This window comes from Passer montanus, unplaced genomic scaffold, assembly GCF_014805655.1.
Source record: "Passer montanus isolate IOZ18808 unplaced genomic scaffold, ASM1480565v1 scaffold24, whole genome shotgun sequence".
In the NCBI taxonomy this organism is placed as follows: Eukaryota; Metazoa; Chordata; class Aves; order Passeriformes; family Passeridae; genus Passer; species Passer montanus.
The window spans coordinates 5,311,139-5,373,627 of NW_024367037.1; the positions used below are offsets into that span (position 1 = coordinate 5,311,139).

At 43.0% G+C, this 62,489-nt stretch overlaps 1 protein-coding gene across 3 annotated transcripts; it reads right to left on the reverse strand.

Annotated features, from left to right (window-relative positions):
- Window positions 1–20,274: 20,274 nt before the first annotated feature.
- On the reverse strand, window positions 20,275–51,780 carry NR4A3 (nuclear receptor subfamily 4 group A member 3). 3 transcript variants are annotated; one of them, XM_039710989.1, is made up of 7 exons: window positions 51,276–51,780; window positions 45,188–46,074; window positions 42,860–42,989; window positions 41,723–41,895; window positions 36,207–36,406; window positions 34,849–35,027; window positions 20,275–25,609 (listed from the first exon to the last, which is right to left on the reverse strand). In XM_039710989.1, exons 2-7 carry the CDS (start codon window positions 46,070–46,072, stop codon window positions 25,347–25,349), a joined length of 1,830 nt encoding a protein of 609 aa, XP_039566923.1. In that variant the 5' UTR covers window positions 46,073–46,074; window positions 51,276–51,780; the 3' UTR covers window positions 20,275–25,346. The 3 variants fall into 3 exon arrangements, with proteins under 3 accessions (XP_039566923.1, XP_039566922.1, XP_039566921.1); XM_039710988.1 differs by lacking the exon at window positions 51,276–51,780 and adding an exon at window positions 48,620–48,752; XM_039710987.1 differs by lacking the exon at window positions 51,276–51,780 and having other exon boundaries at window positions 45,188–46,096.
- Between the last annotated feature and the right edge of the window lie 10,709 nt (window positions 51,781–62,489).

Consider the following 62,489-nt stretch of genomic DNA (forward strand, 5'->3'; position numbering starts at 1 on the left):
TCAGGGAATTTGAGAAAAAAAAAGTAAAATGTAGAGTACTTACATTCCTTTTCCACTGACTTGATGTTACATATTTACTTTTAAGATTTTTAGAGTTGTCTTTGCCTTCTGTCTTCTGCCTTATGGAATAACCAGAAAAACATTGCTCAGCTCTACCAGAGTGGTTCCTTGTGCTGAGAGGTGAATAAAGAATGATAAACAACAGGGCAGGGAACCACTACAGCAGGTTGCTTAGAGCTTCGTCCAATATGGTCTTGAACACTTCCAGGGATGGGGCATCAACAACTTCTTTGGACAACCTGTTTGAGTGTCTCACAACCCTCACAGAAAAGAATTTCTTCCTAATTTCTAATCGAAATCAACCCTCCTACAGTTTAAGACCATCAAGCTGACATCACGTTGATCAGGAATTTACCTGTCAGCACAATGAGCTGTTAATCACACTGCTGATTCAAAGGCCTTGTGTGCCACAGAGTCTTGGATTGTCTCCAGCAGTGGCCGCAAGTGCACAGTGAGGTTGGAGCAAGAAAGCGTGTGTGCTAGTTCCTCCTCCGTATTCTCCCAGCCTTCACCTTTTTTGGGGGGGCTTCCTGAACCAGAATTGGTTTGGATTATCAGTAATCTCAGTGGATCTCTCTTCCAAATGCTCACCCAGTCTCCCCTAGAGAGTAAGTCTCTTTTGAGCAGAAAAGTCCTTTGGCAAAGATTTTCACAGGTCTGCTGCTGTCTGTATAAGGGCTGACTCTTCTGACAGTTCATTGCTGTCCAACTTCCTCTTGCTACTCATTGCTCCAATGACCTAATTTCTGCTCTGCATTGCCTTTTCTTAGTCTCAACCACTCCTTGTGGTCAATGTACTCAGTAACCTTGATCATCCTTGTAGTTTTTCTCTGGGTGTTTTCCATTTCAGATTGGAAATTAATTTTTTTTTTAGTGAGGTGAAGATACCGGAGATGCACACAGTATTCATTTTGTGGGCAAATACATATTTATGCGAGGTTATAATTGTATTTTCCATTTTGTTGCCTATTACTCTACTAATAATTCCTAGCACTTGATATGTCTGTCTCTTTTTTTTTTTTTAAACAATGTCTGAGAAGTTTTACTGCAGGTCTCCATTCTAATCTCAAAGTCTTACTTTGAGTGGTAATGGCCAACAAAGTAGTTGGCTCCTTACCGTAGGAATGGGTCACATAGTTGCACTGAACATTATTGAAGGCAACATAATGAATAAAGCAATTGTACAGAGGAATACTTCTGCTCACAAAAAAGTCAGGCTGATTCAGAAGTGAAGAGAAGGAATGAGTGAGGTATAGTTCAAAATCTGTTACTAGAAAGTATCTGTCATTTCTAATACATGGCAAGTGGTATACAATTTTAACTGTAACTTAGAAATTATTTTAGCAAGATAAAAATATGTCATAAAATATACTTTCTCAAATGAGAAACTTCTTTGGCCTGGTGCTGCTTTGATTATTTCTGTCTTATACATTTTCCAGAATCATCAAATTCTTTGCAACAAAGGAACCCCTCATGACCTGGATCTTTACAGTGATGCTTGCTGGTATTATCTTGAAAAGTTTAATTTGCTTCTAGCAGAAGCCAGACTGAAAGATTTGTCTCTGAAAGACACAAAATGAGAACGTAGTCGCAATTAACTCCTTCACTGTCTCCTGCTTCCTCATAGGTCATAGATCTATCTAAGCCATGAAGGGGGGTGATGGCATAAGACAAATGGCTTAAGTTCACATTTCAAACTTGTTTCTTTCTTCCCTCTTAGACTGTTTTATTGCAGAGGTGCTCATCCACACTAATCAAAAAAGAAAATCAATAACCTATCATCAAAGATGCAAAGCTGAAGGGTATCAACTCAGTTGTGAAATCTTTTCATTACTTCATATGGCTTCAGTGCCATGTATGCACTAAAACTGTGAAGTGCTGGACATGTGTAGCAGTAGAGACTGAAGATACTGCATAAACAGATATGCAAAGACACTTGATTCCATAGTAAGAATTCTTTTTGTAAATAATCTTTGAGTCTTTTTCTATTTTCTTTTAGTATGGCAGTAAGAGTACGAAGTCCTGAAGTTCAGTCTTGTAGAGACAAACCTACTTTAAAGCTTTGTCTCAGAGAAAGAAAGCCTCTGAAGCCTATTTTACTTTAAAATGTGGTTGAAAATTTGGTTTTGCTTGATAAGTACTTTGGGATACATGTTCATCTAGCTATGTGGAGAATTAGCAGTGCAAGTCCCATTAGTGCTAAAGCTACTACTAATTACCTGCACATCATAGTGAATATTTACATTTTTGTTTAGTATTTAGATGAGCCATGATAATATGGCTTTCTCCCTGCTGCAGTTTTCTGTAATATTAGGAGGAAAAACATAAGCATGTAATAAAGACCATTTTTAGTTAAATAACTTCAGTTCTATTTAAAAGATAGTATAATTACAGTTTGAAGTAAACACTAAATTGTGACTAAAATGGCTTTATTTCATATCTGGGAAATAGTATATTGGATTAAAGTTCTGTGGGCACTGTGAATGTAGATTATTTCTTTGTGTGCAAAAGCTCTGAATTTCAGAGAAGCTTAAGAGGGGCATTAGCTTAACACTGGGGTGGTACAGAGATAGTAGTTTTATATTTGATGGCAAATACTGTCCACAGGATGGACTTCAATGATTTATGAATGGTTGTCTTCTACATCAGCTGCAGGCAAGTAAAACACTGGGAAAACAAAAGAACTGTAATTGTTGTGTGACTGTGTTGGCAATATTGCACATTGATTGCACAGTTTGAGGAACATGATTGGATCTTATTTTCAGTCTATCTGACTGCTTCCTGCTGAGGGTCATGTCTGAGCTGGACAGCAGTCCCAAAGTGAACAGCATGGAGGTGATCAACACAAAATAGCTTTTATGAGCCCCAAGCTTCAAAATAAACCAAGTCAACACTTCTATCAAACCAAGTGCTAGTTATCTTTCTTTTGGGGGTAGTTTCTTGGGTTTCTTAGTTAGTCCCCTCAATTGTAATTTTTAATGTGACTCTGATTATCTTAGGATTTTATTGTGAGTTTTACTGCTCCACTGCTATACATATTACTGACGTGTCCAGTCTCTTGCTATGCCTGCAACAGAACTATGGCACCACAGAAATAGTTGTCATCATTTTCCCAAGCAATACACCAAAACTTTGGAGGGAGAGAGGATCCAGTACCTCAAGAGATCGTGATTATTATTCTTCTTGATTTCTCTTCTGAAAAATAATCAGGTTCTCTTCACTAGTCCCCTTCACTCCTCAGCATCAGGTCTTGGAAGCAAATGGGGAATCTGCCAACACCTTCACTTTTAGTACTGGAAAATTTAGAGGTAAGACCAGGACAAACTTGATATGGAGGTGTCTAGGAGGGTATGGGGGCTGCAAGAAGCAGGCCAGAAATGATGCAGTTCTTGGATGAAAGCAGAAGACACCTGATCTGCATGGCAAAAGGACTACAGTGAAGGTGGGAATGAGTTCAGATTCAATTTGTTTGTCTGGGAAGTCTAGAAGACATATGGGAGGAAAGCAGTTCAAGAACCAAGCTAAAGTGAGCATTAAAATTTTGCACTGGTGCGTTTTTAACCTAATGATGTGTGGGTTAAACTTCTGGTTTCGGGTTCTGACTCAGGGCTTTGTCAAACTAGAGTCTGGCTCTCCTAAAGGTGATTCTTAGCTCTTTAGTGAATCAGATAAAAGTTTGCTGGAAATTTGAAAGTGCCTTGCGATTCTCAGGAGGACTGTTTCAGAGCTGATCACTAAAGAAATTTCCTGGGACTCAGCTGAACCTCATTGTTAAGGTCAATGGACTCACAGCAGAATGTGATGTTCAGAAGCAATAAACAAGAATCCTGTAGACTGCTTTAGGCTCCAATTACTCAGTAAGATTTATGTTAACAGATAAATTTCTGCCATTTCAGGAGTACCTTCAAAATATATTTCAGGAGAACAAGTTAGTCTTTCATGAACTCCCTCACTGTAGCCCTCTGTCCTCTATGACTTTCTTTCTAGGATTGCAAGCATGGAGCATGCAAAGCTGTCCCACCAGCTGATGCCCTTCGTGCAACACCCAGCTCTCTACCAGTGGTGGCTCCTAGGGAAAAGTCTGTGTGCAGATACAAGTGGAGGAGCAGTGAAGCAACTTGTGTTTCCTGTGGAAGTCTGTCTTTTCACAGGTAGTTCTGCAAAGAAGGAACATAAGTGGGATGGTAGTTTGGCTCTGCATCCTTTGGATAAGGAAGGAGGTTTTCAGGGAGCAGTAGGATGAGCTTGCTGATTGGAATGCTGGGATCTGCCATCTTCCAGCCCACACCCTACATGTGTTTCTTGTTATTAATAGCCTTGTTCTTTACATTGCCACCCTCAGAGTACTCTGCCACTAGTCTTTTCTCTCTGTCCTTCTTGTTCCTTCTCCAGCTCTGTTACCCTATGGATGACTCATCCCAAAAGCTTTTCCTTCTTTTCCGCTGTCCCAATGCCCCAGGTCTGTACTGCACTACAGCAGACCTGGAAGCACTACAGCAGTGCTAAAAGCATTCGTAACAATACATAACAAGGACAGTACTGTAAGGACAGGAAGAGGTGTCAAAGACACACTTTCACCATCGCTCTTAGCAGGGCGGAGTCTTCAGTAGCTTTGTTCTGTCCACTCATTGTTGAAGCAACTTCCAAACACCAGGCAAGCTGCAAAATACAGTAATATTTCAGATGAAAATGGTATGAAAAGTTAAAATTTTATTGTCAATTTTTAGATTGATTATAGAAATTATAGTAATTATAGAAATGTATTTATTTTATCCATTTGTTCTATTCTTTTGTGGGTTTGTATGTTAAAAAACAAACAGGAAACAATAGAAATTCAAACTATATAAAACCGTTTGACAAATTAACAATATATCGTTTCATTAGTATAAAGCATGAAGAATGCAGATCTTATACTTTAAAACTCATATTTTTCAATTTAAATTTCCCACATAATGGTCATATTTTATCACAGCAAGTGGGAATCTTGCAATTAACTTCTTTCACTAGTATTTGACTCATTTAAGAAGAAAAAATATCCTGTTTCAGTGTTGACATATTGGAACTCAAGCAAAATCTCTTATCATGATTATACAGAATAGATGTGTACTTTAGAATTTAGGTTGGGTTGGGTTTGGGTTTTTTGTTTGTTTGTTTGTTTGTTTTTGTTTGTTTTGGGGGGGTTTTTGTTGGGTTTTTTTGTTTGTTTGTTTGTTTGGTTGGTTTTTTGTGGGGTTTTTTTGTTTGTTTGTTCGTTTGGTTTTGTTTTTTTTTTGCTTTACACTGCAGGTGGGCTCTGTAGTTTTTGTAGTGTTTCTTCCCTAGATTGATGTCCAGTCTCTCAGCAACCCTTCAATAGACATTTTCTGCTAAGGCAAAGTGTTATTTGTCACTAAGTGCATGTGGATACAAACTGAATCATCAAATCAGGACCTAAAAAAGCAAGAAGAGAAAGAGAGAGAGAGAAAATAAAGGTGGTTGCTCTGTACAAGACAGTTAACACTGGGACCTTTATAAAATGGGGAAATGGTAATTCCTAGAAGATGAGTTGGATATTCATGGACACAAGCAGATTAGCTGCTCTTACAGATAATGCCAAATGGAAAGCTTTTGTAGTTTTTCACTGCTTCTACTTCATTTAATCATTTGCAGCAATGAGGAGTGACAGTAAAGGCTCATACAGGAAAATCAATGTGATAATGTGTATATATGTATTGCACGGCACCCGTGAATACACCAGAGGTTATCCACCATCTACTGCTACACTTCTGTCTTATGAGAGAAAATGGAAGCAGACTCTGAATAAAAAGAACAGTAGGAATCAATCAATTTCCTGCCAATGTGCAGACATCTCTATTGAGATGCTCTCAATCTTTAGCAAAATTACAATATGTTGTCCAAGATCTGTGTTTGGCAGAGATGGCTGATGAACCCTCAGCTAGTGTGCTGATTTTTTTATATCAAATTTTATTTTTTTTTCTCTGACATAGGCATTGTTGCTATGGTCTGTGACCCAGCTCCATCTTAGCTACACTGAAGGTTTTGAGAGACTGGGCAGTTGGAAACATTGACTGAAAGGTGACTAGAAAGAAGGGGAATTTTATCACCTAATACTGAAATTGCCCTGACACGCCTTGTGTGTAGAATTCTTACTGCAGACTTCCGGGCTGCAAGCCTAAATAGCACATTCAGCTCAAACATTCAGCTCAGAGGAGGAGTTTTGATTACAAACTGATTGTGCAAGTTGGGGGAGAAATATAGAGCCAAAAGATGACCAGCCAGATAAAAGCAAGAGGCTGAGTCCAATGGGAGTACCAAGGGAAAGAAGGAAAGAGTGAAGCCATATTCCTGGATGTAATTCTGGTTGTATTGTAATTTCCATCATCCCAAGCTATAAGATAACACACTTGGAGCATTTTTTGTGTTAAAAAATGCTCAGATTTTTAAAAAAAAAGAGATATTTTTGAAAGAAGCAGATGCTTATAAAAGAGAGGCCAAGTGAGGGGTGCAGCAGGGATGTGGGTGGCCCTGGTGCAGCAGGACAAGTGCAGGACCTCAGAGCTGTGCCACCTGAATTCTAGCAGCAGAGCAGGGTTCAATTTCAGCCTTTACTTTGATGTTGGTAGGTACCAAAATCAACATCCTACCAACCATTGGTTGGTAGGACTTTCACTTTTCCCTGTTTGTCCTGAAACGTGGAAAGGATTTTCTTCTTTAAAATCTGCACTTTCCCATTGTATTTCATTGAGCCCACCCAGTGGGGCCTGAGGGACAAATCATAGCATAAGATTTGTTTGCCTAGAAAACCTGGCTAGAAGGGGCATTAAATAATATTATAGATGTCCATGGCACAGCTGGCTGAAGTAGAAAATTTGAAGAGAAAAAGATGTTCTTGGGCTTAAACAAGATGGATTCCTGTGGTGAAAAGCATATTTTCATGTAATTGTGGACTATGTCATAATGCTTATACAGGAATGGGGAGAAAAAAGTTACTTCAGGCACAGAAGATTCTTCTTCACTCTTATTTCCTAACTTCTAAATGCTTGACTACAGCTACATAACTTTTTTAACAATTTTTTTCTGAGTGTGTGAAATACATGTATAGAGTACAGCAACTGTTCAAGTGTGAATTTATTTTTAAATAGAATTGACTCCTTGTATTAGTATAGGTGCTATGGAAGTAGAAACATTTCTATAATATCACCATCTATCTTTTGAAAAGAGATATATATTTTTACCTTGGCAATTCTGGTAGGAAGGTGGAGGCAGTTTTACAATAATCTGAATATATTTAATGTGTGCAGTTCATTTTTGTACCTAATGAATAACTGTGTGCCCGAGTGGGTGGATAGAAAATAAGAAGCTTTTGATTAGATAGAGAAGGTGAAACATGTTACGTTTATGCACGTAACGTAGATATTTCAGTACATTTGATAAAGTCACCGTTAAATACCATTTTTAATGCATGTGATGGCAATCAGTTTCCTTTGAAAACCGTGATTCCAGGGGAGGGGGAGGGGGAAGAAATGTCTGTACCTTTCCGAAATGAATACAAGTGTTTCATTTAATTAAAGCAGAAATCACATAATTTTGCAGTCAGATTTCTCCTATGGCCCCTGCGGTGCTGCGGGAAGCGATGGAACAGAAGCTGGCACAGGCTGCAAGGAGCACCAGCAGAGTGGGCACTCGCTGCCAGGGCAGCGCTCGGCTTCTCCTGCACCCACTGGGGTCCTGCGCCTTCGCTCTGCAGCTGCCCCGTGCAGCTACAAAGGACAGGTGACCAAATGCTTTGCTCACACACTTTTGGTGATTAACAGTGAAATGACGGCCAGGAATGCTGAAGCCCATTAAGAAGCACGTTATCAAGAGAGTGCTGTGGAAATGGTCCAACAGTCTGCACCAGGGAGCCTCAGGCACAGAACAGAAGGAGACCTGCAGAGATGTCTGAGTTGCACATAGGAGTCTTCTGCCCCATTCCCGTGCAAAAGGATGGACAGACCAAAAGCACCCATCAGTCCTGCCAGCTGGGAGGTCTCAGCTCTGTACAGGCAGCTGCTGTCCCTGTTGCCCAACTAACCAACAACTACAACTAAGCAGCTAACCAGCTGGAGTTTGGGGAACAGGATGCTCCCTAGCTACTCAAAAGTCATCTTTTGGGAGGACTACAGAAGGAGGAGCTTTACTTCCTTCAAGTAGCCCCACTTGTGCCCTGGTCTGGTGAAATTCTCTGTGTTCTTTAGAGCCTCCTTGGTACAACCAGCAGAAATGGCTCCTTTATCTGTAAGGGACGTTATGTGTTGGTATAGAAAAAGTAAGCATCCCTTGAGAATTACCTGTACTGGCTGATGTTCCATTATTTTCTCCAGCCCTTCCTTCGGCAACAAAATGGGTCCTTCATTTGTCAGGAGTGTTTTGGTTGATATAGATTATCTGGAAGAAAAAGAAACATCACACACAATAGTCAGGGTGGCATTGATTAAGTTGTGCTTTTTTTTTTCCCACCTGTGTGATTTTGGTATAAAATATGAAACATGATTCCAGTAAACCACTTCTGAAAGACCCTGTGGCCTCAGAGTTTACAGTCTTTCTGTGTGCTGTGCCTTTTAGAGCAATTTCATCCAGCCTTTGTATCAGCTTCCACTGAATGTCTTAGAAATATTAAAATAATTTAATTCAGCATTATTTGATTGCTGCATATCAATACAGAAAACAGTGCATTGCAACATTCTCATCCTTGTGCAAAAAAAAGCAGCATTATTAATGAGAAAGGAAAAAAGGAAGTATGACAATAAATTCAAGAGGCTGTTCATTTAAACAGCTTCTAAATTAAACATTTGCACATTGTGAATAAATCTACATCCTGATGCCTGATATCTGGAGCAAATCTTGACACACCTTAGCTATCTCCATGTTTAGGAGATAGATCCAGTTTTACAGGTAAATCTGCCACATTCCACATTTTTGGCTCTCAGTACTCTCTTCTAAACGCAATTACATCATAAATTCTGCACTCAGTAGTTCATGTTTCGGGAATGAATGCATCCTGGGAAGGAGATACAGCAGAGGGAAAACAGATATGCTATTTCTTGGCTTCCAGGTCCCATGTGAGCTATGAATTACAAAGCAACCTTAAGAAAGAATGCCGATATCCACATATAGCCCCCTTACCAAAACAGACTTTCTTCAGAATACACATACACCATTAAAATTCAGAAATCATTTCAACATATTGAAATATTAATTTGAAATGCATTGCCCTAGGATAATACAACAGAGGGTGAGGCATGGGAATGGGAGAAGAAGAACCAGGGGGAAAAACGCATGACAGAGATGGATTGCTCTACTGAAGACTTGCCCATTTTCCTGGTGGTTTGGAAGACACTCTCTCCCATGGAATAGATGCCTTGTCCACAGCAAGGGCTGCTGCCCAAGATCAATATACCCATAATCTATGCAAAACAGCTAAATCCCAGCCTCAGAGGGTACCAGCAATTTTTAACCAGAGCTAGATTTAGTGTTTTCAAGTCTTCAGATCATTTCCCTTTTATCTCAGACAAGCCATTGTGTGGAAAACATTACTTAAGTTTAGGGAAGGACTGGTAAACTGATGTTTGTAGAGGAATGATTCTTCTAAGTTTTGAGATGTGCATGTGAGAAGGAGAAAGAAGTTCTTTAGATCATCCTTGCTTCTCCTGACTGGTAACCAACTACCACCACTTTGAAACCTGGTGGTTAGTTTATTTATGTTTTCAAAGTTGCCTCTTAAACAAGAAAATAGAGACAGAAATTTGATTGTAAAATTACATATCTCCAAAATCGATGGTATTTAGGGTGCCCATCACTGAAAATGTAGCACTTGAAATAAATTGTAAGCGTGATGCATATCAGGGTAAACCTCAGAATTTTCCCAGATATTCTGAAAAGTCTGGAAAAAGAGATGGGTGCCTGGGGCCTTGCTTAGGCATCTGTTTGCCATATGTTTTCACTAAGGAAATGAAATAAAATGTCAGAAAATCTGCAAGAGGTAAAATGTAGGAGGCAACAAACTAAAAATAGCAAGGCTTACATGGAGACTGGACAGCTGGGTCTGCATGGGCTCAAAATGGAGTACAGCTAATGCAGTTTCTACCAAGTGCTTCTGAAGCACAGTGGTGCTGGTCCTCACAGAAGCCACAGCTGATCCATGGATCTCCCCCAGTCCCTGGACACGGAGGAAGACTAGATTGATTGTCACAGTTGGATGCAGGATAGATTAGAACAGCAAGTTAAAAAGTTACACGTGTCTGAGGTGCATGTGTCAGACATGAAGGGAAATTTGTCGTGACATGGGGTGCAGGCTATCGTGACATCACCCCAGGGGAGAGAAATGTCAGTGTGTGCTAACTGGTATAGACCACTAGCAGTGAAATAAAGCAAAATGTTGAGGGCTCAGCTAGATGGGAAACCACTGGAAAGACAAAGTAGCACAGGGAAAAATTGCTGAAGAGAAACTTACGGGAATAAAAGAGGAGAAAACTTGGAGCAACAAGTGGGAAATAGCACAGAAATCAGAAGACAAATATGTACAGTAAGGTGCAGAACTGTAAACAAATGATGTACACAAAGCCCATTAAACTTATTAAGAGCTAACATACCTGTGTCCTCCAGAAAACATACAATCCATAATATTTTATTGCTATTGTGGCTATCAGTGTTATTCCTCAACTCTAGATTTGGAGCTGGTGAAACTGGAATAGTTCTATCAAAACTAACAGAGACAGCAGCTTGCACTAGCATGAGAATCGGGTCTTGTCTGTTTGCTTGGAACCTTTGTCAAGGTGGTGTGTGATGAGATTGCTCTGCTGTTTCCTAAAAATAGAGTAACTGGCTGTGTCAGGGATGCAGTGTCAGCATGGATGTTACTAGGACTGGGTGGATCATTTAGCCTTTTTGTTGTTATTCACAAATAATTCACTAACTGGTCTTCATTCCTCAAGATAGATTCATTTTTCAAAGACCTCACCTGAAGATTTAGAAGGAAAATATTGTCAGTGCTTGTGAGTTGTTAACTGTGACTAGTTGCTGCTTGTGATGCATAATTTGTCACTTCAATTGCATTGCAGTTTTTATGCTCCGTGATGGGACACGTGAATTATTATGCAAATTTAATCAGTGGAAACTGTAGCAATGACAAAATAATTCACTAATACATGGATAGGAACCAGTTCCTGCATTACAGCCTTTTAGTTCCATATAATGTGATATTTAAAATCCATGGATAAATGATGTAAAGTACAGGCACGTGAATATACTGTATAAGGACAGTAGTCATTGTCAACCAGAGCAATAGCTGTGAAAAATAAAGTTGTAGAAGATAAAACAAAGAAGGTTTGTTTTAAAAGACCTGCATTCCATGTAATCATATTGATTATTGTTAAATGCACCTGAAGTGTTCAATTCTAGGTTGTAGGCTTCTAAATGAAACTTCTCATTATGTGTCCAGGTTCAGCATCTGAATAACACATCTGTATTTTCCTGTATTATCTCTCTACTATTTTAAAATATTTGGAATACACTGGCAATTCAGAGGTCTTTGAGGTTTTTTCTGTTTTCCATGCTCTATTTCCCTCTAAGCTGCTTGATTTGTATGTCTGTATTTGCAGCTGACTCTGCATCATATTTTTATTCATTCTAGATGCCAGGTTTTCTGGACCATCTACAGTGTTTTATTGGGCAGATTTATCCTCCTGCTTCCTTCTGAAACGAGAAAGGAAATACTGATGAACACATCTGTCTTTTCTGAGCCTGTGTTCAAAATTGTAATACCTGTGTCTAGCAATGGACCAATATTTGGTGAGAAATTTTTTGCTCTGTTTCTTGCATGTTCCTTCTAACTATGTTGCCCATTGATCTTTTCTGATATATCTGTTTCTAGCAGAGTACAATTTTTTACATTCACAATTTACTGCTATTATCCTTTTTCTGCATTTTCTATACTTTTATTGCTAATGTTTGACTAGAACTTCTATATTTCACAATTTTTTTCCTCCCCAGCATGAACTCTTTTCTACTTGCAAATTTGTGTCTTTTTTTTTTAATACTCAGTAGAATGTTCTTGAACATTTTCCAGTTCCTATTAATATTTCCCACATTAAATTGATGTTGCTAGCATGTTAAAGCAACAGGGTTTCTCAAGCTTGGACAAATTGTCCCTTTCTGTTTCTGAGTGGTATCTCATTCAAAGTGCATGAAGCAGATGAGAGAGGGTTGTGATTACAGGTAGTCAAATAGGCAGGTCTTTACCATCTTAAAGTGTCTGCATTGGCTGCAAAATGCCTGTGAAGGCAATGGTCCAGTGGGATGCAGGTGAAATACAGAACATCACTAGTATAGGCATGTAGTTTATAAAGAAATAAATATATGTATGTAGCTTATATATAAATATGTCTATATTGGCAGTACATGCTCTAAAATTTTTAGTGATAGGAGCTCATAAAAACAAAAGTCTAAACTTTGTGCTTGATGAGTAAGTACACTGTTAGGTTTTCAGAGACCCTAAAGTCATGATCAGCCTGCACAGCCCATTTATGTTTTGCCCTGGCCACTGTCAGGATGCTGGGCTACATGGACCTTCCCTTGGAACTATCACAACTCCTTACGTAGTCTTAATCCATAAAATTAAAATCTTCTGCAATTGTGGACCATCTGCAGCTTTCTGACAATATATGGGTTTTGATTTAAACTTTTTTTCTCCCTCTTCCTTCCCTACTGAATTGCTATCTTTTAAATAGTAATAGTCACCCATCTGATAGTCAGTATTGAAAACAAACCTGTTATATGATATTTTATATTTTTACAACCTGGTCTGATTGTAATAAATATATAGTAATAGTAACATCCTTTGCTTTATATGTTATGACATACAGGTTTTTGTGACTGGTTTGGGCTCCACTGAATTGATAGTGACAGCTCTTTACAATAAAGATTTTAATATCAGATTTGAGATTCAAATCAGAAGTCCGCTTCCAAACAGTTCCTCTGGTCTAGAAATGTATGTTTAAAACCAATATGGAGCCAATATAGACTCTTATTTTAAGGCAGACTGTTAGAAATGCTCTCCATTGCAGCTTCATCTCTCTCTCTCTCTCTCTCTCTTAGTGCAGAAAACACAGTAATTTTGGGAAGATTTACTTTTTAGGCCATCTTTACATGCCTTCTAGCCCTGCAAACCTGATGGGGTTTGCAGTCCTGGCTGAGTCTGATCGGAGCTGACATCTGTGGGCTTCTGTGAGGGATGTGGGAAGAACGTACTAAATATGTCAAGTTAGAGTGTCCCCAAGCAATCTGACTATTGTTAGTACGAAAGCTCCGCTTTGGAAAAGTATGCTGACTCATGGCATGAGAGAGGAAGGATTTATTTTTAAAGCAATGGGCTAGTATGGTAGGATCGGGATTAAGTTCTTAACTTTCCCAAAGTCACCACATGACAGAACCAATCTCTAAATGCCTCTGTCCTTAAAAGTTATCTCCATACAGCAACTATAATATTTTTTTCCTCTGTCTTTTTTCATTTATTGTAAATGTCTTTGGACCTGGAGGTGTCTGTGGATGTCTCCAATTATGCAAGCGAAGAGAACTTGGCACAATGGGCCCCTTATTTCAACCGGGAGTTATGCAGGCTACTCCTGTGCAAATAATATATGGCAGTAAGATTCCAAAAAGTACCCATGGCTATTCTTAGTTCTGTTTGATGCTATGTGTATGCAGCAGATCTAAAAATTCGGCCAAAGTATCCTGACAGCAAATGTGTAAATATGTGTCTATTAATACCATTACAGACCTAAGTAAGGAAAGAACAGCAATCACAGAACCACAAAATATCTTGGAATTGGATTGGACCTTTAAAGATCCAAGATCTCATCCAGTCCCACATCCCTGTAATGGGCAGGAACACCTTCCACTAGACCAAGTCACATCCAGCCTGGCCTTGAAAACTTTGAGGGATGGGAAGTGGTCTTTCTTCTAAGCCATTGAAAGCCTGCACTCAGGTCTCTGTGGAGCCTTCTCTTCTCCAGGCTGAACAATTCCAGCTCTCTCAGCCTCTCTTCGTAGGAGAGGTGCTCAATCCCTTTGATAATTTTCAAGGTTCTCCTCTAAACCCTCTCCTACAGGTCCATGTCCTTCTTACACCAGGGACCAGACAATAACTTGGAGAAGCACGGACAAGACTCCAACCTGGAAAAACCAGGTTAGCTTTAAACCAGATGAGTTTCTTGCTGTTTCTCCTCCCATTCACATGATCCCTGTCCCAGCCCAAGGAAGGGAAGTCTCTGCAGAGGGAAGAAGTGAGTGTGGTGTGTTGGTGTCCCTGCTGCTGACAGTTGTTCTGCTGTGTGCAGGTCACATCTGCAAAGCCACAGCCTAAATGATGCAGTAGTCCAGACAGAACCAGGCCTTTCCTAGAGCTGCAAGAGTAATGCAGTATGGAAAAGTAGAGAATGCCAACACCAAATAGTATTTTCCACCATATTTATTAGATTTAGGGGATTTTTCCTGCCCCTGAGAGTCCAGTTGCATGATTCTGAAGCCTTTTAGTGTTGCATTAACAACTCCATCTCATGGGAAGAGAGGCTGATTTGAAGGCCTGGAGTAAAACAAGCTTTTTTAAAAAGTCTCATGTTTCATAAGAGAATTTGAAGATTTCAGTTAAGTTCATGACATATATTTTTTATTTATATATTATCTATATTCATCTGTATTTTTAGTTTCTCATGTTCAGCCATCCTTGTTAACTTACCTTGAAAAGTCTTTCACTGAAAGCTATAACTTAGGTCCAAAGTGGGTGTAATTCTGCATCTGAACGTGTGATGGATCCTGATTGTCTTTCCAAAAGACTGAAATGTGCCAGCTTGCCCAGTGGATGGAAATACTTTCCACTGTGCTTCCCTCAAGAGATCAGTTTAAAACAGAGCGTCATTGCTTGTGTAAAATTTGAACCCAGACCCCTCCAGCTTTGGCATTTTATTTTCATGATTAAAATTTGTTCCCCATCTCCTTAATTTCAAAGGGGCAGCAGTCTACCAGAGTTTCCTTTAGCAATCAGACAAAAAGCAGATGTTCATGCTGAATATTGCACAGCTCTGTACAGCAGGCAGGAAACTTCATGTAATAAAATTATTCAGTGTGGAAATTCTTGACTGTGGCCCAGTTCACAAAACTTGCAAAAAGTCCTGTCATGAGTTTGGCCATGCCTTTTGAAATTAAGGATAGGGTGAACAACGTTAAGTTATGAAAATAAGGTCCTAAAGGCTGAAGGGCTCTGGGTTCAAATTTCTCAAAAGCATTAGGACTAGGATTTAAAACTGATCTTTGCAGTGAACTGCAGCAGGAGGCATTGTCAAAAACTGGGCTAGCTGGCACAGTCCAGTCTTTCCTCAAAAAACAGGGAGGCAAACATAAACTTCTGAGGCAACAGGCTTTTTTTCAGTTAGAGGCTTTCTTTAGATGTTAATGTCAGCTTTCCCAGTGTCTGCGGAAATACAGAGCTCCTTCCAATGGTTCTCTTTTGACTTGAATGTCCAATCTAAATTTTTGGGGGTTTTTTGGTTTGTTTGGTTTTTTTTGGTTTTTTGGGTTTTTTTTTTAACACATCATACTGTTTATTTCAATAAGATATTCTTATAAAGTATAGTAACTCTCCCCTGGTTTCAACTATAATCTCCTAAAAAGATTCAGTTATTTACCATCAAGACCAACTCTCAATTCCTTCGTACCTTATGAGACATTTCTCCAGAACTTAAAGGTTTTTTACCACCCCATCACATAGGGGAAGAATATGGTGATCAGACTCAGAATTTATTTTTCAAACACCTATTTTCCATTAATAATGAACAAAATCCTTTCTGTGTTAGAAACAAATGATATGATTTCATCTGTAACAAAGATGATTCAGGTGGCTCCATTACTTTTATCTTTATATCTAGTAATTTGTAGAGTCTTAGAGTATAAATATACTGTAACCAATTTGATTTATCATATTCCTTTCCAAATTAGCTTTTCTCTCCTTGGTTTTGTTTGGATGTCTTTTTTATTGGGAAAACAGTTTGACAACCAGCTGGGACTTGTCCTCAAGTTAGCTGCAGAATGGGAATCTTTCAGTTTGAATGGTAGACACTTCTCTTTCTTACCCTGAGCATGCACAATGAAATAAAACCTCCCCTCTTGCTGGTGATGCCATCATAAATTTACCTTCTTCCTTTGTTAACAAATGAATACATTTTGCTTTTTGAGAGGCTTCAAAAGTTCACTGCCAACACAGGGCTTAATAAGACTTTTGAGATAGGACTTTTGGGTGCTAGCTCAGTTGGATGACCATAATACGTCCTTAGACACAGAGCCATAGAATGGTTGGGGTTGGAAGGGACCTTAAAGATGATCCAGTTCAAAATGCCCTGCAATGGGCAGAGACACCTTCCAGTAGAACAAATTGCTCAAAGCCCCATCCAACCTGGCCTTGAACAGCTCCAGGGATGGGGCATCCACAACTTCTCTGGGCAACCTGTTCTCGTGTCACACAAACTTCAGAATAAGGAATTTCTTCCTAATGTCTAATATAAATTTATCCTCTATTAGTTTAATACTATTGTTCCGTGTCCTACCACTACACTTCCAGATAAGGAGTCCCTCCCCCTCTTTTCTCTAGGCCTTTCTAAAGTACTGGAAGGACACAGCAAAGTCTCCTGAGGCCTTGTCTCTTCCATGTGAACAACCTCAATTCTCTCAGCCAGTACTCATGGGGAAGTGTTCCAACCCCCAATCATCTTCTTGGGCCTCTTCTGGCACTTCACTTGAGCAAGGCCATGTCCTTCTTATGCTGGGGGCTCTAACCTGAACATAATATTCCAGGTGGGGTCTCACTAGAGGGGAGTGGAAGATCACCTCTCTTAACCTGCTGGTTAAGAAAAGAATGCTTCTTTTGATGCATCCCAGGGTACAGTTGTCTTTCTGGGCTGTGAACACACACTGCAGGCTCATATTCAGTTTCTCATCTGCCAGTCCTGCTGGGTCCTTCTCCACAGGGCTGCTCTCAGTTGGCTGATCATCCAGCCTGTATCCATGTTTGGGATTGATACAGGTACAAGAGTTTGCATTCAGCCTTGTTAAACTTCATGAGGCTCATATGGGTGCAGCTCTCTGTATTATTGCATAATACATTAAGTGTCCATGAATGCTTTTGATATGCTTGAATTAAAATATTTAATATGACTTTTTGGACGTTCACAGAACTTAGCCTTCTGTGAACAGAAGGCTTGTAGCCTGCCTTGAGCAAGATTTAGCATCTACCTTTAAAAGCAGCTTGGAAGGTACAGCTAAGCCTCCATACCTTTCCTTACTACTTTTGCATATGCCAGAGTAGAAGCCAGCTGGTTGTACTGAAACTTGGACTAATTTGAAGTGGAAGAAATGGAGCTTAACACAAATGCAGGTAAGACTGCAGTTGCTTCTTAACTGAGTGTGTAAGAAAGGTGGCTGCAAGTCAGAGGAGGTATTAACTGAATCCTGAGGTCATGCACGAAAAAAGCTGTACACAGACTGAAGAAGTCAATCGTTAAAGTAAGGTATAATGAGAAATGGATAAAAGAGGGAAAATTATATGGGACCGCACTGAAAACATTCCAAGTTGCCAACCCTAATTAGTGTTTGTGAAATCCCTGACTGTTGCCATGGCAATAAATGTGATACTACAAATGCAGCATTCTGACTGCTTCACAGGATCAAGCAAAGTTGGAAAGGAGCAAATCCCTATGTAAACATCAATATCGTCAATTAATTAGGAAACACAGCAAGATAAATAATTAGAACCCATGAAAGGTAAATTAATTTCTGTTTTCTCCCTGTTATATTTGAAAGTTTCCCCAGTATCAAGCATTTCTGTAATTCACTTTCATTCTACACTAATGTTTTATCATAGACTACTGTGGAAGTTGTCATGAAGAGAGTTGTTTAATACATTATTTAGCAAGTAAAAGATTTTGGCTTATTTGAGCTATTTCAGGTACTTAGAGCTATTTCTTTATTTAAATGTCACTTAGCAAGCTTATTTATTTATTTGTTTCTTTGAGATGAAATGGCGCCTGAATAAGCCCCAAGTTCTCTGTTCCTTTTAGGAAAACTGATAAACAATCTAAAATGGAGTCAATAATCCTGAGTGCCAGCAAGTAGCATATACAGGACCACTGGGGGATCAGGTCCAGACAACATGGGTTTATGGAAGGCATGTCCTGCTTGACCACCCTGATCTTCTGTGACAAGGTGACTCAGTGGATTAAAGAAATGTTGTCTACCTAAACTTCAGTTAAACCTTTGACACCATTTCCCACAACATTCTCCTGGAGAAACTGCCTTCCCACGTCTTGGATGGGTGTATTTTTTGCTGGATAAAAAGCTGTCTCTACAGCCAGGCCCAGAGAGTAGTGGTGAATAACATCCAGCTGATGGCTGCTCACAAGTGGTGTTCCCCAGGGCTTGCTGCTGGGGCCAGTTCTGTTTAATACCTTTATCAATGATCTGTATGAGGAGATCAAGTGCACCCTCAGTAAGTTTGCAGAATCTCACCAAGCAAGGATTGATAATCCCACCAAGGGTGGGAATATCAATCTACTGGGTGGGAATATTGATCTATGGAGAGGCTCTGCAGAAGGATCTGGATAGGCTGGATTGATGGGCTGAGGCAACTGTCTGAGCTTCAACAAGTGCCAGGTCCTGCCCTTGGGTCACAACAACCCCAGACAGTGCTGGAGGCTGGGGGCAGAGTGGCTGGAGAGCTCCTGACGGAAAAGGAGCTGGGAGTGCTGACTGACAGTGGCTGAACAAGAGCCAGTGTGTGCCCAGGTGCCCAAGGAGGCCAATGGCTTCCTGGTCAGGAATATGAGGCCAGCAGGAGCAGAGCAAGTACCCTGTGTACTTGGCACTGGTAAGGCTGCACCTCAAATCCCAAGTTCACTTTTGGGTTCGTCAGAACAAGAATGACATTGAGGTGCTGGAGTGAGTCCAGAGGAGGGCAATGGAGCTGGTGAGGGGTCTGGTAAAGGTGGTTGGAAGTGCTTCGAGCAGTGGCTGAGCAAGCTGGGATTTTTGGGGGAGAAAAGGAGGCTCAGGGGTGATCTTATTGCTCTCTACAACTCCCTGAAAGGAGGGTGTAGCCAGAGTGGAAGATCAGTCACTTCTCCCAGATAACAAGTGACAGGACAAGAGGAAACAGACTCAGGTTGTGCCAGGGAAAGTATAGATTGGATATTAGGAAAAATTTATTCACTGAAACGATTGTCAAGCACTTGAATGGGCTGTCCAAAGAAGTGATGGAGTCACCGTCTCCAGGGTATTTAAAAGGCAGATGTGGCATTTGGGAACATGGCTTTTTTCGTGGACTTGGCAGTGCTAGATTAACTGTTGGACTCAATGATCTTTTACTACCTAAATGTTTCATTGATTCTATGAAAATATTAAGCAATGTGAAAAAAATGCCTTTTTTTCCCCATTGTCTTGTCTTTGGCATGACTTAAGAACCTTGTACTACTTGAGTAGTTTCCCTATACATACATAACCATATACAGAACATCATTTATATCTGTGCCATGGTTTAACCCCAGTAGGTAACTCAGCCCCACATAGCCTTTCCAGATCCCCACTCACTCCCCACTGGTGGGCTGGGAGTCAGAATCAGAAGAGTAAAAGGGAGAAAACTCTTGGGTTCAGATAAAGACAGGTAAATAGAGAAAGCAAAAGCTGCACATGCAAGCAAAGCAAAACAAGGAATTAATTCATCCCTTCCCATGGGCATGCAGGTGATCAGCCATCCCCAGGACAGCAGGCCTCTGTCATGCTTGGGACTTGGGAAGACCACTCTGAATGTCCCCACCTGCCTTCTTCTTTCCCCAGTTTTTATTGCTGAGCATGACCCTTGGGTCAGTTGGAGACTGTCTTGGCTGTGTTCCCTCCCAACTTCTTGTGTACCCCCAGATTTTATCACTGGGAGGGTGGGGAGCAAAAAAGAGCCTTGGCTCTGTGTAAGCTCTGCTCGGTAGTAATGAAAACATCCCTTTGTTACCAACACTGCTTCCAGCACAAATCCAAAGCACAACCCCACATCAGCTACTGTGACAAAAATGAACTCTATCAATCCAAAACCAGTATATGGTAGAATCCCATGCTTCTTTATAAAGAAAGTCCTTGGTTTTGTGGAGTAAGGTCAGAATCTTTATCTCATTTGCCTTTCACAGCCATATAACAATTTCAAGTTTTAAACTCCTTCTGTAATCAAATGCAGCCAGAACATTCCATATTATGAATATGAACATAAAGGTGACTAATGCTAAAAAAGAAAACAGAATAAAATTTGCTGTAAGTGTTTCCATTTGGTAAACAGGTTTCTTTTACTTTTATTTCACAAATCACCGTGTTGGTAATACTCACAAATGCAGGTCTGGAATACAATTCTCAAATATGTCCTCTGCTGCTATGAATTTGTTTAACTGGTACCTCATTTATTCAATTACTACATCAATGGTTTGGCATTTTTAAAAGTTAATTCTTTTTGTCCATTAGAAATTATTGTTTAATCCATATATTGCAATTTTCCTAATGGTTGTCTTCATGAATTTAAAAAAGGACAGATAGGTATTTATTTTCTAAATACTATCTAGTTTGGTTGACAAAACATGTGATTGACCACAATTTTGAATAGTCTCATGGATGACTTCATAAGCAGGGTAAGAAAGGTCAGTTTGAATACCTGGGTTATTTGAATTTGTTAATGCTTTAATCATGGTTTTCTAACTTGATACAGGGACAGCATTATGGAAAGAAAAGGAAAACAAAGTAAGAGCATTCACTGGACACTAGCTCAGCAAACAGGTTTTACTCACAACTCTAAGACTGAGATGCTATATGCCGTTGGGTTGTCATACTCCTATTTCTTTTTATTTTATCTGTTTGGACTGGAGCTTCTCCTGGGTGGGAACTGGAGGTGCTAATTACAGTAGGTAGCAAAATGGGGTCCTGATCTCTGTTGTGGCCTCTAGGTGTTGCTATAATACAAATAATTAATCAAAAGACATGTTTCAGTGTCCTCAGAGGGTGTTGCCAATTTTTCCCAGAACCATGCTTAATTTTATACAATTAAACCCCTCTCTGTCCCTCCTCACTACAGTATAACTGAAATTCCGTCTTCATATATTGGGCAAATGAACCTGAATGTGAAAAGTGAAAGTAGGAAAGCTGCAGAAAGAGATTTGACTCGCCTCTAGTCAAAGTTCCTCAGTTTTGGGTGTCTTTGTGATAGTCTCTTGTCCAAGGGTGGTTGCTACTAGAGGAACCTGCTATTATATTCCTGACTCAGCCCAAACTTCTACTGCCAAAATCAACCATTGGGCATCACATCCCTTAGCAAGGCCTCTGCTGCTGATGTGGTTTATGGGTATAGGCACACATAAAGACACAAGTGCAGGTTAGATCAGCACATAGACCTGTTCTCATGTCTAAGGACACGAAGCCCTAAAATTATTACAAACTGAGATACTTGTAAGTTTAGTAAGGATAAACTTTTTCTTGTAGGGTCAAAGTTCAGACCCTGGTGTGGCTTGATCTCAAGATCTGCATATTTTGCTCAAGAAGGAGGCAAAACTCATTGTCATTATCATTAACAATCTGAAGATTCATAGTTAAAATTTTAAAAATACGGCTAGGAAAAAAAACCAAACTAAAACAAAACAAAAAACCCCCAAAGATAATTTGGAAGAATTAGCGCAACCTTTTGTTTTGTCACATTTCCAAGGAAGGGCTGCCAATCCTGCAGCCCAGCACAGCACATCATTTGATGTGACCTCCAGCCGAGCAGCTCCTGCAGAACAGCGCTCGCCGAGGTGTGCCAGAGCCATCGGTACTCACGGCAATGCCCGGAATAGTGGCAGATGCCTCTCAAAACTGCATTTGTTGGAAATGCATTTGTAGCCAAACAGTTTTGTCTGGCAGGGGATAAGCAATCCCTCCTGCAAGGCAATGGCACGGTAAGGAAAGGAGGTGGATGGGCACTGGAAGAAAGTGCTGCAGGTGCCTGCTGGAGCGATGCCTTAGCAGGATTTACTGATGCAAAGGGGCTGAATATGGGATGGGAGCTCTGGTCACTTTCTGGCCAGACTTAGGTGCTATGAGCCCTGCTCCCTTCTCTGCAGTCTCATCAGCTCTGGATGAACAACTAGAATCCCTTTTTGTCATGGAGGAGAAATACAGTGAGTGGTGAATAGTCTCTCTGCTCTGGTGTATATGTGATTCAACCTCTGGCACAACCATGGTCCAACTCTTAATACCTAACTGAGATTGCATAACCAGATACTGCAGGCATGTATTTATATAAAAGCTATTTTAATCAAAAGACTAGCCATTAAATTGCCAGTGTTCTTAAGCATGCTTCACCAATTTTTCCACTTTTAAGACTCAAGTAGACAATTTTTTTAATGTTTTATAAATGATAAAAAATTCACATCAGATTTTAACAGAATTAAGCATACTTATTCAACACACATGGGGCCTCTGAAAAAAATGTTATTCAATTTAATAATTTTAATTTACATTGTATATGTACATGAGCATTTCTTTCAACCCACAGGTTAACACCACAAAAAAAGAAAAAAAAAAGAAAAAAAAAAAGAAAGAAAGTATTGTGGTTAGCTGAGTGAAGAAACTCTTGAGACACTGTTGTCTGAAATAAAAGCAAGGCACTCTCCCTTAACACCTGATATATTCCTGAATTCTGCCTAGACAAAGGCATGTTCACACTGAGAGAGCTCTAAGAATAGTAGTAGATTTATTCTGCATTAACTCTTTCTTTTACCACTGTGACAGGTCACCGGTTGTACTCTAGGATGAATCAGTGTATTGAAGTTGACATGAAGGACAATTCCACAGATGATGGGATTTGGGAGAGTATCACAGCTAAGACTATCTATGGAAGACTGGAGGACACAGACTACGTGAAATCTCACACGGGGCTCTCAACCTGCTTCCTCCCACTCACATTCTACTTAATAAATAAACCTTGCTCAACAAAAAAGCAATTTTACTGTACTATGCTGATTTGCTTCAAAATCCTTGATAAGGGCACGATCGCAAAAAGCTCCTGCAAGCCCTTGTGTGGCTGGTGCTCAGCACCTGGCAGGATTTGTCCTAAGATAAAAGTAATTTCTCAAGGGACCTTGTGTCTTACACAAGGAGACAAAAGCAATCACTCTTTTTTTTTGGATTTTATGTCTGTATGTTTTTGTATGCGCACATGTGTGTGAGTGTATATATATATATATATGCATATATATATATTTAGTATATACAAAAGCAAATTCAGTCAAAATATATTTGTCTTGCTGGTCAGGCTTGTTACAGCAACCTACAAGAAACATTAGCTTCTCTGATATTTAATTATGCTATTATGTTTGCACATAAGCTTAAAAGTCAATACAAAAAGCAATACTTCTCCAAATATTATCTGCAGGTAAACCAGAAATATTAACTATAGTGATTAGAAGTCTGTTTCCCTATTGACACTACTATAAATCTTGATATAAGAATAATTTTTTCATAAAAGCACATCCAAACATAGTAAGTGATAAAATACCAGATTACTTTTTGAAAACCATACAGTGACTCGATATCTGGGTTATCCTTTGCAGCAATTAGGCAATTCATTTGGCATCTGTTTGATTGTATAATTTAATTTCCATATAAACAGCATAGTTTAAAAAAAGACAAAAGCTAGAATGTTTAAAGCTAACAAAAGATACAGTGACATCAGGTTGACATTCAAAAATTTCTTTAGCAAAATGACCAACAAAATTTTGACTTAATACAGTGCATATAAAGTTTTTTAGAACTGAACTTTTTAAATATTATTTGAATTTAGCAAAACATGAGCAAGATTTTAATATCAAAGTGCTAAACAGTACTGCCTTAGAAGTCACTGCAAATAAACTGTAAAATAACTCTGCTTGTGATTTGACAGATATTTTATATACAAATGGTTAATAAAAAGACACGCGCACACACACACGCACACAAATATAGGTATATACATATATATACATACACATTATATATATGTATATAGTTTTCCAACTGGTGTATCTGAGTCAGTGTGAACACCCCATTTAGTTATCATGTGTAACAGGGTTCCCATGAGCTGGCAGTCATTGCAATAAATACAGGCAAAGCCATTACAATATACCATGCATACAAACATTTATACAAATAAAGACACTATGCAACAAATTATCTCATATTAATATGGCATCAACAGTATAAACATACAAAAAGGAGTACGAACACGGAATGTTTAAACGCAGCCCACTATATCCTTCCTAGCACTTACATTCATACTATTTTACAAGACTTGCTTGTTCTTGAAAACCATCTTCTGTCTGTTTACTAACGAGTCGCTTGTGTTAGAAGTCTAGAACTGAACTATCCCTGATACTGACCCTGTATGCTCCAATCACTACTTACTCGGGTTTCCTTAGCTAAGGAACAACTGAGCCACAATTGCTCCCGTGTCTTCCACATACATTTGTCAATAAGTCACGCTACATGGAATCAAGTTTGGAAAACTCTGTCAGGTAAGTTAGTGCATGTAATTTTCTCCCTTGATTTCTTCTGTTTGTTTTCCTAATAAAATAAATTAGTTAATAAACGAGACTTAGTAAGACAGCACTTTAAAAAATTGCACTTGAACATGGGAGCTAACAGCCATTGTCATTTTGCTATATTTGATTTGTATGAAATGTTTAATTGAATGTACTTTGCTAAAAAAGTGAATTTTTGTTTAGATTGTGCTGATGTATGTGCCCTTGATGCAGGAAGTATGCTAAAGATATCCTCACAAAACACATACTACCCTGGCAAACAACAATTTGCTGTTCTTTCAAACACAGCTTCTACAATTTTACTCCTCATAGACCATGAGGTGTTAAACAACAGATTTAAAACAGTCATGTTAACCTTTTACTGCTGCTGGGATAGCATTGTCCAAAAGTGCCATATTAGCCATTTAAAAAACCCAAATCACACGAAAGAAAACAAAGAACACAACCCCAAACCAGTAAGCCAGTAAGTTTCAGGCCTCAGGTTGTAAGGACAAAGCGCCAGAAAAGACCTCATGTTAGACTCGGAGCGGCTTTTCTGTTAAGTGAGGGCAGAAATGTTAGCTGTAAGTCACGATCCGTTTGCCTGCTCTGGCGGGCGTTTGCCTCTCAGGAGGGTGGTTTGACTCAGAAGGGTAAGGTGTCCAGAAACAGCCTGTCGATGATGGAAGGGGCTGGCACCAAATCTTCCAGTTTCAGGTAAAAGATGCGCTGCAGTCCCAGTGTGCAGAGAGAACGCAAGTCAGCCAGAACACCCAGTACCTTCGGCTCTGCAGACTCGAGCGGTTGTCCTTTGTTTTGGCAACTGAAAGTTAAGTGATCTTTCAAACTGCTTGTGATCTTGTTGCATAGCTCTTCCACTTTCTTTGGTTCTTTTAATCCATGTCGTTCTGCAAAGCCAGAGGCAAAAAACACATCAGCATCCCTATCACAAATGAAGCGAATGCGTTTTCTTAGGTGCAACACAGGTGCATACTCTGGAACTCAGAGCAAAAAGTGCTCTGAGAGTGTAGATTTCTCAGAACAGCTGGGGTTACATGGAGTCAGTTAACCTTTTTGCCACACAAAATAAGAGAGGGCAAGTGCCCTTTTCTCTTTATCTACTAAAACAGGCGACAGAGATGCTCAGTTATGATTCAAATTCTTGTACAAGGAATTCAAGCATCCAGCGTATCTGACATAATTTTCATGATATGAGGCAGAATTAATTGGGTGATTTTGCAGCAAAACCATCACAGGAGGTGTTTTGGAGATTTCCGTGCTTCCCCACCAGTTGTGAATGCTCAATAACTATGGCAACCATTATTTATTCAGTGAATTCAAGTGGCGATCAATATCCTTAGCTAGCTCCATCAGCGCCCGGCCTAGAATTCCACCAGGAATTTGCAGACACTCTTATAAGAAACTAAAGGCACCTTACTACCCTTTGTTATTTTGATCAGCTGCTGCTTTTTAGTTTATTCATCTTTAAAAGCTCTAAGATAAAAGAAGCCTGGAAGTTAACTATTTTGCTTTGAGTGAGCAATGCCTGAACAGCTGCTATGTTATCCATCACAAAAACCTCAGCACTCCTAAAAGGAAGGAGAGCTGGGGTTTGTTCCCCCTCAAATAATCTTTTTAAAATATAACAATGATGTTAAATGCATTCACAGTTCTTTAAGCAGAAGTAGAATGAATCAGATTTGTGATTCATTAAAAGCAGACTTTTTATGGGGGAAAGAATTCTATGTTGTTTGCTATCAAGGCTTAGTTGATGAACTAAAGTAACAGAACAAAAAAATTCAGAAAAAAATATCAAATTTGTGGTGTATTCATTTGCCTCTGACTTTGAAATACACAGGTAAGTAAGAAATGGCTTCACAAAGCCATAATAATTTACATGTGAAATAGAATTGTGCCAGATATGGTAATCAAAGAAAATGCAGGTTATATTAAGTCAATTAGATATATAAAAAAATGACAGCAGTGGATAAGGAGATATTGTGGCAGTTCTTCTGTTTGATGCTTTTGAAGTCATCTCCTTCCCTGGGCCTCTCTCCCATCCCTGGCAGCCAGCAGCCGCATTGTGCCCATTGTCCCCAAGTCTTGTTCCTCCATGCCAGGAGAAGCAAGCACTAGACATGTCCTCTGTCTGTCCCCTAATGAACAGTGAAAAGAGTACAGTTCTCTTTACTTCCAGAAGCAGGAGTAATGCCTGCACCAGGCACAGTGGTGCCTTGCCCAGGCCTGTGTGTATAAACTCCTTGCTCACCACCTGTTTTGGCTTAGATGCTCTGTACAAACCAATAAAACAGACAGGATTCAATGAGGGCAGTCAGAAATGCAAAGGTCTGGTTTTCCACTGATATTCACCCATTTTACACTTATTTTTTCAACTGTATTTACTTAGGCAGAGTTAGCTCCTGAATATTACTGGTTTGTGATCAGAATCAGAGATGTGCAGACATGGATATCTCTGTCCAGAAGCTACTCTTCTCACTCATTTAAGTACCGTCAATCTGCCCTGTTGTTTCAAAGGAACACTTATCCAACCAGTGACATCTGCTTCAGACATCGTTTGCACCTTGCAGGAATTAAAAACCCTAGGTATTCTAAGTGCCTTGTTTACATTAAAACATGAGAAGTCAATGAATATTTAAAGCCTTTCCAGTAAATGGTGTATAGTGTAATTATGTAAGCCTTAACTATACAGGTCACTGCGAGTAAATACTTAGGCAGATTCTGCCATTAAAAATCTTGGCAGATAAATATTTTATACAGGTTGGAAGAGCTGTAGGGCTTTTTTTTTTTTTTTTTTTTACCACTAGCCTACTGAGAGAATCTGCAGGACATTAAATTAATCTTGCAATCTTTGAAGAGTTCCCATCTTTTAATCTGTTTTGTTTCCTGGCTATGTAAGTGAAGATATTTTTATAGATGTAGGGAGCTGGAATACTAGAATGGATCCAAAACCTCACTACAAATTAGCAGAGCACATTTTCAAACCACTGCCTCAGTAGGTGTGTACCTTGCTGCAGAGTATGGAAAATTATCTCTGGCTCTGGAGCACACAGCAACTTTGTTAGCATTTCCAGCCAGAACTAAACAGCTTGTCTCCCACTGACAGGTTCAGAAGGTTTCATAAAAAAATCATGTTTTTTGTGAATAGCCATAAAATGTAGGAGGCAAAACACTATGTGTGCAAAGATTATCATATTAGCACCCTTACTTTACATAACAAAATCATGGAAATTCAGAATTAAGTGATATTCTATCCTTAAAGTCCGGTGCTACAATATTAAAGCAGTCCCTGATAAACCAAGTTGTTCTCCCCTGAGTAAATTACTATACAATGGCCTTCTCTACTTGCACATCTCTATAAGGGTTAATTCCTCATGCCTGGAGCTGCCTCTAGGGGTTTCAGTCTTAAGCTCTCAAGGCATCCATAGAAAGTCAAAGCCATCTGTGTGGAAGCCCTTCTGCTAGGGAAGGACAGGGCATGCACCAGCACTGCCACTGCAGTCTCTGGTGGTAGAACACAACTGCTTTCTGAAGAACACACTCATCTAAGAACAGGCTCTTCTCCTTTGCAGACTTGAGGCATCTAGAGCCTAATTTGTTCAAACATTTAGACTGAACAGGGTTCAAATAACAGGAAACACATTTTCTTGCCTTTTTCACACACTCAGTTCTGTTTGCACAAAGAAAGACCCACAGTGTTTCTTATATAACCTAGAGGGAGCAGCACGAGGCCCCTGGGGTGAGGGTGTGCAGTGGCACTGAAACCGAGGGCATCTAATCATCCTCTGTCTTCCACAGGATGTTCTTATCCATATGGGAATGATAAAGACAAGATTCATCCCAAGAAGTACAGCTGGTCAAAATAGATAGGTTTTCTTTAACTGATTGAGGAGATGTGTAAATATTATCGTAGTCAGACTTTCTTATAATGACAAAGGCATGTGTAAAGTGAATACAGGATTTCTCAGCCTGTAACATACCAAGATTGTATTTTGGGATATCATTGATTTTTGTGAGAAAAAAGGTGATTTATGGCAAAGATGCTGTCAAAATGACTCATCAAAAGTCTTACCTCTAAAGCTCTGCAAACTTAGCTTATCCTGGTAAACTGAGCACAGCAAGGTTTTTACACCTTTTTCCTTTTCCCGGGAAGCTGAATGTGGTTTTGTGCTATCATTATCAGCAAAAACTCAACAGGAAGAAAGCAAAGATCCTGACCTCTGACCTGAGGTAGATCATGCCAGGGTCAGGCAGACTGAGCACTATCTTTACAGAAAATGCCTCTCAGAGAGCGTGAATACCTCAAAGACCCTGGGCTCTGCATTCTGTGTCACGGGGTATCACTTTTAGTCTCAATTAATTCTGAGGTGTCCAGAAACACAACAGATGAACACTGCACACTTAAAATAGGCCTCTTGATTTTCTTGGTTTCAATGTAATTATGTGATTTTCTCTTCCCCCTTGACATTTCTCTTCCCCTTCTATAACTCAAATAAGCACAAGGCTCAGTTGCCTACAGCTTTCTCGTGCACACACTGCAACTTGGCAGATCCAAGAGTCTCCTTTCCTGTTGCAGTCTGGCCCATATTTATCCTGCCTAACTCTCAGACACATCAGAAGGGTCCCCAGCCTTGGTGCACAGACCTCTCAAACTCCTCCTAACATCAGTGTAAGGATGGGCATTTTTAGAAGATTATTACAATTTTAGGTGCATGAATTATCTTCTGGAGGTGCCCTGTATTCTCCATCAGCTGTGCGAGGTACCTGAAGTCAGGTGAGATGAGTGGCCACACAGCACACCATAGTTTGCTCCCTCTTTTAAGAAAACCACAATATAACACAGAGACTGCTGGTTGCTGTAGAAGCAAAGAGTTCTTGCCTCAACAAAGAGGTGGGAGTGAAAAAGGAGGAGTGAGTTCTTTACTTTGATGCTGACAGTATTTCCCTCAGCTAAGTGGCAGGGGGAAGGCAGACAATGCAATCTGGAGGGTTTTTTTTTTATAACTAGTTCTCCTACACTCCTCCAGTCTGCCACCTGCTTGTATGTAGACCCAGCACATGAAGCACCCACTCCAGAGGATATCCTGGCAAGAGGAATGAAGGATATCTGCTGCTGAAGAGTAGGTAAGTCTTGATTCCATTGGGAGGTTGGACAAAGCCATGTTCAGAAGGAGCTGCAGCAGTCATACTCTTTTTAGCCAGACTGGTCTCATCACTGTTTCTTGGTGTGACTGATGGTGCTAAAAACTGTTTGTAAACTGGAATGGAAAGCCCAACAGCAGGAAGACAAACACAAACTCCTAATTAATTGAAACCCCACAATATTCTTCAGTGGTCTGGTGCCAGTCTAACAAAGCATCAGGAGTGTGAATAAGCCAAATATATACAGTGGTTCTGGGCTGGTCTGGTTAACACACTTGAAATAAAACATATGCTGAAAGAGCTTGGCTGAATGAGGGCTAGCATGCTCTGTACTCAGCAGCATCCCACTGAGAGTGTCAAGTGGGCAAAATAATAATGGTTTGATGTGGATAGAGAAAGGAAGGGGCAGAGAGGAAAACATAATCAACAAGGAGAATGAGAGAGAGAAAACACTAGCAGTCCTAGAGCAGGCAAAAAATTGAGGTTGAATTAGAATGTGCCCTTCAGATGATGTGTACTGGATTTTTAGTCTTTCTATTTTCACACTGATTGAAAAAAATAACAAATGGTCATTTGGGAAGTTTAGGAAGCATTTTCAAGAATAGGCTGAGTTAATATCTAGGCTAGTCTGCAAAGCTTTATCTTCAACACTGCCCAGTCCATCATGGAGTGACTGTGTAGGAACACTTGTGATCCATGAACACACTAAACTCATAGAAATCGTCTGTGTGGAATTCACAACAGAACTTGACCCAAGAGGACCAGCATTTCCTTTCCATGTTGGCACTCTTCTTCAGCTCATTAGATGCTATATACCAACAGAATAAGTGATCCAAAGAAGAACATGACAGAACTATTTTTTTTGCTTTCATAGGCATGTGAGGTGAGTGTCATGTGTTGCTTCCCACCTACTTTCTTCTGGGTGATGCTTAGAGCAGCACTCATATGCTGTAGAGGAAGTTGAGTCCAGCCTTTCTAAACCAACCAAAGGAAGTAGAAAAAGAGAAGAGAGACAGAGAGAGGAAGATCCTAAAGGAACACCTTACAGTAAAAAGATGTGTTTTGGCATGACAGAGTTCTAAGTTAACTGTTTGGAAGCCTACACAGTACACAAGATGCGACTTCTTCCATTCTGGGTGCTCTTTTAAGCTGATGTCTTATCTGAGAGGACCTGAAAATTCATCAACAATCTGACATGATGCTTTTCCTTCTAGGCAACATACCACAGATTTCAAGAACATATAGAAGAGATAGAAAAAGCAAAAATATGTGGACTTTCTGATGGAATATATAATGCAAAATATTGTACATATCTTTAGTTTTACCCAAAGAAAACAATGTTCTTTTTAATGCTCTGTACATTAAAAAGAACAAATTAACCTACATGCCTATAGCCATGCCTCCTATGCTGTCATCTGCAGCTGTGGTTGGGATAGGACATGAAGCTTTGCAGCTCCAAACAAGTCAGCAGGGTTAGTTGAAGGTCACTGGAACTACCGGAGCTGTTTCTGGGGAGAAAATTTGACATCCCAGAATGAAGGAACACCCTTCAGTATGTCTTAGGACACTGGGACTAGTGGAATGTCTTTTAGTCTTCAACACTGAATTTTACATTTATTCTCTCTTCCTTCACTGGGAGACAGACATTAGTTCTACCTGTCACTCTTGAAGAACACAGAGAGAATACGTGAAAGAGAGTAGTGACTCCTCTTACTCTTCTCCCTCAGCAAAACTGCCATAGATTGGATGCTGTACAGTATTAAAACAGGCTATGACTACTAAAGATCACAGGGCTGTTGTCTTGTTTTTTTTTTTTGGTTTTTTTTTTTTTGGTTAAGCCATCAAGTCATAAGCAATTTGTGTGATAATCAAGAAAATTTTGCTCAAGGCAGCATTCTGGTTTTACAGTGTTGTTACTAAAGGCAAGCAACTAGATTCACAAAAGAAAGCTTTCCCACTATTTCTTATTTTGAAGCCTAGTGACACAGATATCTACCTGGGACATGGGAGAACCATGGTCAGATTCCCTTCCTGCTGGAATCAGACCAGAGATAGGGCCTTGGATGTCCCTCTGACCACTAGCTTGTCCACAAATCATCAGACACAACAGCCACTCTGTGGCCCGTGAAATGTATGAAGTTCTCTTAAGACAAAAGACAGTGGTACTCAATAGTTGGATATCCTGTGTTCCTGGGAAAGGTTGCTCTTCCTTTGTCTGACTGACAGAAAGGGCTTGAAGCAGAGTTTGCCAACTACCTATTGCTTCCAACAGTCCATTACAGGAGAAAAGGGTGCCTTCCTAGGAGATAAAGAATGGCACCTAAACCACCCATCTAAATCTAAGCCAAGCCTCAAAACAATGCTTAAAAATGTTCAACATTTCAGACTTCTTCAGGTTTCATTTTTGCAAATTTTCTCTTTGTTGTTTTTTCTCTTTTGGTGTGACTAGCTGAAAACCATCACATGGCTTGTCATACTCAAACTGCAGGCAGGAGACAAGAAGCCATTTCTTGTGGGATGCCACATCAGAGCCAAATCTCAAGGTTTTCCTGAACAAAAAATTTCAATACGCTAGCTAGAATCACCTGATTTCCTCTTACATGTTTTATTTTTAATATTGTTCATCATTATACAATGCTATCCATTTTCAGGTGACCAAATTTCTGGCTGAGTTCCTGAGTTAGCTAACTGCCCTTGGATATCCGAAACCTGTGAATATAAGTCACTAGAGCTTTGGTCTAATTTAGATCACATGAAAATACATGCTGTTCTTAGACCAAATCAGCAGAGATATACCAGCCTCATGAAATAAAAGAATAAGCAGAAAACAACATTAATTTTAAACACCATCTCACACAGGAGAGAAAATCAAGACAAGCTTGACAAACAGAGAAAATCTTAAAGCTTCTATGTACAGAAATTGTCTCCTTTTAAAGGCAACAATTGCTTTCATTTGTTTAGAAACTTTGGGAAGACCAAAACAATATAGCAAACTCCTGGAAGTGTTGTGATCAATGAAAGGAAGAAATGTGGGATGTATCCAATTAAAACCTGTTTCTAATTATCCTAGGGTGAACAGAGACAGCCACTGGACAACTTTGACTCCTTATGTAAGGGCAAGCAAGCAATGCTTAACTGAACAAATTACCATGTTAAAACAGAATGTGGGTTTGTTAAGGGCTCTAAGTTTTCCTCCTATACATTTGCTTTTGTTACATTCACGTAGCTTGCCGGGAATCCTGTTCATCAACCTGCATACTCTCAGTCTCCAGGAGCATAATCAAGAATACTACCTGTGGCTGCCTAAGAAAGACATATCTCATATATAGTCAATAATCTAAATCACTGATATGTGCCATATATATGAGCATATATGCCTGTATGTAAAGATATATAGAGGGACAGCACTGTCCTTGATTTAGCGATATCTAAATGCATATACATACATAAATACATTATGTATGTATATAAGTATGCACACACATACACATACATGTAGGTGTTTATAGTACATATATGTAAGTAGGTGTGAACATACACCAGTGGATGTATATACACAGCAGAAAAAAAGTAAATTGGGAATGTTCTTTCTGACTTTAACATACCACTCATTTCGGGAATTTTTATACAGAGTTAAGCAGCTCCAATGAGTTACTCTGGTCTTAAATGTTTTATCAAAGAAGCCAGAATCTGGATCTTAAAGTACCCTTTCCAACTGCAGAAGAAATTAACAAAAATTAATAAAAAAACCAAAAATGCTTAAGAGACAATGAGACACATACATACACTAACCCTTCACCAAAATGCAGGAAGACAGCATACTGTGCAAACTCCGAACCCAAAATCTTGGCCCTACAAATGTCAGCAGGAATTGGCCAATTTTATTTTTTTTATATCTATCATTGAGTGTTTTATGTCAGGGTTGCCCTGACATCATTCTCATCCCAGGTAAAATAAAGACTACAGCTGGTGTTGTTGAGGCCACTGCCTGCAAAGTAGTGGATGTCTGAAACGCAGAAGGAAATCAATATCTATCCCACTGGAGCTTATAAGCATCCCTGGGAAGATCCAGCTCAGGGGACACTGAAGCCCTGTCTCACACTGATGACACAGTTTCACTGTTAATCTACCAGTTTTTCTGATATGAGTGAGAGGCTCTTTGTGAGGAGATGACTTCTTCTCCAAATTCTGCTGTGTGGTTGTCAGAAACCCTTTCTCCTGACTCCTGCTGCCATCAGCTGTGACTCTTCTATTGCAAGATGCCCAAGGTATGCTGGGCTTTATTGTTTCAGGAATGCAAAAAATTACACTTTAAAAGGTTGTGTTCCCCTATTTTGTACTTACTGGACAGATTTGGCAGATTCTGACATTAGTTTCCTGCTGTTCACCCCAGCAGGCAGAAAGGGTCATACAGTCATATACACCCAAAAGCTTTTGTACAACTGCGGAATGTGATTTTTTCTCATTATTCTCTGATTTTCCTCTCTCAGAAAAGCAGTACCTGGAATACCTAGAATAGCCTGGCTACCAAATGCACCCTGCCTGCCCTCACAGGACACTCTTTCTGGTCTACCTATCTTGCTGAGAGATGAGCTACGCTAGCTGTATGGCTTCTAGGTCTCAAGTTGCCTTGATATTACTATTCCTACACAGAAGACCTAGCTCTGGTAATTTAATTAAGATTTTCTGGGACTTCAGCAAGTATCTTGAATATTTTTGTAAGAGCTACACAACTTGCTTGGAAGCAGTTTGCTTTTTAGAGACTACTCCAAGAAAACAATGAAGCTGCAAAGAAATACTTAGATTACATTTTAAGAGGGGTGTCTGACAGCATAATGTTAATCCACAATTTCAATATGGTCATGTTAGTTCATAAAAATCACAATCACTTCACCCTGAACATAGCTAAATTAACTGAAATCGCTTGAATCTACAATAAAGCAAAGCACTAGAGTCTGAAGCTTTCTGTTAACAAAGGAGCACTTACCTGTAATCATAGTTAGAGCTGATAGACTTGCTAAGGCTGGGATATCAAGGTTAAGGCTCTTTAAGTTTAAGGAAAAGTCTTTAATAGAGTCGAGCCACTCCCCAAACCCACGAAGGCACTGAAGTCTATGAAGCACGAGTCCATTGCAGAAAACAAACTTATCCTCAGCAGTATCAGACCTCAAATAAAAACAATTGAAAAAATTATAAATGCATCTTCTACTTTACAGAAAAATGCATAACCAGTATTGAAGCGTCTGTCATTTAAAATCCAAGGCATATTATCTTGAGACATATGTGGGCATTCACGTTTGACAATATGTTTCTCCCTTGGGGCAAAAGTACAACAAACAAGCTTCTGTGATTGCTTACTTGGTAGAGTTATAAGCCTGAGGTTAGCTGCAGCATGTGGTGTAGACTGTCTAATTAGTTAAGATTTTGGTCCTGCCCAAAGGCATAAACAGAGAAGACATTTTGCATTAAATACTGTATGTTTGAACCAAAGGAATACTAAGTGAGTGCATTTTGACGTACAAAACTAATAAAAAGATAGGTTCTGCAACTCTCAGCATTTACTTAGTATCATCTGCATTTTTCAGATTGTAAAAATTGGCAAGGATAAAACAATGGAGAACACACGCAGTAATGCAGGACAATACACATAACTGCATAAACTCTTTTATAAGAAAACATGAGTGCAGGAGAGAAATTATAGCCAAGCTCTCCTCTTCTTCCCTCTCCATTACCACAATTTTTGTTAAAAAAACACATGAAAAGGTCATATTCAACTTAAATAAACATGGGCATAACTGAAATCACCAGTCTGCAATTTTGCCAGTTCCTGAAAGTGAAATTGGTGAAGTGTCTTAACTAGTATTAGACTGACAAACAGGATCTCTCTCTATTAAATTACTTGGTATTAAAAAGAAAACCAATCTGAACAATATTTTGAATCTTCTTCATCCCTTTCAAAAACAGATCAAAAAGGGAAAAGGAAAAGAATTCATACTTGAAGTGCATTTCTATATTTCATACTTATGAATACAAAGCAGATTTGCTCAAATAGTAAAACTGAGGATCAATTTTGATTACTATGTAGGAGGAAGATGGGACAGATCAAATAAAAGAAGCACATTAGTGACACCTATGATCTCTTTGTAAATCACTTGCTTGATTTTTCCTGCAGTGTAAAACAAATTAAACACTATATCTTTTGTATGCAGACATTGCTGATTTTTTGGGTGCTTTTTTCTTGGTACAAATGACAACGTTCAAAGACAGTGCCATATTTATTCCTTAAAAATATTCAGATGGATGATTTTTCACATCATCTTAAGAGGAAATTACATAAATAGTTACCTGATGGAGAGTCTTAGTACAAACAGCTCCAAAAAAGCTGATTCTATGAGTAATGTCTGATCTTCTTTTGGGAGGTCAGTAAATCCTGGGATTTTTTCTGCCCAACCTCTAGTTATGTCAATGGAGGCAGTCAGAAGATTATAGAACTGTTGTACATGTTCTGCATCTGTGCCTGCAGCAGCCTGATCAGTGGAACAGTACTAAAATGAAAGCCACAGAAAGCAAGGTTATATGCATTTAAGGGCACTCTGTGAAACATACAGCATTATTTGCCCGACAACATTTCCTTCTGTGGCAAAGCTGGTATTATTTATAAGACATAAAAATAGGTCTACATCTACCTACTTATTTGGTTACCTACAGGCATTTTGCTATTCAGATAGATATTACAAAAATATTTCCATATGTATAGAAGTAATTTCAAATTTATAACTAAAATATAATATCACATTTTACAAGTACTTATATGCTATTAGTAAACAGAAATAGAAAGCTGGTGGGTAGGATAATTTGCATCACACTAGAAGAGGAACATTATTTGGCTTACTACAATGAAACACTTTTCCCATTGATGAATTTGTCTCAGTATGTTGGAAATGCAGATTTCTTCCAAAACCTCACAAAGTGCATTTTATCTGACAGTGATAGAGACACATAAGATAAATCACATTTTATCTGACACATGCAGCATTGCTTCATTTGAATACAGAATTGGTTCAAAGTAAACCAGCTGCCCCATATCACCTCTTATCCTTCAAATTGAAGCATTTGAGGTTCAGCAGAACCTATTATCCTGCTTATGTGGCCATAACTCTTCCAGGCAACCATTTGACAGTCTCAGCTTGCTCAGCTTCCCTGTGACCCTCTGACAGCTCCGTCCCCACTATCTCCTACTTCATCACCAGTGGATCCCTGTCACTGCTTTGACACTGCTCTCTCTCTCTCGGCAGAAAATAAAATAGGAGCTTTTGTGGCTTAGTCCAATTCTGTGCTTGGAAAGTGCTGCTGGTTTTATGAGCAGGTACTGAATAATGTGGCATTTATTGTAGTAACATCCTCATCATCAGACACCTGCTGGGTTATTTCTGGGAGAGACATCATATCCACTCTTTCTCTTATGGGTTCAGCCAAAGAAAGACTGAGGTAGTCTCCATGGCTAAAAGAAGCCTGCATACTCTTTGGAAATAACTTCCGACATGCACTTAGGCTTGAGTCAAACAGCCTAAAGGCCACTCCAGCAACCCTCCAAGCCAGAGTGGAAGCAGAAAAAACACTTTCTCCACCAGTAACAGTGGTCTGGCAGCCTGGGAGGACCATATTACCACCATGGGTGGCAGGTATCACCCAAAAGTCACCTCTGTGCATAACAGAGAGATGGGACAGCAAGCAGAACTTCTCAGGTAGCTGTCCTGTACTCTGCCTCTCCTAGCTGGAACTCACTGCGGTTGGCAGGTAAGGGATGAAGGACACAATGTCAGAGTTGCTGACTGATGGGAGAACTACAGCAATCCTAGAGACCTCTGTCTGTATCTGGGTCCTGGTACTAGCTCTTAGTGACTGTGTTCTGCTTAGCCAACACTAACTGCATGAGTTTCTCCAGGTGCGTTCCAGCTCACATCCCTAATCAGCTGGTGAAACATGTGCAATCCTTCTTACAAAATTCATATAGAGACAAATTTTGCTTCAGCTGTTCCAAAGGATCCTGTGACACTGAGACAGGTAGAGGCCACAATACAGAGAAGATGGGGAGCAGCAGTAGAAAAAATCTGTACGCTGCATCTTATTTATGTGTTCAGACTGCCACTTGAATGGAGCAGTTGAGGATGCTCCAGCAGCAAGAATCAACTACTCCTGGCACTGGACTGCAGCAAGATGCACACAGGTAATTAACAGGCAGAAAAAGACAATTTGCTTTTTCAAAGACCACGCATGTTCTGGACCCTCTAGAAGTGACCATACAGAGCAAACCACAAGAAGTGTGTATTTTGGCTCTGGGAGACGTTCTTTGCTACACAGGGGCTGACCCATGACTCTTTCTTACTACACAGGGAAACAAAACAGGCTGATGGAAACTCCTGCCTCACAACAGGTATTGCTAAGCTGAGATATATTCTTGACCCTTTGAGCAGTAAAGAAGAAGGAAAACAAAATGAAAAGAAAAAAGGTACTACCCATTCTGAATGGGTTCATTCTAAATATAACTCATCACAACTCAGCATAATTATGCCAGGTGTTAATTTGTTCCCAATATTTATAAAACATTCCTTTGGCAAAAGTAAGGCGAAGTTTTAACATTTTCTAATGAAGTGGATTGCTGCATTATGTCGTGTAACTGTGAATGGTACAGTGTGGTATACCCCACGCTGGGCACTGAATCAAATTAAATGCATCTAAAAAAATGATAACCTGTATTTTTTTGCACAGTGTACCCCACTAGAGCAATTTTAGAAAAAAAAAAGGTAAAAGATTACATGGAGTTGTATAATTTTCAGCTGCTGCAATACATCACTGCTCACTATAAAGTATCAGCACTTACAAAGAGTTGCTAAAATAAAATATTATTTACTTGTAAAAGACTTAGGAGCATACAAGTAACCATAAACAATATGTATGTTTCTGTTTCATGCACCATAGTTGTGGGTTTTTTCCATGATTATTTCATGGAGAAGAAGTGATATTTGACCTAACTTGTGACCAAGACAGCTGGCAATCCTGCCCTTGGTCAGGAGGCGTCACAGGATGGAAGGGCTCCCTCCGATCTGCATTTCTAAACCTGCCCTATGCAAACTGGAGGCAAACCAGGAGAAAGACAAAACACAAAGCTCTGCCCCCCTCCTTTCCTTGGAGCTCCTTTGGGAATTAAATGAAATATGACTGTTACTTAAGGAGGGGGTTGCATGTGTAGCAAGCAACATTAATTTGTGAGTTTCATCTGAAGAGATTTGGAAAGCCCGAGGTTGGGAAGCCCGATAGCACAACTTAGCTCTGCCCTTTGCCTGCTTTCATCAGTCCTTCATCAACGGCTACAGCTGCAAAAGCCTAACATTAACTTCTCTGCACAGATGAAAAGCCTACACTCATTTTTCCAAAAGCCATGATATGTGCTTAATTTTGTAGCCCAGGAATGGGGGGGATTATTGCCTAAATACTGCACTGCCCCTCTGAAAAGGCAACATTTCTATTTACATTGGTGCCTATTCTGCATGAATAAGAATGGCAAGGGTCTGTTTCTCATCTCACTTCCTTAAAAGCGTAAACTCAGGGAATTGTACCAGTAAACAGGTGTGAGACCAGACTACGGCCGTGGCAATTGCCTTTTGAAACCAAGTACCTAAATATACCACGGCTGTGGACTGGTAAGTTAAAACCAGTGCTGAGATGAAAAGCAGCCATGTTCTGAACAGAACTGTTTCCAGTGTTTTGGTGTAAAGTTTGTAGCTTATGTAATTTATTTCTGGGTTTGTTTTTTTTCCTGGGTTGCTCTGTGTGTCTGTGTGTGTGTCTCTACAGGCTTTTCTGGAGGGAAGGGATGCACACTTTCCTCCGAAATTTTTATCAGTGGTTTTTAAGACAGTCAAGATATTACAGCTTGTAAACACAAAGACCATGCTAAACATTAAGGTCGTATCTGCAGAAGTGTCAGGGCTGACTCCAAAGCCAGATTTCCAGATCTGCCCATTTGTGGTGCTCAGCAGGGTCACAGTCTAGCTGAATGTGCCATAGGTTAGTCTTTACAGGTACAGGATTATTCTTCATAGGAATATTTTAGCATTGTAGTGTGTTTATGGTATGTTTCCTTAAATTCATTAAATTCAGTTAATCTTGCTCTTTACACTGCATTTGTTTTTTGACCTCCAGTAACTTTTCAAAATAAGTATAAGGGTCAATGAAAAACATAAGAATCTACTAATTTCTTGTAGAATATTTTTGTCATTTCAGTACCACCGGGCACAACAGACTATTATATATTTTAGTGTAAAGAAAAACTTAGATATTAATATGTTCTAACAGATAATCATACTTAATCTTTTAGCTACCAAGACTAAATTAATTTACTGTCAATCATATGCTCCCTGTAAAGTCCAACAGAATAGTTCAACATTTAAATCTGTGGGTTGTTTTCATTAAAAGAGAAATAATTACTGCAGGACAAAGACAAAAGTCACATAAAAGTACATAATTTTTGTTCAGTTTTCTGTAAATGCAAAAGAAATTTATATCAATAAATAAATACAAACTATGGCCTCTGGACTCCTGCAATTCTGTAGAAGCCAGCAGATTTCTATCAAAGAGCACAGCTCATCACACACCTTGGTATTTGTATAATGATCCCTGAGACATTCAGGGTAAGTTAAGGTACATGTAGATATGGTTAGTGCATTCTCCCCATAGTAGGTTGTCAGACACTGAACAGCTAAATTCTTGATAATAACTTGAAAAATAATATTATTTAATACTTCCAGATTAGTTTGAAGAAAATATATTACAGCATGTTTTATATTGCTAAATTATATATAAAAATATAGTCTAAAATAGCATAAAGTAATTTTAATATAATTGCAGTAAATATGCTTTAGGATAAAATATTACTTAGCAACAGGTGATAAATGGCCAATGGAGTTATTGTCTGAGTACAGCTGCTATTTTTAACAATCGCAAATTTAATAATATTTCTTTAAGGGGGAAGAATTTGATCTTGTTTTTCCATAGCTGTAGTTTTTTTCTTATCCTATATCAACCTGCCTAAAAATTGTATTTAACAAGCCATTTCAGTGCTGTATATTAATATCTAAAGAACATTTCTTTTCAGATTTCAGAATATTCCATGAATATTTAAATTGTGACTATGCTACATTAAAGAACAAGGTTACAAAAATATATAATCTTTGGTAAAGCTTTACTGATTTTTCAGAATTTTAATTTTAAGAGGCTTGTTTTAAAATTGTGAGTTTTACTGAAGGAATATTTAGGCTGGGGTATCCAAAGCACATCCTATTTCCATTTAAATAATGGCAAAATTCCTGTTGATTTCAACAGGAATGGTCCTATCCATCCAGTGTCACACTCTGCAACCCTTCTATTTGAATATCAGGAAAGTGCTATTAAATTTTAGCCTTCAGAAAATGGAAGGTAAGCTATTGGACATACAAGTACTGCTCCTGGTTAATCAATGACATCATAATTGATCATGTTTTGATACAGCCTTTTTCCAAGAAGAATGCTCTATTTATCCATGCATTTTTGCTTTAACACAGCCATGAATATACAGCAGATTATTAGATTATTTTGTGATTGAGATCCTCACAATGAATAGCTACAAACACTAATATCTACTACCCTTCCTTTCCTCTCATTGTCCACCTATCACAAAAAGACAACGGCTGGCTGGAGCGATTTCTACCCTCGTCCAAATTTCACACTTAATTTCATTTTGGCAAACCAGCTGGTAAGGAGAAATGCAGCCCGCAAATCATTTCTGTGCAGAAAGCAAATAGGGAAAGAAAAGTGAGACATACTCTTGAATAGTCCAGCTCCCTGGGCGTGGAGTCGGTTAAAGCTCGAACGAGGGCATTCATCATGCTGATGGGAGGAGAGGGCGGGGAGGGCTGAGAGGGTTCTTGCTGTAAGGGGCTCTTTGGTTTGGAAGGCAGCCGACCTCTTCTCCCTTTCAGGCTGTCGGTACGGACAACTAGGTGAAAAAAATCCCAAGGGAATCAGTTGTGAAGGTACCAGCGAAAGATGGATCAGAATGAACACCCTGCTTTCCTTACAGTGGCCAGACCAGCAAAAATAAGAGTGTTCTCCAGTTTCAGCACATGCTCTTGATGCCTTTGATTGCAAAGGAACACAAATGGCACCAGAGCTGTGTCAGACCTACGATCGTAAGCAGCAATGTAGCTGCTCAGTGAGAGCCCAGCTGTGTTCCTCGTGTCCATGCTTTGTTTGCAGCATGTCAGTGTGCCCGTGTACGTGTGCCCGTGACACTCTGCTGCTGAAAACAAGCTGAATGTGAAGCACAAATTTTAGTGTTTCTACTAGCAGTGTCCCTTTTAAATGGCAGAGGCATTCATTCAAAGTAATTTTAGCTTTCTTCAAGCATTTGAAAAAATACGGTCACACTATATAGGTTATATTATCCATGTCAGTATTTGCAATGGGACTGCTCACACAATATTACTCACATGCTTAAATATTTGCAGAATTGGGACTAATGAGTTGATCCTGTTTCCATTTAAATTAATTGCAAATTTACAATCAGCTTATGGGAATGAAACGAGATCCTATGTCAAAATGCACACAATCCAGTGCAGCCCCCAGTGAGATAACAAGGGGAAACCAACAGCGTTATCGAACAATGTTCAAAGTTAATAAAGGAGACATTTTGGCCACTGTCAAATTATCCTCCTGTGACCTTGCTGTTCTTGAACTCTGGGGTCTACGGTCTAAATATGATAATAGGGGTGAAAAGCACAAAATCAATACATTATTACAAAAACGCACATATTTTGGGGTAAGTTATGAATCTCATCACTGTCAAATTTATTGTAGAGACATCCATGCTCACACACACACACACACATACACACAGAGACACAGATTCATAAAAAATAATATTTTAGTTTTCTGGGATCATAAATAGCCAGAGTCCTTACCTTCTTTAACCATGCCGACACTGAGACACTTCTGGAACCGGCAGTATTGGCATCTGTTACGACGTCTCTTGTCCACTGGGCAGTTTTTATTTGCCAGACAAACATATTTTGCATTTTTCTGAACTGTTCTCTGCGAAAATGCAACACAAAAATAGTAAACTGATTGTTTCTTGAGCAGCTTAGAACCTGACAAAATGTGTTTTAATTACAACATGAAAAGTGACAGTGCAATTCATATAATTAGATAAAATTAATTTCCTAACACACTAGCCTGCAGGAAAAACAATTTTATTAGTGCTAGCTGCTGACAATGAAAATCATCTAGGATTTTTCTGAAGCAAGTCTCTGGAGACAGGCAACTTTGAATGATAAAATCATATCTGAAATTACCAGGTCATCACATCTACCTTTGGGGATTAGATTATCTCCGCTTTTAATATCCCTTTGGGAACAATTTTCTACTTGGTTCATTCCCTTGATTATTGCTGACCTTATTAAAATAAAATCAAAATGATCTGCAATGTACTTCTCTTGCTATCACTATTGTTAGTCAAATACCACAATAACTGGTTTGGTTAGCCATTAAAATCATCAGGGAGAAAAACAAAAATACCAGTAACCCCTACAAAATATGTTTGGCTAAATAGGCTGGGAAAGTTAACCTGACCTGAGGAAAAAGGACAGAATGATGACATAGTTATGTAAATTTAATTAACTCTAAAGTCATGTTGAAAAAACTAAAACAAAATTAAAATGTGTAGAAACCTGGCAAGCTTTGGAAGAATGTAACAAATATCAATGCAAAAACATACCATGCTGCCATGCTTAAAATCAAAGATACATCAATAAAAAACATTCAAAAAGGTATTACTAGAAAAGACACCAGGAACAAATGTATCAACTCAACATTCAATATTAAATCTTTAACTGCAATTAAATTAATGGATAAATTGTATTCCATAATTTGTGTTTGTTATCAAATAACAGCTTCAATGTACTAAATATATGAGATACAGCAAATATTTTTCATTGTGATTTGGAGATGAAAACAGTTTAATTTTGCAGAATAAGGTACTGTTGCAACTCAAGGGTATGCTATTGATTTCCACAGGGGCAGGTTTGGGATAAAAAGAGCTGCTATTTCCATGTTATTTGTGTTTCCTTTTCTAGTTATATTTAAATAACAAATTAGTTTTACAGGAGACGTGTGTTACCACGTGGTCAAAAGATTATTATTAAGTAACACTGACAACTCCACCTACAATAAAAAAATGTGGTAAGCCCTCCCCCCAAATATTTTGGGACTGTTTTTGTTCCTATTGTATCTTTTACCAGAATAGGAATATAACTGCTATCTTAGCAAGAAGAAGAAATATACAAAATCAACCTCAAATGTTTCAAATCTTAAACTTGCTGTGCAGAACCATCCTACCAAAAGTCAATCACAAGCTCTTCCCTTAAACAAGCTATTTCTGAAATTAATATTTGGAATCTGGACCTTCAGACTCTGCTGAAAGGAAATGACAAAGCACCCAAACCTAAGATCTAAAGAGTATATTCAACTCTTGAAAATATAAGGGCAAAGTTCCCACTGAGAAACTGCTGTTTGTAAGTTATTTGTGTTGCTACTCAGCTGCAAAGCTGCCTTCATGGCAGGGCAGGCACCGGGACCCTGTGCAGTGCTTAGTCACTGCTCTGCAGGCAGATTTCCCCTGGTAAGGACTCCCCGGGCTCCTGAGCTCAAGGGTAATGACAAGGCAGCAGCCAAAAGCAACTAGAAGTACTTGGGTTTGTCCCATGAGTGAAACCAGTTTTTTCCTGGTGCTGACCACCCTGCATTCCTTCTCACGCCAACCACCCCTGGACAACAAACGGCACCGCTGCCACCACCTCAAATATTAAGTGGACTTTACGATTTCAGGGTTTATTTTCTCATCTAGAAACAAAGTACAATTGGAATTGATCACTGAGTAAAACCCAGGCTGAATGTACTCCAGATGAGCTTCACTACAGAATAAATGCAGTTTATAGTGTAAAGTGGGGCAACCTATGTTCCATTGAGGAATGCTGGCGGACCAGAGATGCGGTTCCCCCAGACCACTGCCATGGCCTCTTCTCAGCAGAGACTGGCTGATCCTTTTATCCCACAGAGGGCTTTCCTTGACCTCCAAAAACTTTGGGCGTCCCTCCCACCCTGCTGTGGGGGCCTGAGTTTCAACACACCATGTCCCTGGAGCCCCAGGTCAGGACCAGGAGCATGTGGGGGCAGAGGGGCCGGGAAGCGAGGTGGGAGCAGGCAGGGAGGGGAGCAAAGCGCGGATGTCTCACCTTGAAAAAGCCCTTGCAGCCCTCACACGTCCGCACCCCGTAGTGCTGGCAGGCGGCATTGTCTCCACAGACAGCGCAGGTGCCTTCCCCGGACGAAGAGCTCCTGCTGGGGGGAGACGGCAGGCCGCTGCTGCCGCTCCCGCTGCTCTCCCCCATCAGGCTGGAGGTGGCTGCGTTGAGGCCGAGCGGTGAGAAGGCTAAGGTGCCTGGCCTTTTGGCCAGGTGAAGCCCGTAGGAATGGCCCTCCATGGGAGCCTGGCTGGCGGCGGGCCTGTCGGAGCCCAGGGGCAGGCTCAGCGAGGCCGGGTCGTAGCACATGTGGGCGGCCGCGGACGGCGTGTGCGGAGGCGAGTGCTTGAAGTGGAAGAGAGGGAAGCGCGGAGGCACGGTCTTCATGGGGGCGGCGTCCATCAGGTGGCCGGGAGGCAGGCAGGTCTGCGTGGGCTGCAGCGGGGGCTCATCCCACAGGCTCTGGTGAGCAGGGAAGCCGGGCGTGGTGGGCGTGGAGGGTGGGGATTGCTTGAAGTACATGGAAGTGCTGGGCATCCCCTCGTCTGTGGATGGGGGCAGTGAGGGCTGGTATGGGGACAGCCGGGTGTCTTCCATCTTTATGAGGGGCCTCTGGCCAGAGGAGGCAGTTTGCATTTGGTAGAGGCAGGAAGGCTTGAGCTCATAGCTGCCAGAGTAACCCTCCATAAAGGTGCTGAAGCTGGGAAGGGAGGTGGTGGCAGTGGCAGTGATTTCGGTACTGCTCAGGTCCATGGTCAGCTTGGCATAGTCAGGGTTCATGATGTCTGAGCTGTACTCCGAGCCATATGCGTAGGTCTGGGATGCATAATTCGAACCGGGCGGTGAAGGGCTATACTGCGCTTGCACACAGGGCATATCTGCAAGGGCAATGAGCATGTTAGCAACAGTGCACCAGGCTGCGCCACAGGCCCTCACCAACTTCTTTCCGAGAAGCTTTCCCAGAGCTCAGATGGGCACCCAACTCCCATCCGCACATTTAAATTAGCCTCGAGCCTTTTCCTTTCAACAATACGCACCAGGGACCGACTAAGCACTCGGTACTGTGGAGTCTGCTCTCATCTAGTCAAGGGAGAAACATTTATACCAGTGTCAGCGAGAGAAGAATCCATCTCAAGCTGCCCTACATCTGCTGCTTAATATACATAGGTGTCAATGAGAATTAGATAAGCACAATGGGAACAGTTTATGACTCTAAATCTACCTCTGTATGCATGCTATCATGCCATAAAATTTTCATGATGGGTAAACGAGATTATAATATTAAAATATTAAAAATTATATTTTTTTAAAAAGTAGCATTTGCAGCGCATGTCAGAGGAATTACTCAAATCACAAGGTTTGCTACTCAGGACTTGCAAACATCAATTTTGCTTACTCAGCTCTGGAGGTTTGAAGAATATTTCTGGTCAGCTAATATTTAAGGTTGCTGTTTCATTATTAGTTTTAAGGCTTATCTTTGGTAGAACGTTCTCCTTTAAAAAGTGAAGGGTACAACATCCCCTTCAATTTGCAAACATGTAGGATAAAAGGCATGTGGTATTTCTGTTTTCATGGGAAAGCAGGGTTCAGGCCAGTAATACAGTTGGTTTTATTCATTAGTCATGAAACTTAATGTGGTTCACTGATAGCTGGGATGGTCAAAGCAACACAGTGCCTGGCTAAAAAGATCTGATTGCTATTTTCTTTTACATTTCCTACTAGTCTGCCATGTAATTTGCTGGTCAAAGGAAGTAATAGACCCAATTCTGCAATTCACTGAGGTTTGCCTGACTAAACACTGTGAGATTCTAGACCAATATTTGCAACTCGAACTAAAAGTGTGTGGTGTATTTTGGTTCCACAGCAGAGGAATAAAATGCATTAATTAGTATAAATTTTCTCATAAAGAGAAAAGTAAATATGGATAAAATGTATATCAAAATTAAGTGCAGTTCATCTCTTCTTAATCATGGTAATTTATATTCCAGGAGCACTTGAGAAATAATTCATGTTAAAAAAACCAAAAGCCCTGCCTTGGAAATAATGAGGTTTTCCTCATTATTTTAAGAACTCTTTTCACTTACAATTTTAAAATATTCACTCCTGGCATGCAGTAATCCAAATAATTTGTGTTAAATCAACTTTTAATTCTTTCCTGCCCGCTTTGCAGATAAACATATTTAAACTAAGCACCAAATTTGAATTACCACGCTGTCACAAACCATTCACATCTTTCTTCTTCTTGAGAAAACACTAAAATCTGAGAAAAAAAACAACCTAGTGCTGTTTCCTGAAATTAAGACCTTCTTTCCCTTAAATCCAAAAGCTTGAAGAAGGAGGCAGGACAACCCTCTTCCACTAAGCCTTGCCTCCCCAATGTTATTTATGTATTATTCTACTGTTCTCTTTTTTTTCCTGTCAATTTCTGTCCATGCCATTCCACACACACACATTTCCTGGCAAGTCATATCATTATCATTTGTTAGTTTAAGGACTGGCTGTTAAAACATCAGTGATCAGTGCTTAATCAAATAAAAAGGGAAAGAGATTCTTTCCACACACCTCCACTGAGAACTGACGGAGGAACACAACAGAGTGAGTTCACAGATAATGTCACAACCGGACGTGTTGATATGAAGGAAAAAAGCTTTTTTGCTAGCTCAGAAAATGAGCAGGAGTTCAAGGGAACAGATCATTATGCCCTTTTTTCCTGCATTTTTCTGAGCATAACAGAGTAATGCCACTGAATTCTGTGCAAAGTGGTGTAGAAAAACAGAAGTCTAAAATAACTCTGACCGGAGGACTGAAAAAATATCCCTAACCTAAAGGTCTGGTCTCTCCTGGCTCTGTGGGACTCCTCCTACCTCGCCTTTTGCCAGCGCACTTGTCTAAGTCTAACCCCTACTTTTCCACTTAGGGCACCAGTATTAGTTCCCCTGCAAAGTAAATAACCTGGGATTTTTTTCTTTATCCAACAATATTAAAACAAGAAAATAAAAGGCCCCACAGGAGGTGCATTAAAGAGCAACCTGTCATCAAAACCTAAATGAATGGCTAAAAGCATCAGGGCAGGGACATCGGGAGTTATTACCATAGCGTTCTGCTTTCTTTGCGAGAGCGTGGGGTAAAGGATGCCCAGTTAAACTCCAGGCAAGCTGGGCTCCTCACAGGGACACTAGCACCCCCAACCAGCTTCCCCTTAAATCTGGCACGTCTTTGGCGAGGGGCTCGCAACCCCGCGCGCCCAGGCACGGCATCGCCAAAAGCGCTGCGAAAGGCACGCGCTGCTCTGATCCTTTTGGGATTTAAACGCCCCGGGACGTCGGGGGCCGATGATGCCGAAGGGATTTGGGAAGGGTAGGGGCCGCGCCAGGAGCTCCCGCACCCCTCTCCTCCCGCCCTTCCCCCGGAGCGGCAGCTTACCTGGTGGGTATCTTGCGCGCTGAATGGTGGGGCTGGAGGTGCGGACGGAGGCGGCGGCGGGCGGCGGCGGCGGCGGGGTGGGTGCCGGCTGGGACCTCTCTGCGGAGGCGGGCCCGGGGCCTGGCCTGGGCGGGGGGCGCTCTTCCGACCCGGGCTCTGTCCGCCGGCGGCGGGAGACAAGGCACAGTCAGCGGCGGCGGTGCCCGGCGGGGCAGAGGGGAGCCCCCGCCTCTCCCCGGCGCGGCGCCTCGGGGGGGACGTGGGGGCACCGTCCCCCGCGCTCGCACGCCATCCCCCGCCTCGCCCCGCGGGTGGGGAGCGGGAGCCGGCCGGGGAGCGCATTCCTGCCGGCTCCCGCTCCCTCAGCACACAAAAGGCAAGAGAGCACCGGGCTGGGACAACGGAGCCGCCGGTTTGTTCTCAGAGAGAGCAGCCTGGGGTAGGCAAGAGGAGAACCCCGGGAGGGGTGACTACAACAAGCGGGACAGCATCCCCGAGCGTCCACTTCCCCGTGAGAACTTTCTCTTTTTGGGATGCAGAGACCGGGGAAAAGCAGGCTGCGACTTTCTATGCAAGGTACCGGCCAGACTTGAGGGGTGTCCTGCCTGCCCGCTAACCCTGTGCGGTGTCTCCGGGCCCATCACCGCCGGCGCTGGGGAGGGAGCTCTGCCCCGCCGCCTGCCCCCGACCCTCCGGGCGCTGCCAGCCGGGCTCCGCGGCGGCGCGGGGGATGCTCGGCCGCGCCGGCCCCTGCCCACGGAAGCCGCTCCCCGGCGACTCTTTCTCCCGCTCCTCGTCCTTCTTTTGCCTTCCCCGCGCCCCTCGCCTTTAAACCCCCGCCAGCTCCTGGGGTGTTAAGTGCCCTGGGGTGTTAAGCTCATCCCCTTCTCTCCCGAGGGTTTTGTTCCCTTACGAGCTCCTACGAGGCGGTTTCCCGCTCGGCGCGGAGCGCCCTAGGGCTCCTCTCTGCCCCCCCGAGCCGCCGGTTACCTAGAGACACTCGCTGCGCTTTTAACCACGCAGCACCCCTCCGGGCTGCCGCCGCCCGAGCCAGGAGCGCAGGGCCGTAAGGGCTGTAAATTAGGAGGAAATAACTACCCTTGTCAAAGCTCTTTTCTTCCTCCGTGCACTTTACATTCAGCCCCGAGTGACACCCCTCCCCACCCTGTAATACGAGGAGGAAACCGTGAAACACTCCATTGTGATTGTGACTTCTTCAGGCGAGTTTCGAAACCTTCATTTACCCGGGAGGGACTGCGGAGGGGGAAGCTCCATTCAATTAAAAAGTTTCGTGCTGGATTTCCACCGCCGGTTAGCTGGCGATTTTTTTGGGGGGGGGAGTGGGAGGGATCGCCCCGAGCCGCACGGTCACTCCAGCAAATATCCACGAGATCGCGTGAGATTCACCTCCGAAGAAACCGTCTGGTCTGGTTTAGTCCATTGTTTTTTACCGGGGCTTGACTCCAGCATACAACGGTCTCCACGGAGGAGAGAAAAATAGGGCGAAGAATGTAATCGAGTGAAGCGGCTTGGATAAAAGTTAGCGATTCATTCCCAAACTTTTTTTTCCTGGAGAAAAAAAATCCTATCCCAACACACTAATCCCCCTACATAAAACAGTGTTTTACGCCCTTTCCCTGGGAAATATCCTCGCACGGATTCCATCGTATCCAAAAACTGCAAGTTAAGTAACAGCGTTCTTAACTAGCCGCGCTAAGGTGAGCGGCATCTCCGCCCGGGACGGGCTATCGCGATAATGCTGTCCCGATAACTGTCCCTCTACATAATATCACAACCCAACACCCGCGCTTTCTCGCCTCTTTCCAAGACTGAAACTTCTTTCGCAGCTATTAAGGCGAGAAGGCAAAGGCGAGAGGCGCCGCGGGGGCAGGGAGCGGGGCAGCGGCGGCGCAGCCCAGCCTCCCCGCACGGTACCGCCCGTGCCGGGGCACCGCGGCCCCTCGTTACCACTTCTGACCTCCGAAGGGAAAAGTGCACATTTCCGAGGAGCAGATGCCGGGCAGACGTGCCGTGCAAACATCCCGTCTCATTTCAATACAATATGTCACATTCCAGCAATTACCTCTTGGGCGAGCTCTTTGGGCTGCCGAGGGGGGCTGCTCTCTCCCAAAGTGAGATGAGCTCAACCTGCCTCGCCGTCCCTATTAGACAGCTGAACTTGTGCAAACAGAACCACCTATTTCCCAGGCGCGGCTAAAGGAGGGAGACAAATTGCTGCCATTCATCACCGGCGCTGTAAACTCCCCGCCGCCGCCGGCAGCATCATTTCCATGACAACAACTAGCAGAAATACCTTAGTACCACCGGCTCCGGCTCCCGCTCCGCTCAACCACAGCCCTCCCGTTTGCGAGGAGCAGCAGTGCCCCGCGCACGGCAGGAGTTGCCGAGACGGCAGGGACGCTCGGAAGACGAGCGGCAACTGAACATCCACGGGGAGGATGGGGGAGGAGGGGGGGAAGGTGAGGGAAAAGTTTCAGCGAGAGCCCGAAGCGGCACGGCAGCGCGTCGGCTGAGCCGCATCGCTCGCCGCCGGCATCTCCCCAGCATCTCTACCCCGGCGGCGTAACTTTCACGGAGTGGGGACACGCCGCGCCGTCCCTCTCCCTCAGCCGCTCCCGTTCACTCGCATACGTACTCGGTTGCTGTGGAGGTTCCGTCTTTACATCTAGTTTGTAGGTGCCCGCTTCCTTAAAGGCGTGTGTAGGCGCTGTCCAGCGGCAGGACCCGAGACACAAAATCCCTCAGACTCCGGGTAGCTGCAGGTCCAGAGGGTGCGTTATCCCGAGGCATGGAAAAGGATTGAAAAAGCCTGAGGAGCCAGGAGCCCGTCCCCGGGCGAAGGGAGGGAGTGAGCAGGCGGGCGGGCGAGGGATGCCAAGCGGCGGCCGCCGCCGCGATGTGCCTTTGTGTGTGTGCGGCGGGAGCCGGGCCGGGACCTGTGCCCGCGTCCCGGTGCGAGTGCCCCGGGGTGCGCGTGTGCCTGCGCCGGAGAGAGGGGACGGAGGCGCCTCTCTGCGCTGCTCTCCCGCTCCCTCTCTCTGAACGTCATTTATGTGAGAGGAGCCCTAGCGGCCTCTCCATAGAGCGGCTGGAATGCGAAACGTCAATAGTGACGCCATGGGAGCCTGACGCTACTGACCCCCCCCCCCCCCCCCCCCCCCGCCCCCCCCCCCCCCCCCCCCCCCCCCCCCCCCTTATTGTTATTAAGGTAGTGATAATAACAAAATTATTATATCTTTACTGAAGTGGCTCAAATGAAAAGAGCTTTGCTTGCTTACTTAGTGGAACTTTTAGGACTAATTAATAAAGGTTTCTTTCACTTTTTAATTTTTCATTTTTAAAAAAACTTTTTTTTTCTTTTTGCTTTTAAAGTTTTTTTCCGAATTATTTTCTCTTCTCAAACTTTTTCTTTCTTTCTTTTTTTTTTTCACTCTCTTTTTCTTTTCTTTCGAAACTTTCCAGTGCGCAGGAACAAGGAGCAGGTTGCGGGAGGTGCCGCTCACAGAGCGGGCACAAGTGCGAGCGGCCCTGAGAAGCGTCCGGGCTGCCGCCTGCTTGTGACTGTCTGTGTCCGTGTGTCTTTCGGTGTCCGTGTGTCTGCCTGGGGCACCGGGCACGGCGGCGGACGACTCCCCCGCTGTCTCCGCCGGCAGCAGCCGCCCGCCGCCGTGCCCGGTGCCGTGTTTACATCCACCGGCGGCGGCCGCGATGTTCGCGACTGTCACCGCAGCCGAGACGGCCGGCGCTGCGCTTGTGCTTCGCACAGAGCGGCTCCGCCAAGCGAGTGCTCCTGCCGGACGGGAGCCGGAGCGGACGAGGCGCCTGCCGCCCCGAGGAGGAGGGACCGGCGGCAGCGGCGGCACTTTCGCTTTGCCTCTCGCTCCACCATCCCGCCGCCGGCACCGCCGCGGAGAGCGCTCGCTCCCGGGGAGGCAAAGCCGGGGCTGGCGCAGGGCTCGGCGGAAGCCCCGGACCGGCGGCGCGACGGCCACGTCCGAGCCCGGGATCCCCTTCCCGAGGCGGTGCGCGCCGTTTTCCCCCGGGCGCCGGGGCGTCCCTCCCTCGCTCCCTCCCTCCCTCCGGGGCCGCGGCGCTGCCAGACCCCGCTCCCCCCGCGGGGGAACCCGCCGGGCTCCCCGCGCGGCCGCGCTTCCCCTCCGGACGCCGCCGGCCCCCGGCGGGGGCCAGCCCGCGCCCCCACGTCACCGCCCTCGTGCCGCCGCCGCGGCCAATCCACGCACAGGACGCGGCGGGCCCCGTTCCGAGGGGCGGGGCGCGGCGGGGCTGACGCACGGCGGCCGCGTCATTGACGCAAGCGGCGTTGCTAAATTTAGCCCCGCCGGGCCCCGCGCGAGGCGCTCGGGATCGCGCGCGAGGGAGGGGGCGGGGCCGGAGCCCATTGAGCGGCGGCGGCGGCGGGCGGGAGCGCGGGGCTATTTTTGGGACACCCCCCTCCCGGCCCCCCCGGTTGTGATCCGGCCAAACCAAATATAGATGCGGGCGGGTATTTATAGCGCCGGCGAGTCCCATTGTCGTGGGGCCACGCCCCCGCCCGGCTTCCTCTGCGCAGGGGGTGGAGTGCGGGGCAGCGCACGGGGACCCCGGCGCGCACACCCATCCTCCCGGTAGCCCCACGGTGGGTGCGGGGGGGAGGGGGAAAGCCGTAGCCGCACGCAGGCGGGGGGTGCCAGACCCGGCTTCCTCCTGAAAAAACAAAAAGTCTCTTGGTGGCTGCGGCTGGAGTTCCCCTCCGCGTGGCCGGCTCGGTGCGAGTCCCTCGGTGCAGCGCGCTGCCTTCCCTCCGTGTCGCATCGCATGCCGTCCCTGCGCGGCCCGCCGGCGGAGCCCTGCCGGCATTCCCGAGCCGCGGCCCAGCGCCCTCCGCGCGGGGGGCTGGTGGTGCGGAGGCGGGGAGGGCACGGCGGCAGGAGCACCCCCCGCCCCGGCGGCGAGGGACACGCGTGGCAGCGCGGGTGTTTCCGCGGCGGGGATGCCCCGCTCGGGCGGCCGCGGCGGGGATACCCCCTGCCTGACGCAACGGAGCGGAGCAGGGGCGGCGGCGGGCACGGCGCATAGCGCCGCGGTGACCTCATGGCAGAAGCGGCGCTGGTTGGGAGTCCTCCCCCCGCCCCCCCTCCAAACCAGCCCTCCCTCCCCTCCCGCCTGTTGAGTAAGCGCCGGGAGAAGCGAAAATGCCATGACGGGCCGGTGCGCTCATCCCCGGTGCTGACACGGCGCTACAAGGGAGATTCCCTTTGATGCCGCTGCCGGCGTGGGCGGCTGAGGGCAAGGGAGGAGAGACAGAGAGGGTGGCACTTTCCGCCCACCCTTCACCCCGGGCACTGGCCCCGATAAAAATACTCCGTTTTCCATGCTGTCATTTCGCCTTTGCATCTCTGCCTCTCTGCTGGGAAAGGGACTCCGCGGAGCGCCGCCGCCCTCCTCCGGGCCCCTCGCCCCGCTCCGGGCGGGCTACCCCCGAGAGGTGTGTAAAGTTCCAGAGTCATCCCGAAACTCGTAGCTCCGCACTGAAAGTACTGAAAGTGTGCAAGAACAAAACGTCGGTGCCAGGTGGACTGTCCTAGAAACCGTATTGCCCCCCCGCCTTTCCTCCCCCGAGTACTCCGTGCAACTTCGCAGCTTCCTCGAGCTGTTCCTGTCTCCCACGACGTGAAAATATCGTCATGCAAGAAGGCTAAAAAAAACCCCCAACCAACAAAACCCACTCCAAACCCAAAAACGGCGGCAAGAGTGTTTTGAAAGCCTTTAAAATAATCTTTAAGGTGCTATTTAAAGAACAGGAAATGGGATGTTTGGAGAAAATGATCAGAAAGTGGCACTGAGTGCGCTATGTACTTCGGGCAGATGCGGGTGCTGTGCAGGGAGCCGGGCACTTGCTCACCGACCGACCCAAGGCAGTGGTTCCCTCCAGGGAGAGCACGGTCTGCTGTCCTGCAGTTATTTATGGCACGAGAGGTCACTCACTATACTCTGTGCGCTTCCCATGAGGCGAAAAGGAAGTTCATCGTGCAAGGAACTCCCAATCCATTAAGCATAAACACCGAGGCGGGGGTGGGGGGAGAGATAAGGGGACAGGAACAACAGTAGGCAAATTGTCTAACTGGTGTGTACACAGCTTGATTCGCTGGAGGCGGCAGTGCAGGAGAGAGGGCCAGAAGGCTGTCGTTCCCAGGGCTTATTGGATAACTTGGAATAATAAAACCAGGCAACAACGGGAGGAAGCCTGTAGCAGTATGAAGGAGGCCTTGGGTGAAATAAAGTTCAAGGAAGTGGGGAAGGTTGTTGAGGGACGTTTGCTGGATGCTGCCAGAACTGGGGAGACTGAAGGTTACGCTGGGAGCAGACAGTGTGGAGAGGCTGAGGGGTTCACTTCCAGTACCCACACATGTTTGCATTTATAGCCAAATAACTTGATGACAATTCGTTGTAAGAATTTGCTTGGCTTCCCCAAGACCAGGGCCAGTCTTTAGGCTGCAGATTTCTGGGGCCAAGGCAATGAAATGTCAGTGTTTTTAGGGTTAGGATACCCAAGTCAAACTTCTGAAATCCTGACTATCCAGAGGCACCTAAATCGGACAGTGATAAGACAAGGGGGAATGGCCTTAAGCTGAAGGAGGGCAGGTTTAGATTAGATATTAGGAAGAAATTCTTTACTGTGAGGATGCTGAGGCACGGGAATAGGTTGCACAGAGGTGTTACGAATTCCCCATGCCTGGGGGTGTTTAAGACTAGGCTGGATGGGGCTTTGAGCAATGTGGTCTAGTGGAAGGTTCCCTGCCTATGACAGTGGGGTTGGAACTAGATCATCTTTAGGATCCATTCCAACTCAGGGCATTCTATGATAGATTCAGTAGTACCACAGAAATGGCATCTAGTCTAACCTCCTATGCAAAGAGTAACCCCTGGCATCTTTTAAAATAAAATTTCTTGTCTTCCTCCTCAGGATGTAGAAAACAACTGTTCATCTACCTAAATGCCATTCTAGCAAAACCCCAAAGAGGAGATGGCTGGTGCACCTAAATTACACAATAGCTCAGTAGTTCCAGCACTTGCACAGAAAACAGGACATTCAGATTCACCAAGTTTGTCTGGGGCAGGGAGGCAAGGGTGGGAATGGGGAAACTCAACCTACATTCCCTACCTCCCAGGAGATTGCTGTAATCCCTGCATCATTCTGGGTGGTATCTCAACCACTTCTTTGAAGTGGTGAAACCACTTTCAGGTTTGTGTGCAAGCACTGTAGTCTAGTGCTTCAGGCTGTCTGCTAGGATGGAGGAGATCTGCCTATCCTATCTGTTCCTGCCCCAAGGATGGCTTGTGTTATTTTATATTACACATCTATAGTATAAAAATACTGCCATGGCCTTAAGAGAACTTTCTTGCCTGATGGAGCATGATTTCTATGTTAAAGTTCCTTTTTCCCTCCATACCTTCCCAGATAACCAATAACCTGGTGATGAGGCCATTCTTTCAGATAAAGGTCAGTGTGGATTTGAGTCTTCTTAAGATAAGAAAGGAGCTGAATCACAGATCTTCTGTTTCTACAGAGTGCTATAATTGTCAGAGCTACAGAAAGTAGCACCTGTCTCCTTCCAGCTGTGTCTTTGAAAAATCTCATAGGCAAGGTAGGGTTCTACTAGCTGAAGACTTCCTCCTGTCCTAAACTACATCTCCTTGCTAAGGAGGGGTGGGATTTGGGATACGGCCCTTATCATCTTGTTGAGGTTGGTCTGTTTTGTACCCTTTCCTCACCCTGCAATCATATGAAGGGTTAGATGATTAATTTGGATTTCTGAATTTGTGGGCATGGGGCACTAGAAAAAACACTGCAGTTTTTAATCTCGTCACCTGAAACATCATTGGATTTAGGTCTGAGTCAGAATCCTACCCTTCAGAGGCATTCTGTCATTCAGAAAATAAATATAACACCTTCTGGTGCTGATCAATGTGACTAAAGTCTTGAAAATAGGGTGTGACCCTGGTCAAAATGACACTTAGCAGAGTTTGATAGCCTAGAACAGCAGCTCTGCCTCGGCTGCCTTATTAACGTTAGGCCAGCATGTTTCTAGATGAGAGGTAGCGTGCTACAAAAGGTTGTCAGGACACCCAGTTTATCACTGCTGGGTGTCCAAAGTGAAAAAGGAACTCGTTCTGCCTCCTTTCCTTGAAAGGAGCCTTTGTCATAGAGAGGTCATGATGAGGAAGAGGGGAAGGCCTATCTTAGTCTTTGGTGGTGCATTTGGCAGGCCGTGCCCTGCTAAAACCAAGTCCTGGTCTTCGGTAAATGAAGTCCCAATATAATCCAGCCTGCTGTCGTACTTTTACAGTCAAACATTTATCTTTTCTTTTCACAGCTAGTTAAAGACATGGTTGCATGGTTTATGCTCAGATTTTCCAAATGACTATAACTGGATCGTGGCCATGCATTGGAAATTTTTGCCCCAAAGGAAGAAATTTTGAGAAAGATTCAAATGATTCAAACCCCGTCTTTTATGAATGTTAGAAATATGCACAGTATGCTTTGTTCACAATAGCTCTGTTTTCCCAGACAGAAGCTCCACCAACTGGTGGAATTGCCCTGGAATTCTGCAATACCACAGATGGGGAGGCTTGAATATTCCTGGACTGACTCAGCCTGTTCACTTTGCCTGGCTTGTAAGACAATAGACGATTCTTCCTTGGTTGTGGAGATCCAAAATTAAAAGTAAAGGAGGTCACATATTAACAAATGGAACGACTGCCTCTTAGAAAGGCCCACAGACTGAACTGTGATCATGTTAAGCAGAGGGGCTGTTGAGAGTATAATTCCTACTTCCAACGTAAGAGCTGATTAGGGATGGGAGAAGCCAGGACCAGACAAGGTTCAGACATGCAAGCACAGCAGATTATTAAATAAGGAGATGAAGGCGCATTCAGAGGGATCTTAAATTAAGTATATTAATTGTGTAATAATGAAGCAGCTTTAAACTGGACTTAAAATGGTTACAAAAGAACTACATTTTGCATTGGCCTTGATACTTTCAAAAGGATAATCTTACTCACTTGAAGAAATATGAGAGAGAGTGGGGAAGAAAAGAAAAAGGCTCAAGCTCATCCTAGGCAAAGATCTCACAGACTGTAATGTTTATTACAAAGAGATAGATTTTAATAAAAGATCAAGGCCATGGGACTGCTTTACAACCCCCAAAATTTAATATTTTTTTCATCTATCTCATAATTAATAAAATTATAGCAATTATAATTATTATTTTTTAAGTTATTTTTCTGGCTTCCTTTTGGGCCGTTCATTTCTACATTTAATTCTTGACTGGATTGTCAATCCTTATTCCTAAGAAGGAGTCTATTTACTTACCACATGAAATACTAAACAAATGCAACTCTATAATTGTAAAAAAATAATAATACTTTATACCAGATAATGATTTAGGCTTGTTCAGCAGGCACTGCCTTTTTGGCAGACTTTCTTTTTGTGTGGATAAAGGATAGCTCCTCAAAATCAACAACTTGTTACTTATTTACTTTTTCTAAGATATTTTAAATTTCATCTGCTTTCTATTACATTGACTTTCTGGTTATATTGTTTGTTTTCCTCCTAATGCTTTCCAAACCTATGGATCTTCCTATGTTATTGAGCATTGCATTTAATTTACACTCATACCTCTTCTTGCACTGCATTTTCTGTTTCCTACTATTTTCCTGTCTGTTTCTTTGTCTTCTCACTACTATCTGAATTGCCCATTCCCAAGACCCAAGGGGTAGCGATTCTTCAGTTGTAGTAGGATGAGGGGTTTGAGGAGAGGAGTGAGAGATCCCAGCTGCCAGGGCAAGTGCCTGTCCAAGTTTGCTTTTTGCGTCATCTCTGTCCTTGCTTGTGCCTTTGAACAATCTCATTTACCTCTACCTTCTCCATTTCCCCATCTGTAAAATTACAACAGAGTGTTTAGGAAATAAAGGCACAGAAATGAAAACTAATTACTATTATTGTTTATTTCTTGCTAATGCACAAGGCCTTAAACCCCTCAATGGCAGTAATTCCTTTTTTTTTCTCTTATATAAAAAAATGGATCATTTACCTGAGAGGATCTGGACTATTTCTTTCAAGCTTATCATATCTTAAATATCAGAAGTGGGCACTAGTATCACATCACAGGTTAAGAGAGTTTAAGCATCAGCTTTCTTCAATCATGTCTAAACCTTCTGGCATCTCTGAATCAGCTGAAATACGCTGCTAGAATAAGCTGATGAAATCAGTTCCATTTCCACTACATGTCATGGTGTATGCACCTGAACTTACAGCCCCAGCTCCAGGAACAGGGTGATGAGCTCAGAGCCCAGTCTTTGGGGTTGTGAATATCATGAAATCCAAACTTGAACGAAACTGGCAAGTCGGGGCTGCAGCAGCCCAGAGTGGGCTGGGAATGCCATGCCTGGAGCTGTGTTACACATGCTCCTCTGTGCAGTCCTCTGGAGATAGTGGGAATGAGGAGTGCCAAAACAAACTTAGGAACAAAAGGAGCAAAGTGCACTGAGTGCAGGTGTGCTGCTTAGATGTCGTGGTTTAACCCAGCAGGTAGCTAAGCACCACACAGCCACTGGCTTACACGCCCCATCCAGCAGGATGGAGGAGAGAATTGGAGGAAAAAAAGTAAAATGTGGATTGGCACAAAGACAATTTCAGGGATGGAAAAATGGAAGGGAAAATCTTATTCCTACTACTACTACCACCACCACCACTAGCTAGAATATACAAAACTATCAATGCACAGTGCAACTGCTCAGCACCTGCTAACCAGTGCCCAGCCTGTTCCCACATTAAGCTTTCCCACAGCTTTATGTGCTCAGCATATATGGAATGGAATGTCCCTTGGGTCAGTTGGGATCAGCTATCCTGGCTATGTCCCCTCACAAGTTCTGCATTCCCAGTCCATTCACTGGTGGGTTGATGTGAGAAACTGAAAAGTCCTTAACTTAATGTAAGGCCTGCTCAGCAACAAGCTAAACATCAGTGTGTGTTACCAAAAAACTACACAAAAACTTACAGGTGGAGTGCTGTATGAGATAATGGTGTGGCTCAAATAGCAAAAGATTTGAAATACCATAACAAGAAGTGAAAGTCAAACACATCTAAATAGTTTTAGAGAGCAATCATCACTGCTTCTGGGGTACACAGAGCAGAGATCCAGTTACAGAAAGCCTATGTGTCTCAGTGACACAGTGACGGAGATGAGGGGGAGAATGGCAGTGAAGAGATTCTATGCCTTGTCTTCTGCTTGCTTAAGAAATCCTCCTCTGAGTGTTTGAGCTTCACAAAGGCAAACAGGTAGCACCAAGTGGAACTGAAAATCAGTGGAGGTGCTCACTGCTGCACAGATGCACATCCCTGAGCAGTGTTCCAGGCCGGGTGGGATGGGGCCCTGATCAACCTGATCTGTGGAAGGTGTCCCTGATCATGGCAGGGAGGTTGAAACTAGATTCTCTTTAAGGTCCCTTCCAACCCAAACCATTCTATGATTGTATGTGTTTCTGTGGTAAAATGACCTTTGCATGTTCCAAAGCAAGAAGACCAGCAAATGTCTTTGCAAAGACCTTGTCCTGCATAGTCTGGGCCAATTCAATACTCTGCCTTACAGGAAGAGAGCAGAATGTTGCACAGCAAGAGAATTAATGAAGAGAATTATTCTCCTATTTTGTACTAGGATATGTTTTGTATTTTTATAAGAAATTCATTGTGGATGATGAGGCAAAAGCTTTGTCATGTTGCAGATAAAATTGGCAATAGAAACTAATTAGAAGTTCTGGGCAATTTAAAAAGCAAATTTCATTCCCATTTTCTCTTCCCTTCACCAAAGCTTTCATGTGCTGAGTGCAAGAATAACTGTGGTGTTTTCACCCTACCAAAATTCCCCACTGATCATTCTGCGCAGTTGTGGTTCCATGCAAGGGGGGAAAAAAGCTTCCTGCCATCTGTTCTAAATTAGATATCTTTTCCTATTATATTTCCCTGTTTTATTGTTTTGTTGCTGATGAAGTAGTAAGTTAAATTTTCAGTATTTCTACCCTTCAGAGTTTAGGCAATTCCCTTCATTTTCCATGCTGCCACTCTTATATTAAGCCATAATATCATGCTTTCAACAGAGAAGTAACATCACTAAGCTTTACAATTTTATCATTCATTTTACCTGTTCCCAGCATGGTATAATATGCTAGGAACATATTATAATAGGAACAATTTAAATAATGACAAGAACATGAAACCCCCAGTTGGGTCCTTTCTAACACTGGAGGCCTTTGGATTTCGTCTTTTCCATCTCCTACAGCATCATCAACCTAGTAACCAGATTGTCTCACCAAGAAACTCCTTGACTATTTACTACTTTTCCACCTAGGCATTAATGGATTTTCTTCTGTCTGTGTGCATGTATGTCTTGGTGTTGGGAAAGTCCTTCTTGGTCAAAGGTTGGACGAGATGATCCCAGAGGTAGTTTCCAACCTTCATGACTGTGGCTTATAAATAGGCTTTTATTAAAAATGGTACATTGCACGATTCCTTTCTTTCTAGCTGTCCAGTTGGCTCTTTAATGGCTTTGCTGTATTACAGACATTTCTGGGAGGCTCCACGTTACCCGCAGGATTTGTGTCACACCAGCACACTCCACTAAACTCCCTTAATCCCTCACTTCTGCTCTCGCGCGGCTTTCAGGTTTGTTTTTAAACCTTCACCGGCCGCTTCCCCAGCTCCCCGAAGAGTTTGCTGCCTTTCGCCCCGCCGTGGGGCGGAACCCAGCCAGGACTGAGTTGAGCGGTAGTTCCCAGGCAAAGCAGCCGCAGGACGCCAGCTGGGACTATTTGCTTTAACCCCTTTCCCCCACCGTTTACCGGGGGCCGCCTCGGAGGTCGGGGTGTGGGGGGAAACCTTCCATTTCCCCGCTTCCTCGGGGCTCTCCCTCTCGCCCGCCCCGTGTCCCGCGGGCAGGTGACAGCGGCGGCACGCGCGCCCGGTCCCGTGACGCGCGCGCCCGGCTGAGCGGCGCGTGACGGCGGCGGCGGCGCCAGCAGGTGTCCCCGCGCCGCTTCCCGGGACACCCGGGGCGCCCCCGGCAGGGAAGGGACCGCTGGAGATCATCCCGTCCAAAGGCCCTGCCAAGGCGGGGTCACCTACAGGAGGTGACGCTGGAACGCGTCCTGGTGCGTTTGGAATGTCTCCAGGGGAGGAGAGTCCCCGATCTCCCCGGGCAGCCTGCTCCAGTGCTCCGCCGCCCTCAGTGTCAGGAAGTTGTTCCCCACGTTGATGTGGAACTTCTTGTGATTTAGTTTATGGCTATTGCCTCTTATCCTGCCGACGGGCACCGCTGAAAAGAGTCTGGCCCCGCGCTCTTGCCACCCGCCCTGGAGACATTTAATGAGAGCCCCTCTCCAGACTGAACAGGTCCTGCTCCCGCAGGCTCTCTGCCTAAGAGAAACCCCAGATCCCTTTCGGGTCTGTTCTTGGTGCGGTGAAAACTCCGAAAAGCCTCTTTGCAACTTTCGGGAGCTGGGAAGGGGACGGGACTGTCACCGCGAACAGCTCCGGGGCGTCTCCAGCACGGCATCTGCTGGGGTCCCTTCCCACAGGGGGCTCGGCGGCCCCGCGGGGGAGCCCCGCTCCCGCCGCGCCGGGACATGGCGGTGGCGGGAAGGCGTTTGGGAGCTGCCCTGGGGCTGCTCGTCCCACGCAGGCGGCGCGAGGAGCGGCACCGCCAGAGCCGGGCGGGCGCAGCTCCGCTTCCCGGAAACCCGAGCACCGCCACTTTTACAGTTTTTATTTTCCATGGGGGGGATTCCCCGGGTC

Bases quoted from the DNA above. Each gene is read 5' to 3' on its own strand.
- NR4A3 (XM_039710987.1), bottom strand. From the start codon at position 46,093: ATGCTCATTGCCCTTGCAGATATGCCCTGTGTGCAAGCGCAGTATAGC. The intron at 35,028-36,206 runs GTAACTATTTAT...TTTTTATTTGAG, and splicing joins GTACTAAGACTCTCCATCAG to GTCTGATACTGCTGAGGATA. The intron at 25,610-34,848 runs GTAAGTGCTCCT...CTGGCTTTGCAG, and splicing joins AGCTCTAACTATGATTACAG to AACGACATGGATTAAAAGAA.